Genomic DNA, 72,089 nt, shown 5'->3' with positions numbered 1-72,089 from the left:
TATAACTTACAGTCACTACGCACCTTATTTTTCTACACACAGTTACACACATTGCACATTTTCTTCTTGCACTAAAGTCAACGCTGCCAATTTGTTTTTGTATATAATTTTGTACATCACATTTTATTTTATTTGCTATTGCTATTTTATTATGTATAGTTTGTTCTTTATATTTTACTATTTTATTATGTATAGTTTATATTCTTATTCTTTATATTCTTATACTATATGTTGTTATCGTCACTGTGTGTCTGTGTAATGCTGCTGCTGCACTGTCATTTCCCAGATTGGGATCAATAAAGTATATCTATCTATCTATCTATCTATCTATCTATCTATCTATCTATCTATCTATCTATCTATCTATCTATCTATCTATCTATCTATCTATACAAATTTACATTTTGGGAAACATTTTTACACATCATAAAACAAAATTACATTACCATAATACATTTACAAGTCCCGAAACACATTTACATTTTAGAAAACAATTTAAGAAGACGCAAAACACTTTTACAAGCGCCAAGACAAATTTCCAAATGACATCAACCGGAAAGGGAACATACAGTACCAAATCCAGAGAGCGGCCAATTTAAGTTGTTGTTGTCGTCAGTCGAGTTCATGGTGATGTTTTGCCGGTTTCATATTGCAGAAAGAATTACTCCTCTACAAACACCATAATTAGAGCCACCAGATCAGATCATGTCCATCGGGTCACCATGAACTCGACTGGCAACAACAACAACTTGAATTGGCCTCTCCCATTGTCACTTACGGGTCAACCAAGGATTTGGTACATTCCCTTTCCGGTTGATGTCATTTGTAAATTTGTCTCGGCGCGTGCAAAAGTTGTTTTGCATCTTGTTAATTTGTTTGCTGAAATGTAAATGTGTTTCAGGACTTTTATGGTAATGTCATTTTCCTTTATGTGAGTAAAAATGTTTTCCAAAATGTAGATTCTTCTCAAGCTTTGTAAAAGTGTTTCACATTTTGTAATTTTTGGTTTGCACCTCCCGGTCACCGTACATCTACAACAGGCCAGAGGAAGCTTTTAGTTCCTGAACAAACGTACCTGGAACTAAAAAGGTTCCCAGTGCTTTTCAAAATGCAGCTTACAGCGCTTACGAAGCACAAACAGAGATCTGAACTGTTAAAATACACAACAAAGTGCTCAATAACTTCCTGAAGCAGCTTCCTGTAGATTTCATCAACTACTGTAAATAACATTTGTGCCGTTTCCAGGGATTATAAGAGCCAAGTAACACTTTTTCCAAACTTTTTGCCTCCTTCCACTTCACATCTGATAAAATAAACTCACACTAATCAGACACATTATTGAACACACAAGTGACTGACAACTCGCTAATCTGTTCCATAATGCATCGTCTTTGCCTCTTGCCTCCTGTATAAATCTGTTTATACTAACGACGGCATCACAGGAGCAACACATGACAGAGAAACAGCTCCTGTTAAGGTTCATTGACTCTCTGGAGGACAGTGTGTGTGTGTCAGTGTGTGTGTGTCATGACGCAGCTTACTTTTGGGGACAAATGTCAGACTAAAGATCAGTGAAAATATGGACGACGGTTTATCCAACTGTGGATAAATGTTGTGTCCCCAAAAATCAGACTTGTTTTTAGGTCAGTGGTTTAGGTTCATGTATAAATCTCCAAGAAATGAATAAATGTCAATGTAACATCCAGGAAAGTGACAAAAGTCAACGTGCATGTGTGTGTTTGTGTGGTGCACTGCAAAAACTCAAAATCTTTCCAAGAATATTTGTCTTATTTCTTGTCAAAATGTCTCATTTCTAGTCAAAACTAATCTCTTTACTCTTAAAATAAGACTCATCGCCTAAAAATTGACTTGTTTTTAGATAATTTTCACTTGTTTCAAACACATTTTCACTTGAAATAAGTAGAAAAATCTGTCAGTGAAAGCAAGTTGTTTTCTGCTTGTTATAAGGAAGAAAAACTTGCTCCACTATCAGATTTTTCTACTTATTTCAAGTGAAAATATGCTTGAAAGGAGTAAAAAGTGTCTAAAAACAAGCTACTTAAAGTAGGCCTATATGATGAGTCTTATTTTAAGTACTGTATAATGAGATTTCTTTTGACTAGAAATGACATTTTGACTAGAAATAAGACAAATCTTGGTAAGATATTTGAGTTTTTGCAGTGTGAGTGTGTGTAGAGGGAGGTTACGGTGATGGAGATGAAAATAGAGTTTGACGTTTTTTGTGATCGGGGCATCAGTAGCATCTGTGACCTTGGTCTGTAGAGAAAAGCCCACGGCTCTGGATTCTGTCGGGGTTATTGTGTGTGTGTCTCTGTGTGTGTCTCTTTCTCTGTGTGTGTGTGTGTGTCTCTTTCTGTGTGTGTGTGTGTTTGATGAGGGTTTGCCTTCAACACATTCCAGCAAAGCTCTTTTGACAACATAAGAGCAGCACAGGGACTGTTCACTGTGACAAACTTTGCCTCTGTCTCCTGTTTATTTATTTCATTTTATTTATTTCATTTAAAGGGATAGTTGAACATTTTGGCAAATTGGCCCATTGCCATAATCCCTATAGTCATAGCAGTAGGTTCGTTACCTTTAATTGTCGATGCAAGCTGTTTTTAGAACGGCGGAGCAGAAATTTGAACTATCCCTTTAAAACCAGTCCATTACCCTTATAGTTTATGCTGTATTGGGATGTTTAGTTTAAATATACTACCCAAAAGATATCGACAATCTACATGGTTGATATTTATGATTGAATTAAAGATATCTGGAATGAGAAACTATAGGAAAATGGATGCAGATAAGATTTCAAAACAGCTCGATGTTCAGTTTGTACCTACTGTACATGTCATCCTGCTGGTTGTCCAAGTACTCCCTGTTTTTATGAATCAGTCCTGTCTTTTTTCTGAACTGTATGAAATGACAGCTCCTTTACATGTAATTAGTCATCTGTTGTTGTGGCAAATGTGATAAACTGTTTGGTACACAACATTTACATCATGCATTTCGTTGCGTTTTGCAGCTGCATAGAGATCCTAACTTTTATCTAGGGTTTAGAAATCCTGACTTCTGATTATCTTACACACATTTCAGTGAGTTTTCATTCACATGACTTGTGGTAGATTGAGGTGTGAGCAACACAAAAGTTCCCTCAGCTCTGATAACCCAGTTTAAATAAATCCTCCTGTTCGCCGTATCTTTTCTACACGTTCACTTTCCTCTACTTAACTTTCCTCTCATGCTCTTTTCATCTCCTCAGCTCTTATTCCTCTGTCAGCCTCCCTCCCCCTCCATCTCTCTCTCTAAAGCTCATCTTCTCCAGATATCTGTCTTTATCTTTTGTGTTTTTTCTTGATTTCACCCCAAACCCCATTTTCCATAAAAAAAAAACATCTCTGACAGCACAAGTATAGAAATTCACCTCACACATTCATTTTTTTGTTCTTTTTTTTTTCATTTTTTCTCTCTGCTCTCCCCTGAGCTCAGACAACTGAAAACAGAATGAGTCACGGAGCAGAAATCCAACCGGAAAGATAAAGAAACAAACCAAAAAAAACTCACCAGGCTTTCACTTTGCTTGTGTCGCTGACACTCTCCTGCCATCTGTCTGTTGACTTTTCCTTTGATTTGAATCCTTGAATATGTGATTTTGTTCCGGTTTTTGACGTGTTTCCGAAACAAATCAGTTGGTTGGTAAAATTTGCATTATAGTTCAATTGTTTAGTGTTTCTGTAGGTCTGATTAAAGGGATAGTTGAACAGTTTGGCAAATTGGCCCATTGCCATAATCCCTATAGTCATAGCAGTAGGTTCGTTACCTTTAATTCTCGGTGCAAGCTGTTTTTAGAACGGCGGAGCAGAGCCGTGAGCTGCTCAGAGCTACACTACGGAGGCTCATGGGATTTCTTGGTTTCCCTCATCAAACTCATCAAATACACAATCCAACAACTCCACAACGCTCTGGTGGACAAGTTGTGACCTGCACATTCACCACGCTATGAGATAATAACACAACGTTACCACACAGAGTTGTTTTAGAGGTAAATTCATGCAAAACCGCTGATGTGCGTTGCCTTCAGGGACAGTCTTTCAGCAAGCAGTCTCTGTATTTGCAGTATTGACCATGTTAAAAGACTTGTTATCTTTAATGGCAACTGATATCAAACTAGCTAAATGGCCCACAAGTAAGTTGAAAAAGCCACTTCAACCTTTGTTAAAGTCTCATTCATTGTCCTGAAAAAACCTGCTAGCTTAGATGGCAACTGTTAGGCAGAAAGTACAGAAACAGAAACAGACTGACAACATGAACCGAACTGAAACAGAAACTGAATACGGATGGAAATGTTTGTGGCTTTGGTATTGTTATTGTTTCAACAGCTTCACTTTCATCAAAACCTATTGAGGTGAATTGTAATGGAAAACTGACATTAGCCATGTTTAGTCTACATGGACACAAATAATCGGAATAAAATAGGAATAAATGCCGATAAAACACGCTGATTGGAATATTTTAATCCGAGCAGACTCATTCGGTAAGAAATTTCTTTTTTTGTAGCCGACCCCCAGTATAAACTGCAGTTTAAAGCATCTGCAAAGAACTTTCATTTTGTCTTGATTTTGGCGACCCCTGTGGACAAAAGCGGTAGTGTTTACCGATTCAACCGCTGCCTCCTGAAGGTATTGAGTTTCACTATTAATAAATAGCTTGTCTTCCCCCTAATGGCCTCATTTGCTGTTGTAGGTCATAGGGAGACACCAGCAGAAACAAGAGACTTTTGCATATCCAGTTAAAAGTCCTTCACAGTTGATTTAATTAAAGAAAAAAAAAACATGAATAAAAGTAACGTTTTCGCACATGTTTTAATCTGGTCACTTTATTTTGCATCCATGTAAACAGTGAAGTTGGAATTTCCAACCAGAGTGATGATTATAATCAGATTGTAGAAAAATTGCACGTGCCTACTCAATGTCACTTTGTCACAGTACTGAGCAGTAAAACCAAAAGATGCACATTTTTAAACGACAGTCCTGGGTTAATTTACAGGACTCAGTGTCTAAAAGTTAATTATTCCGGTTCGGTTTTCTCTAAAGAGCAGAGTTCAGTAGCCCTGGCGTGTTGTGTAACCGCTAGTGTGCAGCTTTTGTTACCGTGTGACTGACAGGTAGAAACAGTCTGGGTCACCTGAGCACCGGTCACCAGGTAACCAAGAACTGACCTCATTTCCATGTGTCAGTGGCGGTTGTATGAATGTAATATTTTGTCCAAAATATCATCATGCACTTTGTGTTGTGTGTGTATGTGTGTGTGTGGGTGATGTGTCACTGTCAGTGGATTTAAATGAGGAACATCCAGACTCCTCTTTACCTCGGGGCTGCCCGTGGCTACAAGGTGACACAACATAGCGATGTGGGTGGTGTGTGCTTCTCTATGTGTGTGTGGGTGTCGGTGTGTTAAAGTGACACCATACAGAATTTTTTTTTTAAAGATTAAATTTAAAGGAGAATTCTGGTCATTTTCTAAGTAACGCTCTACAGCTCAAGGTCCCTGAGTGCTACCATAGGAAAAAATCTGAGAAAAATATGTGCAGCCAGGACCTAGCTCTCCTCCTGCTAGCTGCGCTACATTGCAGTTAAACAGCGAAGTAATGGGGGCAGATCATGACTTTGGCCTATTATGCTCAAAATATCACTACATACCGTAAAACTTCAAATAAGGGCCGAGTCCCAAATTGCCGCCGGTCCCAATTAACCGCCGGGTGTAGCAAAATATTTTTTATATTAAACGCCCATCCCAAATAAACGCCGGGTCAAACATTGTTTTTCTGGTTGTCAAAAAATATTCTATGCAAATATAGCGGGTGTGTCGTGACGTTAAAGACGGCCGAGGACCGACGAGACGTCAGCTGGTTGCTCCTGCCCGGTCTGTCCACTCCTCTCATCCGCACTTCAGCACCTGTCCTGGGCTGCACAGTGTCGGCTCGGCTCGGCTCGCTCCTCGTTTTAAATAATAATAATAAAAAAAAGGACGGTGGTGCGAGCCAACACAGGTGCTGAAGTGAGGGAGAGGAGTGGAGAGACTGGGCGTCCGCAGGGTTTTTGCAACTTGCGGCGGATCAAGAAGGGCGGAGGACCGACATGACGGGGGGTCTCGGTCTCCTGGTACCTGTGCGGGCCAGGACCGCGGAGGTCAGCGAGAGAGAGAACAAGTCCGCCCCGGCCGTATTTACAGTAATGCCTTGAGAAACGCAAGTATCATTCCACCGCCGCCTGCCGCCACGGAGTGAAGCCTCTTTCCCCAGAAGGAGGTCCAGGTTGAACACTATTAATAAACGCAGGTCACAAATAAACGCAGGTCCCTAATAAACGCCGGTTGATTTGAGCGATTTAAGCAAATAAACGCCCGGGCCCTTATTTGGTGTTTTACGGTATGCTTTGCAACATCCACCAGTGCCTTACCACACAACACTGAGTGTGTATAACTCTGTTAATATGAGAGAGAAGTAGGCTACATGTGTGTTTTTGTCACGTAGGCTAGCTCTGTTCATGCTAGCTTCCTTGGTAGACCATAGCCTACTAATCGACTGTCGAGCTCGGGACTGTTTCCATATCAATGAAGATTCGAAGAACGACCATCAAATTCAAAATGTTCCTCCATCTCTTCAACATCGGATTCAGACATATTCTCCTTCTTCCGCTTTCTGCACCAACGCATGCGCTCGACAGTCGACTAGTAAGGTCTACCAAAGAAGCCAGCATGAACAGAGCTACGTGACAAAAACACACATGTAGCACTGCTCTCTCATATTAGTGTTGTGTGGTAAGGAAGTGCTGGATGTTGCAAAGTGTAGTGATATTTTGAGCATAATAGAGGCCAAAGTCACAGTTTTAAAGTTCTGCCCCCATTACTTAGCTGTTTAGCTGCAATGTAGCGCAGGTAGCAGGAGGAGAGCTAGGTCCTGGCTGCACATATTTTTCTGAGGTCTTTTCCTATGGTAGCACTCAGGGACCTAGGGCTGTAGAGCGTTACTTAGAAAATGACCGGAATTCTCCTTTAACATTATGCAATGTAGGGTCCCACACGTAAATGTAATAGATTATAGGCTATAAAACACTGAATTTATATGACCTATTTGCAAATATAGGCTTATACAGTACAGTATGTGCGTAATGCCCTACATCACCATTCAGTGCTTATAATTATAATATAATTTTCCTACTTTATTGTATCATACAGTAGGCTACTTATCTGACATTTTCAAGTTGACTATCTGGAAATGCCTACAAATTAATTGAAGGAGTTAATACGTTTTTATATTGCTACATGGCTAACATTAGCATAAACTGACTGGTCCTAAAGATAACTAAATTCTGTGCACAAAACATAATCTGTATCTGAACACTAATGCAATATTCACATAGATTTGCACAGTTTTTTGTGTTTTGCATGTTTGTTTTTCTTTCTCTATTGTTAACAATGTTAATTTTTAAAGGGACTACCAGGCTGAGGCTAGCTGGTTAGCATGCTAACTTCAATAGTAGTCTAAACCTTCTGGCTTTGCCTATAATATTTACAAAAAGCTCCTTTGCTTTACTCAAAGTGAGTAAAATATCTGAGTAAATTTGAGAATAAACATGTTAATTTGCTTCCTTTGCTTCCACACAGCAAACACAGGCTCACTACAACAACAAACCACAATAATCTCAATTACATTTCCCTGGGATTAAAGTGGATTTTAGGCTATAACGCTGTCGCTTGATGCCACATCTGACATGCCACATGCTCTGCAGCTTCTGGGCTCATGCACAACACGCAAACAAACACACACACTGGTCACACACACCACAGCTTTTCCTCTCATTATTACGTCACATTAATCTGACGTCTGTCCTCCAGCAGCAACAGGAGCCGCTGATCGTGGAAATCCCGGAAAAACCAGTCACACTGCACAAAGCAAGTAGATACCGACAGACACTGTGTATATTAATGAAGCTGCTGACACATAGAGAAGTAGGTCAACGAGAATGGAGAGTTGAATAAATGAATGGGTTGTGATTAATTGTGGCACGTACAAAGCCTGTGCTGCACCCAAGATAGTAGAATATTTCCTGGAAGTACATTCAGCTCAACCTGCTGGACGGCCGCATGGTTGATTTTTTCTTGTCAGTTGGATGAGACTGACAAACGTGTGTAAATACTTAAAGGAAATCGATGCCGTGTGTCTCACGTTGTCATTCAAAGTCACTTAAAGTAAACCGATGCCTTGTGAAGAAACGAAACTGATTCTGTGGTCGGTCAGATGAAACTAAATCTTTTCACAATCAATCATTTCACATGTGATAAACTGACATAGTTGCTCACATTTCAAACCATTATGTTGCTACTTTAGGTGATAACATTTCCCCCCATAATTTCTTGAATGTTTCCTGGAAAGATTATTATCGACTTCTAGATCATTTTCAAAGAAAGAACTTGCTCAATTTGATATTCATGATGGAAACTGAATTGTATGTTTATTAATAAAAGATAGCTACTATATAAATTTAAGCTTATCCTTCGCAGAATTACTATTTTAGAATATAATCTCTTGTTTCTGTTAATGTATTTGATATTTTACATATTATAAATGTTTATTTTGAATAACAGCGTATTGGTTTAGTATTGTGTATTATGTACATCACATCACATCACATGTGTGTTTGTACATGTGTTTTATTTTGTTAAAGATGTTCACATACAGTAAAATAAAGATGAACAACAGGTAAATGTATTTTGTTTTGTTTCATTTTTCATGTTGAAAAATTGACATTTTCAGATGTGTTTTCTTTTCATAAGGTCACGTCTGCAGTTTTTATTGAAGACGTTGGTTTGACTGAAGAAAAAGAAGAAGAGTAAGAAGAAGACCGAGGATGATGGACGGATCAGACAGGATGTGATGACTCCTGTTGAGCTGTCGCTGAAACTATAGAAACCAGCTCAGGAACTGTTTCATTTGCATGTATCAGTAATCCCCTCAGTGTGTGTCACACAGATCCCATGCACACACTCACACACACACACACACACACACACTAATACTCATTCTCTCTATCTCTCTCTCACACACACACACACACACACTCATAAGATGGAGCAGCTGGTCACGATGCCATTCATCTGGACCGGAAACGCCGTCCGATGCCGGAGGTGCAGCCGAGCAGATGTCAGATCAGATGTGGGTTTAAGCTGAAACAAATCTCCACTGTTTCCAACAACACAAGTATTAAAAACTACAACAAAAACAACTACAAAAGAAAGAAAAAAAACACATCATAAGAACTTCACTTTAATCTCCTGAAATTAAGAATATAAACTAAAACACAGGAGCTGAGGAGGAGAGGGCCTCAACTACGCACCTGCATAAATTTTGTGCTGAAACAAACGTGACACCTGTCGCCCCCTAGTGGACCAGAGAGCATCACATGTTATTAGAACCACAGAGGAAGGTACACAGGTGATATTTATAAGAGTTTATTATGCAAACTAAAGGAAAGCATCAACACTATAGTAAAATACAAATATATAAATAATAAATAACAATAATTCCTACACTAAATGTTCCTATATCTTTTATTCTGTGAGCTCATATACAGCAGCTGCAGATGGAAATTAGTAAATTGCCATAATCTCAGTGCTCCTTTGTACCCAGCCCCTGACTAATGACTTTAATAAACTGAATTTGACTGAAAGTGAAAGCACCAGCGAAGCTTGTAAACAGCATTTCATCACAGTTGTTGCAGCAGCAGCACAGCTGGTTAAACAGGTTAGTAGCTCAGTAGGTTAGTCCAGGGGTTTCCAACGGAAACATTATGATACTGTAAATGTCCCACGGTTAAACACCTTATTGACTTTGGATAATGGCAAATATACTTGATATGATAAAGTCTGAATCTGTACAATAACTTGTAAACACAATAGCACATTTGTTTGGACAAGAGCAACATGTTTGAACTATACAAACACACAAAGTAAAATGCATGTGCATGTAACCAAGTGTGTATTTTGCAACCATATGGTAATGATATTTAATTTTTTAAATATGCAAACACAACAGCTTGTATACTAACATTATATTTGCTCCTGATTTTTATATATATAGCATACATATTTATATGGGCTACACATACAGTATGCTGATATATGAGATTGTTCCCATTTCTAATTCTGTTTTACATATGATTTTGATTTCTATTTATATGTACGTATGTCATACAGAGGGCAGACTGTAATAATAGAGAGTATAATATATTCTGCACTTACTGAATTTATTTATCCTCCTTCAGTAGGTAACATTTTATAATAAGTACACACTATTAAGCATTAGTTAAGCATTGAATACTGAATTAATCATTTAAAACACACAAATACTCATTAGTAGCCTATGTAGTTTATAAACACAGTTTAAAATGTTTTACTCATCATTGATAAGCACTAACTGTATTAACTACATACTAATGAGTATTCATGTGTTATAAATTAAGGATTCAGTCTTTATTAATGCTTAACTAATGAACCCTTATTCTTCCTTGTTTTTTTTTTTATTTGTACAGAGGTCCTTAAACGCACCACAGGTAGGCTGCATACTTTAACGCCAGGTTAAAAAAAAAAAGAAAAGAAAGAAAGGAAAAAAACAGTTTTGTGACTTTATGAGGGTTTGTGTGTTTGTGCTGCTCTAAAGGATCATTATGGGCTGTTTGAGCAACACTCCTTCACTTATATGACCAACGTCTCTAATCATTAACTCTTCCTCTGATCTCAGACTCTGAAGCTCCGTCTTTCACCAGGAGGCAAAGTAAGAGAAAAAAAAAGACAAGAAAGAAAAGAAGTGAGTCTGCGGTTTCTCCACTTTCAGTTCACTCAGACTCACGGCGACTTGTGGTGAAGTGATTGATGATAATAATAGTAGCTAATAAATCAGAAGAAGCGACACGACATGAGCACATGACAGAGGGAGAGAAAGTGAAAGCAGGTGAAGCAGAGACGATATAAAAGAGCAGAGGAGGCGGATTCACGGCTTCACCTGAGCGACGCACAGGTAAGGACAGGACGCACTGCTTTATTAGAGGCTTTATGTTGTTTTCAAGCTTACAACACCGAGGAGAAGAGGTTAAATATCGACCATGTCCGACAACAACAAAACAGAGAATTTGATTGGATGATAAAGTTTTAGCTTATCAATGACACCGGGTTAGATCAACAACAGGCTGAAGGTGAAAAGTACCTGAATATCCGGGTAGTTCACAGCTCTGCATTAGTCTCTCATGTTGTTTCTGAACTGTTTTAAGAGTTAAAAAAAACATGTTTGACATAATACAATGATGTTTTTGGTCATTATGAGATAGTTTACACTGACGCTGCTGCATTATTCTCTTAGAAAGTAACGTAAAAATCAAATTAAAGCAGATTTACCTGCTCATTTGCAAAATATGAGGCTGAAGGAAACTGTAATAAAACTGTAAAATATTATTATAAGTCATAAATGTAAATGTTGTTACTCAGGAGTCTGTGTGTGTGTGTGTGAGCTTCTTCCTGCTGTTGCTTTAAAAGAACAAATTGGATCTAATTTAATTACACACCAAGTAAAACTTTAATTACACTAATGTTGTGTTGGAGGGACAACACACACGCACACTCGCACAAAAGCAAAACTAAAGTGTGTGTGTATAAAATGGTGTTTTTGTTGTGTTTGACAGTTTCTGTGTTTGTTGTCAGTGTCAGAGCTCAGGAACAATGATGTTGTTGTTGTATGTAATTTGAATAAAACAGTAAAACCGCTGGGACATTTTGTAGGTGGCCCTGAGAGGCCAACTCTCTCACAGCTTAAAGGGATAGTTCAACATTTTGGCAAATTGGCCCATTGCCATAATCCCTATAGTGATAGCAGTAGGTTCGTTACCTTTAATTGTCGGTGCAAGCTATTTTTAGAACGGCGGAGCAGAGCCGCGAGCTGCTCAGAGCTACGCTACGGAGGCTCATGGGATTTCTTGGTTTCCCTCATCAAACTCATCAAATACACAATCCAACAACTCCAAAACACTCTGGTGGACAAGTTGTGACCTGCACATTCACCACGCTATGAGATAATAACAGAACGTTACCACACAGAGTTGTTTTAGAGGCAAATTCATGCAAAACCGCTGATGTGCGTTCCCGTCGGGGGCAGTTTTTCGGCAAGCAGTCTCTGCATTTGCCTCGAAAACAACTCCCAATTTGCCAAAATGTTGAACTACCCCTTTAAGAAATCACATCCAAAGACACAAAATGTGCCAAAAATTCAAAAAACTACTTCAGAGGGACACAATAAAGTGAAAGAGTTCAAAGCTTCTTGTTATTGGGGTTTGTTTGGTTTATTATAACAAATGTAATGAATGCAAATGTGAACTTTTAGACATTTTCACGTTTTTTTTAGTTCATTTTCATTCTCGTCTGCAGCTCTTTAACACAGTTTTCACTGGAACTGCTCAGGCAGGTTGTCATGTTATCTGTAAACAAAGCTGTCGGCGGATCATAACTGAAAACACACCTTCACCCACACACACACACACACACACACTGCTGATAGAGCAGACGGACGTGTCCTCTAGTTGACGTCTTCTCTCTCTCTCTCTCTGTCACAGTTATTAAGGTTTTAACGACAGCAGCAGCGATGGAAAAGTCCACCGAGAGTCCCGAGGAGGACGCCGTGTCCCTGAGGAGCAACGGGAAGACGCCGGTCAACGGCCTGAAGAAGGCGCTCAGAAACAGCTTCCGAAAAGCCGTGGGGGCAAAGGTCACGGGCAAAGCAGAGGCAGAGGCGGCTGGAAATGAGCCGGGGGCAAATCCACCGGCGTCGCCCAGTGAGTATTAACGTCATAAAGAACATTTACGACAGCCGAAGTTAAGATTTTGTTTGTTTTGTGTTGTTACATAAGTAAAATCCAACGCCCCCTAAACGTCTTATGTCCATCCACCTGGAGGCTGCAGAGTTTATCCCAGCAAAACCCAACGTCTCCTATCTACTAAAGGTCACAATGTCAGTGTGTCGATGTTAAGTTTTGATCAAAAGAGTCCAACACTTTTCTTTGTTTTCTGCTGCACTGCAAAAACAAGTATATTTGTCTTATTTCTTGTCAAAATGTCTCATTTCTAGTCAAAACTAATCTCTTTCCACTTTAAAGCAGCACTAAGGAACTTTTCAACCTTCATAAAATATTTTCATAACTTTTGTGATGATACATCGACTTACAACAAGTTGAATGACACCTCTGTCATGGCCTGAGGGGGTCTGTATCTCTTTCTCTGGCACTAAGCAGCTTTGAGGAGCATGGTAGGAACCCTGCTCTCACGCTAGTGTTCATGGGAAATGGAGTCTTCCTTCAGGCAAAACACTACCGCTTTGGTCCACAGGCGCCGCCAAACTCAACCAAAACTGAAAGTTCTTTAGTACTGCTTTAAATAAGACTCATCACCTAAAAAATTTACTTGTTTTTATATTAATTTCACTTGTTTCAAACAAATTTTCACTTGAAATAAGTGGCAAAATCTGCCAGTGAAAGCAAGTTTTTTGTGCTTGTAATAAGGAAGAAAAACTTGCCCCACTATCAGATTATTTCAAGTGAAAATCTGCTTGAAAGAAGGAAAGTGTCTAAAAACAAGCTGCTTTTTAACGTGATGAGTCTTATTTTAAGTAGAATGAGATTAGTTTTGACTAGAAATTACATTTTGACTAAAAATAAGACAAATATTCTTGGAAAGATTTTGAGTTTTTGCAGTGTGAGATTTAGTGTCTGACCGGTTCATCTCTTAGAGAAGAAGCTGTTCGGTTTCCAGAGACGTTTTCAAGTCACCTTCGCTTTCTGCAAACTTCATCTTGTTGCAGATACATTTTTAGACGGATAAACATGCTGTTTTGACATTTTATATTGTTCTTATTTATGCTGTGTCTTGTTTTTGAGGACCATGGGTCACAGAAATTGACCCTGGCCTTTCCACGGTTACTGTTGCTAGGTTGGACAAACAATGGTCAAGGAAGGGTTAACTCCCATTGGAATCCATTGAAAATTAGGCAGATTTAAATTGCTTGTAAAGAAAATTTGAATTAACAAATATATCAGTAAAATGGTGTCCGTGATAGAAGACAGACGTGGATAAAGAGCGATTGAATGGGCATTACATGACTTTCCGAAAAGTGGGGAAAAAATCATTGTTTTGGTCACTAGCTAGCTAGCTAGCGAACAACGCTAGCTAACGTTAGCTAACGCTTAATCACCGCCGATCTCCTGTTTCTCCTCATAAAACTTCACAAAGTTCAAAAGACATTAGCAACGGTAACATTACGTTTCTATAGGCTGTAACTTTGAAGGTTAAAGTAATAGTAAGTATGTTTATTGATGTCTTGGGGAATGGGATAAAAATGACTCCAGGAATACGTTGCGGATATCGTGAGTCGCTATTGCAGGAACCCCAAGCACACATTTAAACCATATTGAAAAAATAAAAAGTAGTTTTTGCCGAAAAAATTGCTGTCTACCTATAGTCGGGGAGCCACAGGCTCAAAAGCTCAAGGAAATGGGTTGAACCTGACATCATCCGTTATACTTTTTATTTGTGTTTTTTCTGTTAAATTTGACACTAAGGAACAATAATTTAGGGGTCTGCTCTGCCGGAAATATCGCGAAAAAAAATTGTGGCCATTTCACTGTATGCACCCTTTATTTTTCGACAGGAAATTGTAAAAAATGATTTTTTTCTTCAAATCCTCAGTAGCCTGGGTAGGCTGTCAATGAATGCATTTCAGATACACAGAACACATGTGGTGACAACATCCACTGAAAAAATAACTCTTAAAACACATTTCTACATGATTTTGTATCAATTTTATGGAAAAAAATGAGGCGTTTTCTCACTTTTTCCCGATATTTTCATCTTTACTTGATTGGCAATCAACTATGGGTCCAGGTTATGACATCAGTCAATGTGTCATCATTTTCAGCAAACAGTATACTCATTCCAGTGAAAAAATTATAAAAATCCAACCAAAATCATTGGTTCTATGATAATTTCACTACTAGCTGGCGATCAACAGGCTCAGAGCCTCAATAGAATTTTAGGCTAGGCCTACTCTCGAAATTCCAAAAGACATACTGGATGTTTAGCATCATGGTACACTCACAAACACGAGCTTAGTATTTGAATGAGTTTGAAACAACCAACCGTTACCAGTGTTTCTAGTTTAGCTGTTAGTTGAAATTCAACTCCCGTGGGAAACCCCCTAAAAAAAGCAGTTGGGGTACCTGTAACCAGACTTTCAAAAATTCCGAAAATAATTTGGCCTTAAGTAACTTGTGAGGGGTCAAACTAGGGGTTTTTCACGATTCTGAGTTGATTGCAAGCATTAGCTTTTCATCCAAAACACTCCTTGGTGTTAAAAAAAAACAGCCACACCCACTTTTCCTGTTCATCGGAAAGGAACAACCCCCTCCCCCCACCAATAGAATGTATTAGAAGTTATTCCGTAGCATGACACAGGTTGTCTGTCACATATCACTACTAAATACTCAATATAATATAACTTATATTCTACACTTTTTTCTTTGTAGGACATTATACAGACCCTCCAGGATTTTGCAATGTCGCAAAATTTATTAAAAAATTACAATAGGCTAAATGTAATTTATTACATGGATTGGGAGCAAGTGAACGAAAGAGAAAAGACACTGGACATGCACCGGATTTCACATACCAGCAAAAACTGAAACAAGTTTGCTAGAAATGAAGAGAGGACACAAAAAACACACAGTGCTGTCAGGTACCAGCTTTTGTTGTGGGGTGTATACATCTTTGCATCAACTAATAGAGTGCTAAAGATTTTGTAATCTAAGTAATATTATTAACCTTACTTTAATGTTATGAGTTAAAAACTCATAACATGTGTGCTGATGTATGTTGAGCACTGTACAGATATCTCCAAGACCCTCAACCTCAACCCTCAAGCTTGTGTTTGTCCTGTTTGTCGCCTCCTTCTACGATTTTCCACAAGTTGCAACACGAGTTTACCCGAGCAAGGAAAACAAATTTGATTGGTCGTTATTGAGCGGGCGGGATATTCAATGTTTGGGGCGAGACCGAGCTCGGTGTGTGTGTGTTGTCTCAGACGTTTGATTGACGGATAATGGATCCAATATCAGTGGCTGATGAATCGTGAGCAGCGTGACGCATAACCCGTGCGTCTGCATTATCCAATGCGGAAAAAAACTACCACACCCTCATCCCAGATTTTCTCGAAAATAGAATTTTGCACAAAGTTTGGGCTACATCATCTGATAGATGAGTTATTACACTAATGTTAAGACCCACAGTGGGCTCAAATTAATTTTTCTTTTCTGTACAGCTTTAAGGGCTATTTTGTGACTTAGAAATGGGACACCCCTTAAATGCCGATACCCCTAAAATAAGAAAATAAATGTTATGTAACAATGAGGTAAATACTCCATAAAATGGCCCTAGACTTAGATAATATAATGGTTTTCGTAATATTCATATCTCTATTAACAAAGAAAACACTGCATTCTGGATAGCCCTTGCTCCCAAGGGTGGTGTCGGAAAATCTCAATATTGAGGGCTATACAGCCCTAAACGTGCACTTAATTTTTCTGAGAATCAGGACAGCACTAGCAGGGGCGCACATTTTTGAGATTGAGGGTTAAGATTGAGGGTTAAAAAAGAGAGGAATTGGAATTCACCCAAAATTTGTCCAGTCCCATTGGTGTGAGTAAGGGAGGATCAGAAAGTGGAATAGATTTAGTGATGAGGAAAGTCACTGTCAGCTACACATCTGTCAGCAGGTCAGCTCCATGCAGGCACTACACAAACTTTATTTTGTAATGTAAACAGTGACATGCCAGGTACAGTAGAACAACTGTAAAACACCTGGGGCTGGCAATCCAGTAAAGAGCAACATTGACTCCTGACATATGAGCAGCACACATGTCCAGAACAGGAATATGATTTTGAACAGCTAGCATACAATCTTCTCAATAAAAATAAAATATGAATATAATGAATGAAAATAATATTAACTACGTTCTTTCATTAATGATGCCTTCAAGCAAAATGAGAATATCAGATATGATAAATCTGGTGAAACCTTATTGTGATTCCAGAAAAAGATATTATTATTAAAATAAGGTGATGTTAAAATGGCGTTAAAAATAAACAACAATAACACAGATGCACCGTGCCGTGTCACAGCCTCTCGCCGCGGAATGTGATGGTCTCTCGGCCAAAGCAGGTCGGGAACACCGGTCCCACCGGCGGTCTCGGTCGACACGGTGTTGCTCGAGATGAAGACCGGGCAGGACTGTCGGCTGAGAGCTTCCTGTTTCGGCTCCGAGCTGCTGGAGCAGTGGCGTGCACAGACTTTTTGAAGGGCAGGGGCGAAAATGAAAAAAAAGGGCACATAATAGCGCGTCCTCACCACTGAAGAAGGCACTTTAGCACGCGTTTTGGTCCCCATGAGGGCACTTTAGCACGCGGTTTGGCTGCCATGAGGGCACTTTAGCACACGTTTTGGCTGCCATGAGGGCACTTTAGCACACGTTTTGCCTGCCAAGAGGGCACTTTAGCACACGTTTTGGCTGCCATGACGGCACTTTAGCATGCGTTTTGGCTCCTAGAGGGTACTTGAGCACACGTTTTGGCTGCCATGAGGGCACTTAAGCACGCGTTTTGGCTCCTAGAGGGCACTTAAGTGTGCGTTTTTGGCCCCCATGAGGGCACTTTAGCACACGTTTTGGCCCCCATGAGGGCACTTTAGCACACGTTTTGGCTGCCATGACGGCACTTTAGCATGCGTTTTGGCTCCTAGTGGGCACTTTAGCACATGTTTTGGCTGCCATAAGGGCACTTTAGCACACGTTTTGGCTCCTAGAGGGCACTTAAGCACGTGTTTTGGCCCCCATGAGGGCACTTTAGCACACGTTTTGGCTGCCATGACGGCACTTTAGCATGCGTTTTGGCTCCTAGTGGGCACTTTAGCACATGTTTTGGCTGCCATAAGGGCACTTTAGCACACGTTCTGGCTCCTAGAGGGCACTTAAGCACGCGTTTTGGCTCCTAGTGGGCACTTAAGCACACGTTTTGGCTCCTAGAGGGCACTTTAGCACACGTTTTGGTTCCTAGAGGGCACTTAAGTGTGCGTTTTTGGCTCCCAAGAGGGCACTTTAGCACACGTTTTGGCTCCTAGTGGGCACTTTAGCACATGTTTTGGCTGCCATGAGGGCACTTTAGCACGCGTTTTGGCTCCTAGAGGGTACTTGAGCACACGTTTTGGCTCCTAGTGGGCACTTTAGCACATGTTTTGGCTGCCATGAGGGCACTTAAGCACGAGTTTTGGCTCCCATGAGGGCACTTGAGAATGCGTTTTGGCTCCTAGAGGGCACGTAAAATTAGGTTTTTGGCACACAACACATGGGAACGAAAAACGTAAAATTACGTGGTTGGCACTCAATGAGTTAAATGTTTGGAAGGAACCTGTACCAATGAGCTGTATTGGAAGCAAATTCCACCAGCCTGGCTGTGTGATCATTAAAAAGAATCAATCAATCTACTGCACACATCCTCTCTAAGACCATGCATAGGCCTTAGCCATAGCTAGATAGCTATGGGGGCAGTCAGCAAGCATTTAAGAAAATGAAATGATCATCAGATGCAGTTTGGGGTGTGTAGGCTAATATATAGAGTTGGCTAATGAGCCATGATATTTACTGTTAGCCAACTAACAATTAAGCTAAGTTGACAATAGGTTTCTTATGCATGTTATTAATGTAGTGGCATGAAAAACGTCAAGTTCTTCAAAAAAGATGTAGATAATATTAATGTATCAGACGTAAAAAGTTGTATATTGTCAACCAACTAACTACCACTAAGCAACATTTAGGCCTATTTACCATGGCAAATAATAAAAAAAGAAACCAATAAAGCAACTTTTTAATTTACATGTATACCCAGCAGTGAGAAGGGTGTGTGTGTGTGCATTTCAGCTTTTACTGGTATGTGAAATCTGGTGTGCACCGAGTGTTTTTTTTCTCTCTCACACTCCCAATCCGCATAATAGCTTAATATATGAAAACAATAATTAAAAATTATTATTAATTCAAAAAAAAAAATCATATAACTATTGACAACATCACATCATTAATTCCTGTGACCATAACTAGCCACAGCGGTCTATGATAGCAAATTTACAGAGAGGTTGTGGTGATAAATAGCGTGGTGGATGAGAATACATGAGGACTGGTTGAATTTGCGTTAATAGTTGCAATTAAAACATTGTAAAATCCTGGAGGGTCCTACCTAGAAAAAGGGGTAGAATGTAAGTTATATGAGTATATGTGACATTAAAGAAAACCTGTGCCATGCTACGGAATAACTTCTAATACATTCTATTGGTGGGGGGAGGGGGTTGTTCCTTTCCGATGAACAGGAAAAGTGGGTGTGGCTGTTTTTTTTTAACACCAAGGAGTGTTTTGGATGAAAAGCTAATGCTTGCAATCAACTCAGAATCGTGAAAAACCCCTAGTTTGACCCCTCACAAGTTACTTAAGGCCAAATTAAAGATTTCGGAATTTTTGAAAGTCTGGTTACAGGTACCCCAACTGCTTTTTTTAGGGGGTTTCCCACGGGAGTTGAATTTCAACTAACAGCTAAACTAGAAACACTGGTAACGGTTGGTTGTTTCAAACTCATTCAAATACTAAGCTCGTGTTTGTGAGTGTACCATGATGCTAAACATCCAGTATGTCTTTTGGAATTTCGAGAGTAGGCCTAGCCTAAAATTCTATTGAGGCTCTGAGCCTGTTGATCGCCAGCTAGTAGTGAAATTATCATAGAACCAATGATTTTGGTTGGATTTTTATAATTTTTTCACTGGAATGAGTATACTGTTTGCTGAAAATGATGACACATTGACTGATGTCATAACCTGGACCCATAGTTGATTGCCAATCAAGTAAAGATGAAAATATCGGGAAAAAGTGAGAAAACGCCTCATTTTTTTCCATAAAATTGATACAAAATCATGTAGAAATGTGTTTTAAGAGTTATTTTTTCAGTGGATGTTGTCACCACATGTGTTCTGTGTATCTGAAATGCATTCATTGACAGCCTACCCAGGCTACTGAGGATTTGAAGAAAAAAATCATTTTTTACAATTTCCTGTCGAAAAATAAAGGGTGCATACAGTGAAATGGCCACAATTTTTTTTCGCGATATTTCCGGCAGAGCAGACCCCTAAATTATTGTTCCTTAGTGTCAAATTTAACAGAAAAAACACAAATAAAAAGTATAACGGACGATGTCAGGTTCAACCCATTTTTGAGCCTGTGGCTCCCCGACTTATATCTCGTTTAGGGTTTTGTCGCAGAGTTGTCCAACCTTAGAATGCTGCGCAACACGTGACAAGAAGCGCTCTGATTGGTGGAACAGCAGACCAATCAGAAGGCCAACAAAGGGTCAATTAGGAACTATTTCTTTGGTTTTGTTGTTTTTCCCTTTTGGTCTTAGCTGATTTTAGAGATTGTTGTTTACAGACGCTTTCTCTTTCCAGTGTTTAAGCTGAACAAACCTGTAGGGACAGAACCGCTGCCAAAGAGACGTCGATGAAACACTGAACTGAGAGTTTTACTGCTCTTGTAAAATGACAAATTCAGTGTGTGCAAGACGTGAAGAGGTCTTAAGTGAAGGATAAAGAGTTTGAACGGTCCGTTGGAAAAAAACAAGCTGCTATAAAGTGAGATAAGGATCTGATCAAACATCTGTCACAGATGTGCAACTGCCTGGATGAGCTCCTCCTCTTTATTCTCTGGGCAACTCAGTGAGAGGAGGACGAGTGTGAACTTGTGTCGTTCCACTGTTGTGATGTTGTGTTGTTGTGAGTAGGTGGACGGAGCAGAGAGAAAAAAAGAACCAGAAAAAGAACCAGAATCATCACAATTAACTCAGAAAAAAACAAACTGGTGAAGAATTGTGAAGATTTTATTTGGTTGGTTATTAAAACGTCGCTGCACAAGTTTGATTCAGATAAAACGATCAGTGTGAGGACACCAGCTTTGTGTTGTGTTTGGAGGTTATTTCTCTTTTCTTGCAGAATATAAATGAAGACAAAACTATTCATTGATAAAAAATGATTAGTTCAAACTCAGGCTGTGAATCCCAGATCAAGTGGAGTCACAGTTTGTTTCTAAAGCACATTTAAAAACAACCTCAGTCGACCAAAGTGCAGCACATTTATAAAACATACAATAGTAGGCTATTGTATTTTTTATAAATGTGCTGCTTAATCATGGACAATATGATAATAAATAAAAACAATACAAGAAATAATAAGAACTCAATTTAAAACAGATTTGGAATAAAGAGAAAATATAAAGAGCGTACAGGCAAGATCAATCTATAATGCATAAAATCAATCAAAATGTACTTTAACTGGATATTTTTAAGTGTAAATAACTAACTGAAAACACACCTTCACCCACACACACTTTCACCCACACACACACACACACTGCTGATAGAGCAGACAGACGTGTCCTCTAGTTGACGTCTTCTCTCTCTGTCACAGTTATTAAGGTTTTAACGACAGCAGCAGCGATGGAAAAGTCCACCGAGAGTCCCGAGGAGGACGCCGTGTCCCTGAGGAGCAACGGGAAGACGCCGGTCAACGGCCTGAAGAAGGCGCTCAGAAACAGCTTCCGAAAAGCCGTGGGGGCAAAGGTCACGGGCAAAGCAGAGGCAGAGGCGGCTGGAAATGAGCCGGGGGCAAATCCACCGGCGTCGCCCAGTGAGTATTAACGTCATAAAGAACATTTATGACAGCCGAAGTTAAGATTTTGTTTGTTTTGTGTGGTTACATAAGTGAAATCCAACGCCCCCTAAACGTCTTATGTCCATCCACCTGGAGGCTGCATAGTTTATCCCAGCAAAACCCAACGTTTCCTATCTACTAAAGGTCACAATGTCAGTGTGTCGATGTTAAGTTTTGATCAAAAGAGTCCAACACTTTTCTTTGTTTTCTGCTGCACTGCAAAAACTCAAAATCTTTCCAAGTATATTTGTCTTATTTCTTGTCAAAATGTCAATGGTTGGTTATTAAAACTTTGCTGCACAAGTTTGATTCTGATAAAACGATCAGTGTGAGGACAACAGCTTTGTGTTGTGTTTGGAGGTTATTTCTCTTTTCTTGCAGAATATAAATGAAGACAAAACTATTCATTGATAAAAAACGATTAGTTCAAACTCAAGCTGTGAATCCCTGGTCAAGTCAAGTCACAGTTTATTTCTAAAGCACATTTAAAAACAACCTCAGTCGACCAAAGTGCAGCACATTTATAAAACATACAATAGTAGGCTATTGTATTTTTTATAAATGTGCTGCTTAATCATGGACAATATGATAATAAATAAAAACAATACAAGAAATAATAAGAACTCAATTTAAAACAAATTTGGAATAAAGAGAAAATATAAAGAGCGTACAGGCAAGATCAATCTATAATGCATGAAATCAATCAAAATGTACTTTAACTGGATATTTTTAAGTGTTAAATATGAAGAAAAACATGTTACATTATTCAAATGTAACTTTATTCAACATTATTCCAAAACATTGACAAATATTTTCCAAGGCCTCACTGCACTTTGCATAAAAAATGCTTAAAAATAATAATTATATGATGATGCGCAGACACAGGCGACATATTTAACATCCCATGAGCAGGTTTATTACACAGGGGAGGGAAACATCCCATAACCAACAGACACACTGCACTGTGACATGTTGGAAACTGGAAACAAACCGGTCCAACAGGAAGTGGTTTCCTCCTTCTGAAGCTTATATTGAATGAAAATGTAACGATTATTGCTCTTTAATAGGAAACACCACATCACAAACTGAGCTGATGAATGTGAGTTCAGGTGCAGGGCCGAGTGCAGGATTTTCCAGCTTTGAAGAACTAAAAGACAGATAATGAGGGTTTAACGTGTTTGGTTTGTTCAGGTGTGTCTGCGGCTTTAAAACTCATCTGTGTGTGTGTTTGTGTGTGTTTGTCGGTTATTCCCCCCGTTCGACCCGACCCCGACGACGCTCATGAATGAATAACCTGGAGTTAAACACAGCTGATGACCGACACTTTCCTCCGTCCCCCTCCTCCTCCTCCTGCAGCAGCAGCGCAGTGTTTGCTTGAGCTTCGTCTTTGTCTTCGCTGACTGGGAGAAATCACGGCCGTTTGTTGTTTCAGACTTGTGACGACTTGATAAATCTGAAACAGAAACTAAATCCTTTCGCTTTTAAGATCCTGGAGCCAAAGGTAATCTGATAAGATTTTTGGATTGAGGATTGGATCAAATCTTAAAAACGGGTCATTTAAATCTTGGTTTTAATCTGGATCAAACCCTCAGTTTGTGATCAAACCTTTTTAGTTGGATCGGGGAAACTTTGATCCAAAACATCTGGATTATTCTGATCCCAACAGTTTGGTGGATTCAGGGTGAATTTCAGGAACAAAATGTGGTTAAAATTAAATCCAAACTGGTCAAATAAACAATATTTATAATGTAGTATACAGTATATGCATTTATTTATATTCTGCACCTGATGTTTTAACCATTACAGTGATAAAGTAAATAAATTAAACCGTTGATCATTCCTCAAATGAAGAACTCTGGCTCAGAAAACACAACACAAACAACCCAGTTTCGAAATAAATACACTTTGAGTGACCCCATGCTGCTGTTCTACATATTTTATTACAGACCGAGCAGCTTCAGTGTGATGTGAAGTCACATTATCTTTATGAGAATTAATCGATTATTATCTGAATTTACTCTAAAGTCCTGCAGCTTTGTGAGACGCGACAGTAATAAAGACATAAAACAGATGCAGGAGAGCAGAAACTGTAGTTTTACTCTGTGGAGTCACTCAGACTTGATTTGGTTTTTCTTCCTTTTCTTTCAGCCTGAGCTCAGTTTCATTTTGAGCCGGAGCCAAACTGTGTTTTCATCACGACTTAATCTCCACATTCCTGTCTGGGTTTAACCTTTAGATCACGCTCACGTACAGTTCACCTGCCTTTAGTGTAAATATGAACCTGGACAAACTTGAAATCGTGTCAGGGTCTATTTCTGTTCTCTTCTATTTTACTCCACTGCTTCTTTGACAAAAGGCAAAAGACGATTGTGTGATTGTGAAACCTGGTTCTGCTGAATGAACTCTTGTTCCTCGTCTCCTCTCGTCTCCGTCAGGTCTCAGCTTTGGCTCTCCGGTTAAATCCCCCCTGAAGATCATGGGCAGCCTCCGGAGGAAGAAGCCCAAACAGGAGGACGAGGTCACGCCGACGAAGGGCATGGCTCTGAAACGCTCAAAGACAGGTAACGTCAGCAGCGTCCAATCCTGGACCACGACTCTGCTCTCACTCTGTCACTAACAGACTCACACGCTCAGGGTTCACACATAGTATAGTTTTCAAATTATATCAAACTGCAGCAGCCCCATCAAATAAATAAATACATGATATACGCATACACTTTAAAGGGATGGTTCAACATTTTATATCAGCCGGGATATTGCCATAATCCCTATAGTTTTAGGAGTCGGTTCGTTACCTTTAATTGTCAGTGCAAACTATTTTTAGAGCCGTGAGCTGCTCAGAGGCTCATGGGATTTCTTGGTTTCCCTCATCAAACTCATCAAATACACAATCCAACAACTCCACAACGCTCTGGTGGACAAGTTGTGACCTGCACATTCACCACGCTATGAGATAATAACACAACGTTACCACACAGAGTTGTTTTAGAGGGAAATGCAGAGACTGTTGATGAAAAACTGTCCCTGAAGGCAACGCGCATCAGCGGTTTTGAATGTATTTCCCTCTAAAACAACTCTGTGTGGTAACGTTGTGTTATTATCTCATAGCGTGGTGAATGTGCAGGTCACAACTTGTCCACCAGAGCGTTGTGGAGTTGTTGGATTGTGTATTTGAGTTTGATGAGGGAAACCAAGAAATCCCATGAGCCTCCGTAGCGTAGCTCTGAGCAGCTCACGGCTCTGCTCCGCCGTTCTAAAAATAACTTGCACCGACAATTAAAGGTAACGAACCTACTGCTATGACTATAGGGATTATGGCAATGGGCCAATTTGCCAAAATGTTGAACTATCCCTTTAATGATACGGTTTAGACAAATCAATAGATTTACTTTATTTATCCCAAACTGAAAGTCATTCACCTTGTTGTGCAGGTGAAATCTACATTTAAATGCTGCAGCTCTTCCTGGTTCACAGTCTGTCAGTTTCTGCACCTCTACTTCCTGTTTACATTTCCTAACCACTAACCTCACTAACTCCTCTCACACTAACTAGTCTAGTACGAAGAGGGGGGTATCATGCACCCCCCGGAAATATACTTCTAACCAATGTTTCTAGATTGGAAAAAATGTGTAGAAAATGATGAGCTATGTTAAAAAGTTGTCAGAATGTCCCATGTATCATTTTTATGCAAATTAGTGCCGCCATTATCGAAATAACCTAATTTCACTATATTTCAGCCAATATTGCAGATAACTGAACGAATAAGGTGTCTAGACCCATGTTTTGGGGGTCAGATATCATAATAAAACTATTCATAAAGTGATCACATGTTGGTGGCATGCTAGTAAGCAAACCTAACCCTTTTACCAATTACAAGACGCCAATATTGGAGATACCAAATAAGGTGCCTAGACAGAGGTTGTTGTGTGTTTAACCAAGGTTTATTTGGATCAAACATCATAATAGAACTCTTCTTGATGTGACCACTCTTCTCTTTCCCATGCCAGATAAACAGTCAAGTAAATGGTTCTCCACTATGCATCACTCATCATCGTTTTCACTGAAATCTTCAAAGTTAAACTCATCCTCTCCTTCCTCTTTCTCCTCCTCTTCCTGTTCATGCTCTGCAGTGTCATGGGGATAAACCAGTGAAGTTGGTAGGATAGGACCACAGGACCACGCCGATTTCAACACTCCTTCATCAGTCTTCATCCATCCCTGCCCCTCATCATAGGGTTTTGGTTTTTCCAGAATAGGTTCATCAGCTCACCTATACAAGGCGACACGGTAGTTCACACATCGGGCATGTGGCTTCAGAGCAGAGTGGCATGGAGGAAGGCGAACCAGGTCAACTTTAGACTTGCAAGTGAGTTTCTTGTCCTCCCCCACCATGTTGCGTAGCAACTTGGCAGGGACAACATCCACTGAAGACTCACAACTCTGTCCAAACATCAGACAGGTGAATTGCTCCAACTGCCTCAGTATCTCAGGCTTGACACTCCAGCAGTCACTGAGTTGTCTGAATACGTGAAACCTGGGATTCTTCTTCAAGGGCCCCACCTTCCTTCTCCCTTTGATGGCACTGGTACAGTCTTCTCCACTGAACACATAGAACCCAAGAAGAGTGGTGCGGTGGTCTTCTCCCAGGGATTCTGCAATACTACTACTGCCTGGCTTCTGGTGCACCTGTCCCCATTGATGTTGAGATGAACGTGTTACAGTACGAGCAGAAGCTGTGGGCAAGGCTGCTAAAGCTGACTTCATCAGACCCCTACAGTGTGAAGATCCAGGAAGCTTCTTTAATCCAACACCAACAACTTCTCAACATCTCTGAGCTTGCAGAATCCCTGGGAGAAGACCACCGAACCACTCTTCTTGGGTTCTATGTGTTCAGTGGTGAAGACTGTACCACTGCCATGTATATATTTTTGGCTTTTTCATGCCTTTATTTGACAGTACAGTTGAGAGAGACAGGAAATAGGGAGGCAGAGAGAGGGGGAATGACACGCAGGAAAGGGCCGTCCGATGCAGGATTCAAACCGGGGCCGCCTGCACGAGGACTATAGCCTCAATATATGGGGCGCCTGCTTAACCCACTGCGCCACTTGGCGCCCCGGAAACTGGGGCAATTGAAGAAGAATCCCAGGTTTCATGTATTCAGTCAGTGACTGCTAGAGTGTCAAGCCTGAGATACTGAGGCAGTTGGAGCAATTCACCTGTCTGATGTTTGGACAGAGTTGTGAGTCTTCAGTGGATGTTGTCTGTGTCAAGTTGCTACGCAACATGGTGGGGAGGACAAGAAACTCACTTGCAAGTCTAAAGTTGACCTGGTTCGCCTTCCTCCATGCCACTCTGCTCTGAAGCCACATGCCCGATGTGTGAACTACCGTGTCGCCTTGTACTAGCTGATGAACCTATTCTGGAAAAACCAAAACCCTATGATGAGGGGCAGGGATGGATGAAGACTGATGAAGGAGTGTTGAAACCGGTGTGGTCCTGTGGTCCTATCCTACCAACTTCACTGGTTGATCCCCATGGCACTGGGGAGCATGAACAGGAAGAGGAGGAGAAAGAGGAAGGAGAGGATGAGTTTAACTCTGATGATTTCAGTGAAAACGATGATGAGTGATGCATAGTGGAGAACCATTTACTTGACTGTTTATCTGGCATGGGAAAGAGATGAGTGGTCACATCAAGAAGAGTTCTATTATGATGTTTGATCCAAATAAACCTTGGTTAAACACACAACAACCTCTGTCTAGGCACCTTATTTGGTATCTCCAATATTGGCGTCTTGTAATTGGTAAAAGGGTTAGGTTTGCTTACTAGCATGGCACCAACATGTGATCACTTTATGAATAGTTTTATTATGATATCTGACCCCCAAAACATGGGTCTAGACACCTTATTCGTTCAGTTATCTGCAATATTGGCTGAAATATAGTGAAATTAGGTTATTTCGATAATGGCGGCACTAATTTGCATAAAAATGATACATGGGACATTCTGACAACTTTTTAACATAGCTCATCATTTTCTACACATTTTTTCCAATCTAGAAACATTGGTTAGAAGTATATTTCCGGGGGGTGCATGATACCCCCCTCTTCGTACTAGACTAAACACTGAGGTCAAGGTGGGAAAAGGTGGGAAAAGGTGGGAAAACTGTGTCTCTGTCGGACCGGGGATCCTCGTGGTGAAACGGGAAACATGGTCAAACACAAACTGTAGCGCTCAGATTTCACATCATTAGAAATAAAGTTGTGGAGCTGTTTGTCCACATTGTGTTTTAAAGGGACATTATTCACTTTACAGGTACAATCAGATTCACCAGTAACATGTTATTCTAACTACACACTATTAAACATGACCTTAAGCATTGTTAAATACGTAATTCAACATTCATAAAATATTCTAATTATTAGTCTAAAAAGAGTTACAAATATATAAATCAATTCATGTATAGATCAACTATAATATCAACTGCAAAGTGCAAACCAGTTATTTAAACATCATTGGTTCATTATTAGATCATTTATAAAGTGTCAGTAGGCCTAAATGATTAACAAAGTATCTAGATGCTGCACTGATACAACTGTACAACGATTTTAGACATGTATTCATGGTTAGTGAGTGAATGAATAAATGTTTGGTAACACTTTATAATAAGTACACACTATTAAGCATTAGTTAAGCACTAATAAATACTGAATTCATTATTTATAACACATGAATACTCATTAGTATTTAGTTTATAAACACAGTTAAAAATGTATTACTCATCATTGATAGGCACTAACTGTATTTAGTATAAACTACATACTAATGAGCATTTATGCATTATAAATGAAGAATTCAGTATTTATTAATGCTTAATAGTGTTAACTTATTCTAAAGTGTTACCAATGTTTTATTTTAACAGTTATTACTGTTATTAAAGACACATTAAAGTAAAAATGCTTTACAGAAGTGTTTAATAATGCTTCACTAGTGCTAAAATAGTGTGTAGTGATTGTACAGTGTTACCCATTAACCCTCCATTCAGCAACAGTGGACGTGACGTCATGTTTAATCTACATTTATAGATGAAATCGATGCTGCAGTTTGGAGTTCGGGTGGTGTCAGGGTGGAGTTACACCGTCGGTATCATCATGAAAAACGAACACAGTAACGAATAACGACTTGTCTATTCCCAGATCCAGCGCGTCGGCCGACAGGTACACAGGCGCTGAACAAAGGTGAAACCTGAAGCCAAAGTTTACTGGAGTTCGTTTCAGTTAAACAGGAAACACAAAGTTTAAATTCGGTTTCAGTTTGATGTTGTGGAGACTGATCTCCGCCTCAGAGGTTTAAAAAACTGAGATATGATAGATAATGTCGAGTGCAGGGCAGAGGAGGTACAAAGGTTTTAATCTTTAATTCAACATTGATCTTTATTTCTAATTAGATTACAACTGGGGCAAAGTTTTAACTGCAGCTTCAGCGTCGACGTTTCTGCACCTCATGGCTGCACTGAAACATAAAGACGTGTGTTTGCATGTGTGTGCATGGTGCAAATGTGTGTGTGTTTATGTGAATATGAATGTTGGTCTGGACCAAACAACTCACATTAATTTGTGTCCAGCTTTTGTGAATGTCTGTGTTTATTAATCAATTTATTGGTTTTATTTACTTATTTATTTGCTGTGACGATGTCAGGGGTCAAAGGTTTTTGCACCTGTGTTTGTGGACCTTCTTGAAAAGGAGCTGGGTTTATCAGGATTAATCTTGTTTTTTTTTTTTTATCATGAATTTGCTATTTTTTGAAAGTTTTTTTCTCCTAAATTTGGGAATTTTTGTTCCACAGAATTTTTTTTCTTTGAAAGTTGTAAAAAACACACACAAACTCACAAAAAACGCAAATTAATGTTTTTTTCTCCATGCGTTAACATTGTGAGATTTTTTTTCTCGTAAATTAGCAAATTTCTTAATCAGAATGTTTTTTTCTCCCAAATTTGAAAATTTTGTTTTGCAAATTTGGGAGTTTAGCAAAATAAAAATTCCCTGTAAATTTGCTAATTTTTTCATACTTGGATTTGCAGGATTCTTTTCTCAGAAAAATGTGTGCATTTAGCAGTTTTTCTTGCAAAATGTGGGTTTTTTCTTGTAAATTTGTGAGTTCTTTTCACCTTTTTTTTCTTTCAGAAATTAGTTACATTGGCCTAAATACACATTTGTATGAAACTAATGTAATGCAATGAAAAATTCCCATGGATCTGTATCTTGCTTGATCTTGACAGGTTTTTGCTGTTATAGTTCAGGTAAAATCAACAGTATTGATAAAAGTCTGGCTGCACAGATAATCAATGCTATTAACTGCTCAATGAGGCAGGAAGTTCATTGTTGTGCATCAAGCATCAAGTCCGAAATTTCAGTTTGTCACACCAAAGTTTGATCCGTTCATTTACTGATTCAGAGGAGTTGATGTGAAGGGAAAACAAAAGACTGTTGCTGTTAAAGTTCTTTCTGTGCATTAACTCTGTGTCCTCTGTCCGCAGATCCAAACTTCACGACGCCCCGTGACCAGTTCATCAGAGGACCTTTGAGTCAAAGTCTGGATTTTGCCAAACGGAAGGTCAAGAGTATGGGAAAAGGGAAAAAAAAGGGAGCCATCGCTGAAGAGTCGTTGGAGGAGAAGCAGGAGGAGGAGGAGGAGGAGAAAAAGAAAGAGGAAGAGGAAGAAGAGGTGAAGACAGAGGTGGAGGAGACGTACATGCTGCCAGAAATCCCCCAAACTCTGCTGTCAGGTAAAAGCCTGGAGGGTCTCGCTGCTCAAAGGCACCTTGGTGTCTCTGCCTCTGTCCACACATTCAACTCACGTCTTTATCTCTCTCTGTTTTGGCAACAGTGGGACGAGTCTAATTCCTGGTGTAAATACACAGCGTCGGCAGAGATTTAAAAACTCTCAAAGACGAGTCGTCACTTTAATCGTTGAATGATTTCCTCTCATCTAATTAAAGTTAATAGATTGATGATGCATGATATAAAAATGAATCAAACACCAACAACAGAAACATAATAAGACAGTTAATAAAGGATGCAGTATAGAAGTGACAGGAAAAAAGTAAAAAATGGTAATTTATGATAATATTTATGAAGCTTAAAGTAGTTTACAATAGAAAATATCCAATTGTACCATCAAATAAGGCAACACAGCTTTATTAGTATGATTCATTTTACGCAACAGGACAAGTAAAGGTTCTTTACAGAACAATTAAATATAAAACAAAATAAACAATCCAGATTTACAGTGAAGAGATAAAGATAAAAGCAGAACCTAGTTTCAAAAAAGAAGAAGACAGAATTACATTTAAGGTGACACCCACACAGGGCCTGATGAACCCAGCAACACGACCCACAGGCCAGTGGGCGTTCAGGGGTTAAACAAATCGGTCTTCAGCTGTTGTTGTTTAGAAATGTTCAAAATGAGTCGACATCTCTTCAGCCTTTTATCTGTGTATTTAAAATCCTGGCTGTAGAAAATGACAAGAGACAGAAAGGCCGTGGTCACCAAACCATTCACTTTATTCACAGTACAAGTCTTTTCTCAGGGTGTGTTTGAACCTGTGGCTTGTTTGCTTTGTTCTGATTCAGCATTGTAAACCAATTGTTCTCTGATTGGTCAGAAATCTTACCCAGAAAGAGGACAACAAAAACAAACAAAAAACGTGGAATAGTCTTAAAGCAGTAGTAAGCGATCCGGTGGTTTTGGCTAACTTCCTGTCAGCCGATGGAGTTAGCAGTCCCCGCCCTCGTCCCTACGTCACCACATTCACGCGCATCCCTTGGCTGCACACAGAGAGAGGACCGCCCCTTTATGCCGTTCTCTCTCCTCATTGGATAAAGGTTGTAGGATACAAGGAAAGTTTTCTCCTCGGCTCAGAGCAGAGCAGAGTGACTGACAGACCCGTGTTTCAGACCAAACACTCTATATAAGTGATTGCTGTCGGAAGATATAACTATTTAAGACTTATATTAACACAAATATTCCGCTTACTTCTGCTTTAATAGGCATCAAAATTAAAATGTGACTTGGCCTGAACCGCGGTCGAATCCTGGGCCCAACCCCATCCGAGTCATTTGTATTTATATATCAACCTGACCTGAGTAATCCTATATAGCCTTTTTCGGCCCGAACCCAGCCTTAACTAGAGCGTCTGGTGTAAAACCAAACGAAGACAAGGCGAGGCAAGTTTATTTGTATAGCCCATTTTTACAAAGAGTTTGTCTCAACCGGCTTTCCATGGCATCATAACAACATCCTCTGCCCTTAGACCCTCACATCCACTGAGGAAAAACTCCATAGAAAACCCTTCTAACAGGGAAAAATTGGAGAAACCTCAAGGTGAGCAACAGAGGAGGGATCCCTCACCCAGACATGCAGTAGATGTTGTATACAGACAAACCAGTCTTTGGGGTTAAATGCTCCCTGTCTCGGAACAACTTCTCCAAACAAGCCAGGTCTGAATACGCCCTTAAGGCAGAATTAGACAACACGAATTTGATTTCCAGTGTCAGCCCCAATCATAATTGTCAGGAATGACGAACGGACGTGTAGTTTTGCATCTAGAATGCTGCACGATGCTTAACAACGCCCCGAAAGAAAGTCTAGCAGCATGTTAGAACTCTTTGCATTTCTTCTCCTTGTCTGACATCTCCTACGCCTGAACCTTGGCGTCGACCGATAGGATGACAGAGCGCTTGTTTACACTAAGAATCTGATTTCAGATTTCAGATTTATTTATTTTTGTAAAAATGGGAACAGTACATATTGATGGACATTGACATGTAAATATGTGGGATTGTAGCCAAGTGGCTCATTTCCATCCCCAGTCCCATTGGCAGGTTGATGTTAGACATAAAAAACAATGACGATAAAAAGTACAAAAAGTAAAAAAGTACAAGAGGCAGGACTAGGACAACAAAACACCTTGACATCTTACACAAAACATATATGAACGACATACATAAACCACCAGTTAACTGACCACAGACGGTTAAAAGAGTGGGTAAGGGGACCAAAAGATTACTGAGAAGTTATAAAGTGCTATAGTGCTAGTTAAAGTGCTATGTGCTAAAGTGCTGTTTGCTAAAGTGACGAGTGCATAAGTGCAAGATTGAATTGAATTGCACGATGCCCCAATAAAGTGCAGGATCGACTTAAATTGCACAATCCCATAGCACACGATTGCACATGCAGATGTGTGTCCAATATTGCACAAAGTTTGTAGGCTATACATAAATGTATTATGTACACACCATTGTATGAAATTGAGATATATATGTATACACAATACAGAAAAGAAAGAAAAAAAAGAATACAGAGTGGTGCCCCATACAATCAACCAATCAGGCGAACATACACTTCTAGACTTGATGATCTGTAGAGAAAAGCCGAAATGAAATGTAAAACATTTGTCTCCAGTGATGCAGATCAGTAAGATGATCGAGGAGGAGGATCTGGAGGCGGCTCACGTCAACCTCCTGGGGATGCGACTGGCGTTCCAGCGGGAGCGGGAGCGCTGCGGCGGCGGCGACTCGCCCGTGGACCTGGCCAACAAGGAGAAAGACCTCCACCTGCTCTACGGAGACCTGAGGAAGAAGATCGGCGCCATAGTGTCCAACTCCAACTCTCTCGTTTTCCAGAAGATGGAGAAGCTGCTTCCTCTGGCCCGGATCATCCAGGAGGAGGAGAAGAGAGCGGAGGAGCCGGGAGCGCTCCCCGGCAGCTGGATGGAGGCGTGGCGCGAGGCGGTGGCCGAGGGCGTGAAGGTGAAGATGCAGGACATTCATCTGATGCAGAGGGAGCAAAAACAAACCTGGATGGGGGAATACTTGCGTCAGCTGGGTCAGACCGTCGTGCAGGACCTGGAGAGCGTGAAGCGGACGCTGCGCTGGTGTTACCCGCCCAGCTTCCAGGTCTTCAGCACCTACGTGAGGAGCTACAACCGCGGCGTCCCGCAGGTCGTGAAGGTGCTGGAGCAGCAGGCGACGGAGCAGAACGAGCTGTACTGTCTGCTGGACTGGCTCAGCAACACCTACAAGAGGTCAGAGCACAAACACGGTCGTTTTCACATCGTCAGCGCTGTTGTAGGTCAAGTGCCAAACTCTGTAGTCGTGGTGCTGATTAACTGGTTCAACGCTGGTCTGGTACCACCAGGTCATAAGATCACCACACTGAGGGCAACTTCAATTTGATATGATAACGTCACAATAATCAAAGAACTTTAAAAGAATGGCATTAAAGGGATAGTTTAACATTTTGGCAAATTGGCCCATTGCCATAATCCCTATAGTTTTAGCAGTAGGTTCGTTACCTTTAATTGTCGGAGCAAGCTATTTTTAGAACGATGGAGGCTAATGGGATTTCTTGGTTTCCCTCATCAAACTCATCAAATACACAATCCAACAACTCCAAAACGCTCTGGTGGACAAGTTGTGACCTGCACATTCACCACGCTATGAGATAATAACACAACGTTACCAGACAGAGTTGTTTTAGAGGTAAATACAGAGACTGCTTGATGAAAAACTGTCCCTGAAGGCAACGCGCATCAGCGGTTTTGCATGAATTTCCCTCTAAAACAACTCTATCTGGTAACGTTCTGTTATTATCTCATAGCGTGGTGAATGTGCAGGTCACAACTTGTCCACCAGAGCGTTTTGGAGTTGTTGGATTGTGTATTTCATGAGTTTCATGAGCGAAACCAAGAAATCCCATAAGCCTCCGTAGCGTAGCTCTGAGCAGCTCACGGCTCTGCTCCGCCGTTCTAGAAATAGCTTGCACCGACAATTAAAGGTAACGAACCTACTGCTATGACTATAGGGATTATGGCAATGGGCCAATTTGCCAAAATGTTGAACTATCCCTTTAACATGGGAGTCTATGGAGATTGTTGGAGGAACTGCAGGCTTTCCAAATTAACTATAATAGAAACACTTGTAAGTAAAATTCACTTACTTACTTTAGTTATTGTTTTTTGACTTTACTTTAGACTAACAGGGTTTTATCAATTTCAGTAATTTACATGCCAGTACATAAACAGCATAAATACAGGTTTTCCCCTAAAATTACTTCCTCCTAAGAGATTTTTTGGTGTCATTATGATACAGGAAAGTCATAGTGAACCAGGCCAAACACAGTTGCACTGAGTTCCTCTGTGAAGCCTCCCTCTTATCTAACTAACAGACATGTACCCACACGTCTATGCTGCAGCTCAGCTTGGTGAACGAGTTGCCACAAAAACAAACGTTCACCAGGGGAAAGTGGACGGCCAGTTTAGACGACTAATTAGCAACTGGGCTTATTAAGCAGCATGTAAACGTATAGGTGCAAATGTCACTGTGGTTCAGTTTGATGCTTTTGTGCATGTTTTAAAATCTTCTACACACCAGAAAAGTAAGAAAAAATGGAGACCCTTTAAGAAAGTCTGAAGTCTCCGATTTACAGGAGGTACCTTAACACATCGCAAACCCACATGAAGATGATTGTGGGTTTAGAGGAATCCTAAACTCCACCACCACCACCACAAGTGTGATTTGAGGAAGCAGTTGAAAAAGACTTAGTGACATTATTTGTTGAATGAGGCCAAACCAAACCGAAAAACTGAGCTGAAACCAAAAATAAACAGCTGATCTGATAAAGAGCCACATAAAAGAGGCACAACACTCTCCTGAGGCCCGAATGGAAAAATATAATCAGGTCATGTCCACAGTTCTCTCTAGTAGCTTTTTATTCAGTATCTCATACTAAATGCAGACTTTCTTGCTACACAGATAAGTCAAAATATTGTTATTATATGTACTAAGCATGATCTAAAAGAAATGATTAGCTCTCTTACACATTTGGTTTTTGTGAATATTTTATGCCACTGTAACTGTTGTGTCTTGTTCCCAAACCCTTCATGCAAAGTCGTCCCAAAGTCCTGATAAAATCCAAACTGGTGTCGACATGTCTTCTTCAACATTCGTTTCACTTCAATTCAATGTTTTGAAATCTTTTCAGCGAGAACGTCATGGGAAATCCGTCCCTGCAGCCCGAAATGGAAGACGAAAGCACCGAGTTGCAGCTGGAAGAAAACTTCCTGAAGCAGCTGGAAGAGAAATATTGCAACAAAATGAAGGTGAGGATGCTGACGTCTCGTTGGCGAGATTGTATTTTATCTACATCGACAACACCATAATAAGAAGCTGGTTCCAGTTTTTTGTTATTGTGTCATTTTGTGTGTTATTATGTGTTTATATCTTCATATCATTCAGTCATTCACACTGCGCGGCCTCTCTCTCTCTGTCTGTTACTGCAGGCGGACCTGAACCCTTCACTTGGCAGAATCATTGGACTTGAAAATGACGAATGTTGGAAGGGTCGGGAGAAGCCACGAAACGACGACAAGTTCCTCGACTCTGAGATCCATATAGACATCTGCAGGGTACGACACTGAGACATCGTCAAAGGATCATGAGATTAGACATGTTTTATAGTATAACAGTGTAGGAAATACCTGTGTGTCTTTAGTGTACAGTCTATTGAAGTAGGTACTCAAGAGAAAGACACTAACCCAGTCCTCATATTGGAAGGAATTAACTTCCAGTATTTGTTTGGGGTGAAAAAAAGTTAGAAAACAGGTCATCCAAGACATACAGTTAATATTTATAAATGCTATATTGATTAATAAGTATGTTTTTGTGTTTTGTGTTCTCTGTGAGATTAGTTTTCCTGGTTGCAGTACAACGCTTTGGCCACGTGGTGGCAGCAGAGAGTCTCACATCGACTGGACTGATCAAACTGTTTTTCTCCTCAGTTGGTGAATGCAGCTGCAACGACCTCTAAGATGATCGATGCTGAGCTGGAGCAGAGAGTCCTCTCCATCTACCTGCAGGAACTGAAACCATTTCCTCGAAGGTCTGTCACTCAGCACATACACAAAATAAACAGAGAATATAATGAACGTGTGCAATTAGCACAGCAGAAACACAAACTAATGGATGAATTAATTAACTTTATTTATAAAACTCCTTTTATTCAAACACTACAATGCAACATAAACGAGATATCTCCGTAGCGTCTTGAAGGACCTTCTCCAAATTTGGCTCAAACACTAATTTGGACCTGGGAAATACCGTATTTTCCCTTGAAAAATGCCTGAAAATGACGCCTCGTCTTATATTCGAGGTCTAAGGAGTTACCCGTGTAAAACAATAGGTGGCGCCATATGAGCGATTTTCTCTCTGTCAGTGTTTAGAGCAGTGTTGACCCTGGCGTGATCCTGCAAACAAGTCAGCTGGAGTGGGTGTGTTGGCCTACGTTTGCATAAGCTACTGAATGACAGAAAGATGCAGCCAGGGCACAGAGGTCCAACAAATGTTTTAATAAGTGATTAGATATTGGTGATCAATGTTCAGCCATCTTATAAACACTTTCAGGGTTCCCACTTTTTTCTTGAAATCGTTTTCCAGGACTTTTCCAGGACATTTTCAGCTGTCTGACAGACATTAGTTTTTCTGCCATACATGCATCCCTGTCCCATTCATGCTTTGGAGAAGTGTTCTTTTCGTCAATGGTACCTTGTTTTGTAAATTTAATCAGTTTGTTTCTGTGTTTATTCTTCTCCCTCATTCTCTCTCCCAGAAATCTGATTTAAATATGTGCAGTCTATGGCTCTAATTTATGAAATAATCTCTTAAATGCTAAGAAATGATGACAAATTTATCATAGAACAGCACAAACATGTTTTTTTTGGGAAACAAAATCCTTAGCAGGGTCTGAAAAAGTCAAACAGAGCTCTGGTAGCTGATGTCATAATGTGATAAATCATATTTCAACTCAAGCTTTTCCAGGACATTTGACTTTTTTTTTTCTAATTTTCCATGTGCTTTCCATGACTGGAAAATTGGTCAACCATTTTCCAGGTTTTCCAGATTTTCAAGGACGTGAACTCTGACTTTAAGGGAATTTCATGAAACTCATGAAAACACGCACTAATTATGATGCAATCTAACCCCCCAGGGATTAAAAGTGACTAGATGACATTTTATATCATAAAAAGTCAGTCCTGCAAAACATTTTTAACTCTCAGGAAGGCAAGATCTTGATTTTAACCGTATTTACTGCAGCTTTGCTGGAGGGAAACGGCCACACAGAGGCGACTGTACTGTAGGTCACAATATAAAACAGATTTGATTATTTTCTTCGTGGCCTCGGGGTAACGAGGAACTCTGCAGCCTTTCAGCCCTCATTGCTCTTTGTTTTGGTTTTAAACATAAACTCTGAACTGATAACTATCCAGATTCCTCTCAGCGTTGCCTATTTTCAATAAGAACATTATGAGACAATCAGCTGCTTTATAGGAAAGTATTGGTAAAGAGGTAAAAGAGGAAGGTGTGCATGTGTGTGTGTGGGTGTGTGTTTTGGGGGGAAACCAGAAAAACAAACTTAAACACAGCAGAAACAGGATCCTGCTGCAACCACGGTTATTAAGCAACGTGAGAATATCTGCTCCGTCTGTTTTGTTTTGTTTTAACTTCCCCACCACAGTTTTAACACGGAGAAGATAAGACCCTCGGCCTCATCACTCTTTATCTCAAAACTAAAATAGACGGAGATCAGATGAAGCACCCGACTCCTCCTCTTCCTGAGGAGATGTATCATCAGTTCTGCTCCAAATATACAGTCGCAGGAAAAAGGAAATTATTCTATCTATGAAGATAAACAATAACATAACATAAACAACCAGAGGGAAAACTACTCAGTTCACGTGACAGACCAGTAAAAGTGGGAATTACTGAAGTCTAATTCCAACTCTATAGCTGTAAATCAGATTTAAAGCAGATTTAGTTCTTAGTTTTGTCTTAAAAAACTCCATCATCTCCATGTTGCTTGTTTTTGTGATTTTTTTCTGCAAATCTGTTGTGAGAATAATAAACAATCTGCACTTTTTAATGTAAAATCCCTGTCATTTCATCTTCTCTGTTAATTCCCCTGAGGCCAATTTTGGGATGATTATGTTTAATGGATAAACATGATTTCACTTAATGTTTATGAAAGACTCCCAGAATCCTTTTATGCATGTGGGAGTGTTTTGGTTTGTTTTAACCCTGTCAAGTCGTCTGAAAAAACTAAATCCTCTTCTCCCTCTGCAGGTTTGAGGAGGAGTTCAACCGTTGCTGCGGCGATCTGAAACCGCAGCCGCTCTGGACGGAGTATCAGATAACATACATCAACGCCTTCACTTCTTTACTGTAAGTCACGTGACTTCCTGCAGGGCATTTTACACCGACAGCCAGGCACAGGAATGAGATCACAGCTGTTTCTTCACTCATGTTCACCTTCAAAATAAAAGCTAAGAATGTCCACAGGGACATTTAGTAAATTTATTTCTATCTATCAAACACAAAATGATTCATCTTTATTGCCCACGGGGAGTGAAAATTCACTTTTATTTCTATTTCTATTATTAACCTTCTGACATGTAGGGTCCTTGAACGCAAGCTCTCATTTGAAAGGCCACAAAGCCTGATGCATTAGTCAAAGATCAATATGCAAAAGTTAAAATGTGAAGTAAAATGAAAAAATCTAATAAAAATGCTGCCACTTCATACTGTAACTAACTTCTTGGAACATGTTTGGGCTTTTATTTTGAAGGAAAGTCTACACAGTTTTATACTTTAGACCAGGGGTTCTCAACTAGTCTCATTCTGGGACCCACATTTTCCCATGATCATTAAGTCGCGACCCACTTTTATAGAATTCAAACCAAGATTTTATTTTTAAAGCCTTTAAAAACTCATTTTGCTCTTTATTGAGCAAAGTGCATTTCAGGGCACATGAAACTGAGGGGGACCATGACAACTGCATGTACAGAAGTGAATAAAAAAATATCAAACTGCACAACATGGAGACCAACAAAACGATATATTTGACTTCTAATGCATCTCTGCATTCAGAGCATATTCACAAAAGTGAATAAATATCACATTGCACAAAATATAGGCCCACAAAACAAAACAAGATTCACTGCATTCAGGCCACATTAATAAGAAAATGATATCTTTGCATTCAGAGCAAATAATAAGAAACTGAGGAGGACCATTTCAACTGCATGTGTTATTTTTCAAAATAAATGTCCAACATCAGATGTGCATTAAATATTATTTACTACTACTATATTGTGAGAATTTAAGTCAGAGTTTGGGCTTTTATTATGAAGGAAAGTCTACACAGTGTTATACTTTAGACTGGTGTATGTTGTGAGATTTTAAAAGGCCAGAGGAGCTTTTGTTTTTTTGGCTGATTTATCTCTGAGCTATTCTTGACTGAACTCCGAGTGTTCATGCCAACTCTGGCTCAGAGTTGTTTAGGGGGGAATGCTCCTCTAGACTGCACAGTAGAGGCTGGCTCGCTGCATGCATTGCATACCCTCTTGAAATGAGGTCATGCAACTCGCCTTGGATTGGAGGAGATGGCAGCCAGCTCTGGCAGAGACGCCGCCTCACATGGTTTCCGGGAATCGGGGCTGCGAGCGCGAAACGCTGCTGCTGCGTTGTTCGCATGGGAAAACGAAAGCAGCGAGAGTGGAGGCACAGAACCAAAACCATGCAGCAGGCAGATCCAGTCACAACAGATGGCTGTAGTGTTACGTCGGGTCGTTCAAGGACGTCTGGTTTCTCGACTTGATGCACCGCAGCTGTGCTGAGCAGAAAAGAAGCACTGACTACATGAAATTAAGTTCAAAACATGCTAAACACAACGCAACAGACATAATTTAACACCTAAAAACTGTTTTTGTGGGTTTGAATGTTCATGAGAAACACTGGAACAAGCACAAGAAAATGAAGTTGTGTCTTTTTCCCAAGAAGAAACCAAAACATGTCAGAGGTCAAAAGGGAAAAATGTTGTTTGTGTGCGTGTGTTTTATTTACAATACAAAAGCCAAGAACTCAAGAGTTTCACAGTATAAACAACAACTATAGTTTAGAGAAGCATAATGATCAGTTATTATTTATCATAAAGGTGATGTCTGTTACTATAATACTTGGATTCTTTGTTCTGCTTTGTGGCTTTAAAGACTTATTTGATTGACTACTCATGATGATGATTCTTATTAATGCTCCTGTTTAAGGAGGAAGTGGTGCATTAGAAAACGGGGACACTGTCTCTGGAAAAACAGATTCCAGTAAAAGGTCAAACTGAAATGCCTCAACAGCGACTTGATGGATCACAGTGAGATTTCACACAGATCTTCATGTCCCAGAGGACGATTCCTCCTGACTGTTACCCCATTTACACCTGGTATTAACAGCCATTTTCAGTGATCGGATACTGCTTTACCAAATGAAAGTACAGGTGTAAAGACAGATTGAGGACAGATTGTGATCCGATCGGCCAAACCACCTCTGAAGGTCAAGGACACATTGTGACCACATTGAATACAAGTATAAACAGTAATACGTCCTGTATCCACATACAACTACGCGTGTGGAAATAGTTCTACTAAATTTACCCGTGCAAATATGTGATTGGATCTCAATGTGGACAGTGAAGATGCATATTAATGCCAGGTGTAAATGCTATCCGGTCGAATTGTATTCTATCTGGATAGTTTGGATATGAAATGCATCTTAAAGGGATAGTTCAACATTTTGGCAAATTGGCCCATTGCCATAATCCCTATAGTCAGTCATGGCAGTTAGTAGGTTCATTACCTTTAATTGTTGGTGCAAGCTATTTTTAGAACGGCGGAGCAGAGCCGCGAGCTGCTCAGAGCTACGCTACGGAGGCTAATGGTATTTCTTGGTTTCCCTCATCAAACTCATCAAATACACAATCCAACAACTCCAAAACGCTCTGGTGGACAAGTTGCGACTCGCACGAGACTGCTTGCTGAAAAACTGCCCCCAACGTGCATCAGCGGTTTTCCATGAATTTCCCTCTAAAACAACTCTGTCTGGTAACGTTGTGTTATTATCTCATAGCGTGGTGAATGTGCAGGTCACAACTTGTCCACCAGAGCGTTTTGGAGTTGTTGGATTGTGTATTTGGTGAGTTTGATGAGGGAAACCAAGAAATCCCATGAGCCTCCATTAGCCTGAGCAGCTCACGGCTCTGCTCCGCCGTTCTAAAACTAGCTTGCACCGACAAGTATTCTATTCTATTCTATTCTATTCAATTAAAGGTACTGCTATGACTATAGGGATTATGGCAATGGGCCAATTTGCCAAAATGTTGAACTATCCCTTTAAAACTGAGGTAAAGTCAGATGCAGAGACCACTGCAGGAATTGGAGCAGTTTTTATAGACATAAAAGCGCCAAAACTTTACACAAGTTAAATATCACGTTATAAATGTTGTGTCCTGTTTTTTCTCTTGCAGGCAGCACATGGACGAGTATAAGGCTGCCTGTCCCAAAGAGGTGGAGGAGTTCAAGAGAGAGGTGACGCTGCTCATCACCAGGTTCCTGCAGAGCATGGAGGAGCAGTTCAAAGTGGAGGTCCAGGTAGATTCAAGATTCAAGATTCAAGAAGTTTATTGTTACATAGATGTACAAGTACGTACATTGTGAGAAGCTTGGGTTGGGTAGACGCTCCACAATATGCATAATAAATAAAAAAGAGACAATAAGGTAGGATAACGGATCACTGATCAATCATCAATCCTCCATTTTTGTTTCCTCAAAACCAGCAGTCGTTTTCTTTTGTGGTTTGTAAAAGAGGAAATGGAAAGAGGATACTCCTTTCCTGAACCTCCTCTGTACCAGCAGCACAATATTGTACAACGATAAATCAGAAGTGAAAACAGGACGTAAGTCAATGTGGTAAATTGCCAACCAGGCGTGAACTAACAGTGTCTTGGTGAGATGCCCGACCAAGAGAAGGCAAGGGAGGTAATTGGTAACTTCCTCAACAATGAATGTTTGGGTAATACTGTATATGGTTTAGCTTTGGCACCACAGGTTAGGTTAGAGGAACAAGTTTTACCTCCATCACACAGAAACTATAACTTTCTAAGTATTTGGCGTTCTCCTATCTGTATCCACAATCTGTCAACAGTGCTAAACGGCCAATTTTACACCTACAAAGCACTTGTTCGCAGAGGTGGGGACTTGGACTCGAGCCTTGAGACTTGACTTGGACTCGAGTCCTGATTTTGATGACTTAAGACTTGCTTGATCAAATCAAAAAAAGACTTGAGACTCTACTTGGACTTAACCCTCTTGACTTGAAATTCGAGTCAAATATTAAAATATTTTAAAAAGTGTCACATCAATGTTATACTGTAGCAGCCAGCCAGAGATGTTCTACGTATATAGAACCCAATCCTGTTATCAGTCTTGGCTGTATAATTAAAAAAAAAAAGATACGAAAGATATCTCTCAATTTATTTCAATTTTAAATAGCTTTATTGGCATGAGAAAGCAGTGCTTATATTGACAAAGCATATCACAATGAAATATTAATAAAAATAAACAGATGAATAAGTGGCAGAACATTAACAATAAAATATAAACAACTTAACAATTGAGCCGTGGTCATGGTCTTTACGTATCATTAGTTATAATCGATTTGTTTGGGACTCGAAACAAAAATCTTAGGTCTTGGACTTGACTTGGGACTTGAGAGCAAAGACTTGAGACTCTACTTAGACTTGCAACAATGTCTCCCACCTTTCTCCCACCTCTGCTTGTTTGTATCCGATCAACAGTACAAAGCGCAAAAAGATTTTCTGTTTCCCGCTACATGTTGAATAAAAGCAGCTTTTCTTCACTATTTCAAAAGCCAGCATCCGTGATTGGTTGGTATTTTTTGTTTTACCGGTGACGACCCTCCCACTGTCTTGGAGGATGGTCATCAGCTCATGGCAATTCACCGGGGCCTTTCGTGCTTTGAACACCAGCCCCACGTTTTCTCCTTCCAACATCAGACATTGATTTATTTTAGCATCATCTTTTTCCTCTGCACAACTTGTTGTCTTCCAAACTGCACTGCTGATTGTCATATCGTATAAATTGTTTGTGTTAAGCGCAGCCTCTGGACTAGTTTCTTGTCTCAAGGCTGTCGACAGAAGAAATGACTGAAATGAACATGCACAAATAGTTTTTTTTCTTATTATACACAGATACTGCCTGGAAAATACTAATATTAATCCTGAAATGTTTCTACTTTTTGTTGACTCAAATACTTGCAAATATTTCATGGGACATGACCTGTTGACCTTTGCTCACCTCCCACATTCTTTCATTATTTTTGTTTTCTTGTTTTACCTTAATAATAATTAAAAATCCCAAACTTGAACAATGAACAATATGAACAAACATAGGGAAATGAAAATGAATGAAGAAATTCATTGCATCATTTTCTTTTTTATATGCGAACTCATCCAATCCACCCTGCAGCTGGACTTGCTAATGAAAAGGTGGCAAACAGTAATGCAGTGAAGCTTGAGTGGAGAATAAAGCACTGACTTTGGTATCTCAAATGGGAAAGTTAAAAACGTTTTTAAAAATAGCATCCCCTTGTGTTGTTGTGTAGTTGTAATGTTGATCCTGGTTGGAGTTTTCCAGTCTGACTCATCTGTCCGTATTGTTTCTGCAGGTGTACCTGAGAAGAATGATGACCAGGAAGTGGCTGACCAATGATGAAGACTTCAGTCAGCTTTACAAGCAGACAGAACGGCTTTCCCAGCACTGCGCTCTCATGAGGCCTCCTCACGCCCAGGTGAGGAAAACAACACCAGCTGATAATTCTTTACAGCGAACTCATTAGACAATATACACACAATAATGGCACCAGTCATGCAATCATGATTGGCTGCTCTCCAAAGAAAATAATCTGATATATTTTCCAGTCAGGGCCAAATCATTATTGGTATTTTCCCCTCATTAGTCGAACCAGATATAGAACCGAGGCCTTTGGTTAAAAAAAATCACATGAACAGGTGGTTTAATGTTTGTTTCGTTGTATTTATAAGACGATAGGCTACTTTGTTTAATGAGCACAAAAGCTGAAGAAGATGGAAAAGAAAAATAATTCATTGTTAAAGCTTCTCTCTATAATCGCTTCGGAGATCTGCAGCAGGGGAAGTCTTTATTTACTTTTCGTCGACCCTCTTGGAAGTTCCAGTGAATCAATCTGGGCACCATTGTTTTTGGCCGGATGCTGCCACTGCAGAAAACATCTCGGTTAGATGTGTGAACTCCTGGCAACTCTTGGGACAAATGAATACGTGGAAGTGGAGGTGTCGGCTCAGATGATCTGAAAGCTGCTGATCATGTGATGGACGAATAAAGACCCAAATGTCTCCTGACTTCATTTAACATTTCCCCTTTTTTGTGCCTGTCCTGTTTTTGTGCCACATCCCTCCTTACTGTATGTGTGTGTGTGTGTGTGTGTGTGTGTGTGTGTGTGTGTGTGTGTTTGCATGGGTGTGTGTGTGTATATGTTTCCTGGCAACAGGAGTTTGCGAGCCGCCTCCACTACCACGTGGTGAAGGAATACATCGGCCAGCTGATGAAGAACAACTACTCTTGCAAGAACCAGAAACACGAGACGGCGGCAGGAAAGATCCGTGGACAGTGGTCTAAACTTTGTCTTGTGTTTGACGAAATGGTAAAAAAAACAAAAAAAACGTTATACTCCTTAATCAACATCAACAGCCTCTCTGTTTGGTCTGCACATTGTCTGACTAGATGTTATATAAAAGTAGATTTTTGCAGCTTTGAGGTACAAACCTCAAATCATTTGTTTTCAGAGTTTGCATTAAAAACATATGAATTGGGTATCAGCTCATAGCCCCTCTTAAAAAAGGAGAAGAACAAGTACTAAGCTCTTTTACCTACCACACTTACCCTTAAACTATGATTATAGATTATATTACCTATAACAATGCATCATCATTTATTGGTTGATTATATTTTGTATCAGTTCTGGATCTGCAAATTTACTGAAGTTCTCAGATAAATCAATATATGTACATTTGTCACTGAAATGTGGATCAAAAGTGTAAATAACAGAGAATAAAGATACCCAAGAAAAATACAACTGTCTAAAATCAGAAGCTACTCAATGCAGTTCTTTTAGTCGAATTACTGTCTGACTGCGATGGCAATGAGCTGAAGTAAATGGTCCGGAAATAGTTTGATTATTCAATAATTAATCCAAAAGCAAAGATTGGAGAAGTAATTTGAACAGTGTTTTAAAAGAATTATAATCATATGTAAAGTCAGCAGCAGTTCACTCATTGTTTCTTCTGTTGTAGGAGACGACTCATGAGTGGCTTCAGTCAGTGGGAGACGACCTGAGTGTTATCATCGGACAGAAAGACAAGAAGGACATAAAGAGCCACCTTGAGCCTTTAGTGACAAAATACCCCGACTTCAGGTGAGCATGAATAGTAAATCCTACAAAAAATGTTTTTAAAAGGCTACTCTCTTGTATTCTTTGGTAGATAGATAGCCTAGGTAGATAGATCCCATGATGCTCTAGTGACTGATGTAGGGAGTCACTGGTCTAAAATCTACAAAACGTTTGGTTTGTAGGCTACCAGTTGGTCGAAACACCACAAGTATGATGAAGGAAAAAGACTCTGCCAACACGGCGCTAATTAGCTGGACAAATGGAGGTCAACATGAACATGTTGATTAAAGTCCAACATCTTGGTTAGCATGCTAATGTGCTAACAAAATAGAGCTAAAATGTTGATTTTATGTTCAGTATCTTAGTTAGCATCATGCTAACATGCTCACATCAACTGGGCAAAAGTGTTTCTAATCATGTTCAACATCTTGGTTAGCATGTTGATATGCTCACAATGGCAGAGCGCTAACACGTTCATGTTCAACATCTTAGCTAACATGCTAACACATAAAGTGCATGAACTTTCTCAGGTTTTTGAATGAGACAAAAACATCTACAGTGTTTTTTTTGTTTGTTTTTTACAAAAGTAAATAGCCTACATAAATACAAAGTTAAAGTTGAAGATGTCACAATGTCACAAGACTTTGACTCATATCAGCTGTAGTTGAAACATGCACAAGCTTCAGAGGAAAACTCAGGTTTGTGGGGGTGTGGTGGGGATGACGCTTGGCCCTCAAGGTTAGTAGCTAAACATAAATAGGAAACACAGGATAATAGTAGTTGAGGTCTGTGTTGGTCCAGTGGTTTATGAACCAAGGAGGACAAAGTCACATGGATCAACAAAGGAGAGGGGGTTTCCCTTGTAGCACTGCACAGGTTTTCATAAGACCTGTCTGTTAAAATGAAACTTACAAGGAAGTCATTATGTCTGTTTTGAAAGAAAGTGGTTTGGAGTTGAACATCGCAAAATCAACAAAAACACACGAAAAAAAAAAAAAATCCAAAATGAGGACATTTCCAACATCCTGATTTTCATTTCTTTTTGAAAGACTAAAAATGTGCCGAAGCTTCCTCTTTGTGATTGTGTCAGTAGTTGCTTCTGTTAAGAGAGACAGAAGCAACTTGAACAGATTCAAGTGGAACAGGTTACCTTACCTTACCCCCTTTTTTTGGACTATAATGAGCCAAACTAGATGTAAAACATTATCACCATGAGAACAAGGACATGAATTAGTAACTGTTTTACCCAAAACAGAGCAGAGATCATTTGGCTGCATCCAATGTTTATGTAAAAACTGAGGAAGATCAAGCCCAAACAAAGGCAACATCTTTAAGGTGATTGTCAAGATTTTTAAGTCTGACGCAGATGGTGTAATATAATAATGTAATATTATGATTAAACTGAAATGTATGTCATTAATGTGCTGAATGAACCGGGGTTAGTGGCCTTGAGAAGATGGTGTTGACCTCTGCTCTGAAATCACGGGTTTCAAACTGCTGACACGTGAGGGCATTACTCAATCAAACCGGCCCAAGACTATGCAACAGCGTCAATGCTGAACTGAAATCTAGGAAATACATTCAAAAAGCACTTCCACATTTGATTAAAAAAAACTCATGGACTTTTTATCCATCATAATCTCCACTCAGACCATGTTTCCTCCATCAGTGTCTCCTTTAGAAACACTGAACAGTCTTTAACAGTGGAGAAGAATCAAAGTCTTCATATTTTAAAGGAAAATATCAGCTCTACACTGAGCAGTGTGGAGGAAACTCCCTCTATGTCATGCACAAAACAATCTACTGCCACACATCCTCTACATTGTTGACATTAGACTGACCCTGTTCCCTACATAGTAGCCTACTGGTAATTGCTTTTAGTTGATCTTTCTTATTCAACTGTTAAATTACTTGACAGCAACAGATGGAAACACATTGTTTTCAAGTAAAGATTGAAAGGCCAGATACAGTAGCTTATCAAAGAAAACATTTTCTCAACTCACACGTGCACTCAAACCATGTTTCCTCAACTAGGCTAATGTGTTAATAATCATGTTTACCATCTTGGTTAGCATGCTGCTATGCTCACAGTGACAGAGATCTAACAGGTTCATGTTCAACACCTTAGCTAACATGCTCACAATGACAGGGTTAATATGTTGATGTTCATTTTAAAGGTCCCATATTATGCAAAATGCACTTTAGAGCGGTTTTCTATCAATAATATGCATCCCCGGCCTGTCTACAATCCCCCCTGGTATGGAAAAAGTTCATCCTCTCCCTTTTTTGCTTTCTCTGTCTTTAGAAAATGTGTGCTTAAACAGGCCAGTTGAAGATCTGTCTGTCGGTGACGCCACCCCCTAGGTTGGTGGCACCGCCCCAGGTGAAGGTTTGCCACGCCTGAAGAAATTTTCTAAACCGTGCCATTTTTTTCCCCACTTGTTAACATAGCTGTGGTTAAACAATGGCGAATGTACGACCTGGAAGAAGCGGTTGCTCTGTTGTTGGCTGCACACACAGCGCCAAAGTCATCAGATATCACCACATTTCAATCAATAAATGTTTTAAAATGAACAACTAGGCAAGTCTGGTCGCTTTTCCGCTGTCGCCGCCCCCTCGCTTTATTTACGTAAATGTGGTGATTTCAGTACATAGCCCAGCTCCTCCTCACTTTTCATTCAAACAAACTAATGCCACTGCCACAGTTGTAAAATTTCATCAATGAGACCAGCATTAAATCTCCTAAAAATAATTGAACCAGCCAGCGGTAAACCTCTAAAAGCATGCGGATACGTTACTTCGCTCGTTTTCTCCTCCGGGAGGAGGAGATGTCCGTGCCGGCAGATCAGCTCAGTAGAGCGGCTGCTGCTGCTGCTGACAGCCGCTGCCACGGTCCCGGGTCGGGGCTCGCACAGACTCTGCACTTCTCCCAGGGCAGACATCGGAGCAAACTGACCAGACTCTGGATTAAACTTTCTCGCATGAAAAAATATTAAAACTGTGACGTGTTAACAGTGATAAAGCCAGAATTAAAACAGGGTTTTAGCAGCTTCTATGGCTGTTCATTTGCCGCGAAACGGCGACAGCCGATGCTAATTTCTGTTAGCCCGTCTATGAGGTTTCACATTATACGTTAGCATTGAGCTAAGCGGACTTTATGCTTAGTTGTGATACTGGCTGTGTGTGTTTTGAACGTTGTTTCAAGCCTGGTTTGGGACTATTGTGAGCTACATGAACCACGAGACCGCACTGGCGGCGACGTCAAGAGCTGTCGCCACGCTGTTATATCAATCGCTCTGGCCATAGTGATACATCCACCCATAAACATTAGCCCATGCTACCGTTAGCCACATCCTGTCCCTGAGGCAGAATCTTTCCTACTATGGCCACGCCAAGACCCGCCTTACTAGGCCTCTGATTGGCTGAGAGGGGCAAGGCAAGGCTGTGACAGACGGAGCTCATTAACATTTAAAGGTACAGGCACAGAAACAGCTTGTTCTCAGCAGAGCTCATTTGAGCGACTTTGAGACAGCTGCCATTCAGGACCACGGATCAGTTTGGGGCAATACATTTCGAATACAGTTTAGTTGGACGTCTGACAGCTGAGTGAAATTGATTAAAAAGAGTATAATATGGGACCTTTAAACATCTTGATTAGCATGCTAACACATCAGTGCTTGAACTTTCTATGGTTTATCAATGAAACAAAAACATCTACAGTGTTTATTGCAAAACTAAATAAATGTCAGTAAAACAGAAAAAAAGAGAAGTTACAGATAAGCAGACCTTGGAAAGCATATGAGGAACCTCAATTTAGTTTGACATTGTAAAAATAAGCAGCTGTCCACTCAGACCATGTTTCCTCCATCAGTGTCTCCTTCAGAAACACTGAACAGTCTTCAACAGTGGAGAAGAAACAAAGTCTTCCCACCAGTTTCCTGCTCTGGAGGAAACATCTTCACTCTTCATCGTGGGCAGCGAGACCAAACTCTTTAGAAACACACTTCTCAAGTCAACGACTAAAGAAATGATCCCTGAAAGTATAGTCTTGGTTTGTTCTGGATGTTTCTCAGGCTCTTGTATCTACAGACGACCACTTTGACTCCTGGTGGTTTCATTTTGCTTCTGGCTTCTATGCCGCCTACCATCAGCTTCTTCATCTAGTGCTAAATCATAAGAATCAGTGACGCCAAACTTAACATCAATTAGCACCAGGAGGTTTCTTCTTAACGTTATTGTATCATGGGTCGGCTGCTGATAATATATCAGGTCTTTTCAGAAAGATTTGAGAAACTGAACACTTGATTTTCACTGGTGAAGTTTCCACCACAGAGAAAGTGTGTTTTTAACATTTAAGTTAAGCCTTGAAATCATAGTTATAGAGAAAGGTTGGACAGATGCACTAGAGATGAAGGATAAAAAAAAAGTTGACCAGGAAAAGAGATCAAAGTTAAAGAAAAACAGCAATTAAAGAGCATATCTCTGCAATTTAAGGGTTAGGTAAGCAGAGACTAATGAGGCAAAGTTAAATCTGTTTGTTGTTTGACATTGTAAAAATAAGCAGCTGTCCACTCAGACCATGTTTCCTCCATCAGTGTCTCCTTCAGAAACACTGAACAGTCTTCAACAGTGGAGAAGAAACAAAGTCTTCCCACCAGTTTCCTGCTCTGAAGGAAACATCTTCACTCTTCATCGTGGGCAGCGAGACCAAACTCTTTAGAAACACATTTCTCAAGTCAACAACTATAGAAATGATCCCTGAAAGTATAGTCTTGGTTTGTTCTGGATGTTTCTCAGGCTCTTGTATCTACAGACGACCACTTTGACTCCTGGTGGTCTCATGAGGACCAGGAGGACACGCCTCCTACAATCACAGCTTCTTTATCTCGTGCTAAACTTATTAGAACTAAATCATATGAATCAGTGACGTCAAATTTCACATCAATTAGCAGCAGGTTTCTTATTATAACGTTGGTGTGTCATGAGTCGGTTGCAGAAAGTGTATCAGGTCTTTTCAAAAATGATTTGGAGACGACGAAGATTTGAGAAACTGAACAGTTGATTTTCATTGGTGAATTTTCCAATAAAGAGAAAAAACTGTTTTAACATGTAAGTAAACCCTAGAAATCCTATTATCGTTCATATAAAGAAAGATTGGACGGATCCAGTAGAGATGAAGAGATGAAGGGTAAGAAAAGTGGCACAAATGTCAGTGAAACAGGAAAAGAGATCAAAAGCAGAGACGTTCAAGAAAAACAGCATTTAGGTAAGCAGAGACTAATGAGGCAAAGTTAAATCTGTTTGTTGTTCAACATTGTAAAAATAAGCAGCTGTCCACTCAGACCATGTTTCCTCCATCAGTGTCTCCTTCAGAAACACTGAACAGTCTTCAACAGTGGAGAAGAAACAAAGTCTTCCCACCAGTTTCCTGCTCTGAAGGAAACATCTTCACTCTTCATCGTGGGCAGCGAGACAAAACTCTTTAGAAACACATTTCTCAAGTCAACAACTAAAGAAATGATCCCTGAAAGTATAGTCTTGGTTTGTTCTGGATGTTTCTCAGGCTCTTGTATCTACAGACGACCACTTTGACTCCTGGTGGTCTCATGAGGACCAGGAGGACACACCTCCAACAATCAGTGATGAAAGTGACTTGTTTTTGCAGATCATATCGACAGCACTGGGAGGCTTCTTTAGATGTAAATGTAAATCTGTCTCTGATTCTGTGATTAGACATGTTGTTGTCTCCAGACATATTAAACCTTAGAACCTCATCTACGCTATGTTAATATTACATTAAACAACATCAAAGAACTCTAGTTGAGCTTGTTGTGTGGTAAACACTGATTCTGGTGCAGACCAAACTCCAAAAGCAGCACAACCAGTTACATAAACTGGAGGTGGTGATACATTAAACCATTCGTTTCCCCAACCACGCGTCCTTTATTGGTTGTTGCGAGTCACCGAGGACACGATGAATGGTCATGGAAATTAAAGGCAACATTGAAATGACATTGAATGTTTCAGAGCAGAGATTATGCATAAAACCTTTGAGGTCATTTGCTGTCCTGTTACCTGGATCAGGAAAATACACTCCATGTTCAAGTCAAACCAAAATGACTTTACTGATAGAGCACATTAAAAAAAAGATGCAATTTATAAATCTATCAGTGTTAAAGCTGTGATAGTAGAAGGCGTAGAAACCAGGAGTAGGATTAGAAACCACCGGGAGTCAAAGTGGTCGTCTGTAGATACAAGAGCCTGAGAAACATCCAGAACAAACCAAGACTATACTTTCAGGGATCATTTCTATAGTTGTTGACTTGAGAAATGTCTTTCTAAAGAGTTTGGTCTCGCTGCCCACGATGAAGAGTGAAGATGTTTCCTTCAGAGCAGGAAACTGGTGGGAAGACTTTGTTTCTTCTCCACTGTTGAAGACTGTTCAGTGTTTCTGAAGGAGACACTGATGGAGGAAACATGGTCTGAGTGGACAGCTGTGTGATTTTTCCAGTGTCAAACAACAAACAGATTTGATTTTGCCTCATTAGTCTCTGCTTGCCTAAAATGCAGAGATATGCTCTTTTAATTGCATTTTTTCTTTAACTTTGATCTCTTTTCCTTGTCAACTTTTTTAAATCATTCATCTCTACTGCATCTGTCCAACCTTTCTCTATAACTATGATTTCTAGGCTAAACTTAAATGTTAAAAACACACTTTCTCTATGTTGGAGAATTCCCCAGTGAAAATTAAGTGTTCAGTTTCTCAAATCTTTCTGAAAAGGCCTGATATATTATCTGCAGCCGACCCATGATACAATAACGTTAAGAATCGATGTTAAGTTTGCCGTCACTGATTTGTGATGGTAGGCGGCATAGAAGCCAGAAGCAAAACTAAACCACCAGGAGTCAAAGTGGTCGTCTGTAGATACAAGAGCCTGAGAAACATCCAGAACAAACCAAGACTATACTTTCAGGGATCATTTCTATAGTTGCTGACTTGAGAAATGTGTTTCTAAAGAGTTTTGTCTCGCTGCCCACGATGAAGAGTGAAGATGTTTCCTTCAGAGCAGGAAACTGGTGGGAAGACTTTGTTTCTTCTCCACTGTTGAAGACTGTTCAGTGTTTCTGAAGGAGACACTGATGGAGGAAACATGGTCTGAGTGGACAGCTGCTTAATTTAGATTAAAGAAAAAGTCAAAATAACATACATTTTCATATATACTTTCCAAGTTCTCCAATAATCCAATGATTGAAGAAGTTCTGAGAAGAAAATCCCTTGGTTTTCCTTCACTTGGACTTGGAGGAGGTGTTGGGTGTTAGTCATGTTGGAGAGTAAACGTCCATTTACATTAGCACCAGATTTGTTTCAGCTTTATGTTATTTACTTTTAGGTCAGATTTGATTCTGGTTTGGTGTCAGTTTGTCTTTGGCATGTTCATTTTCCATCTCCATCAGCCCTGCTGGATGTTTCAGACTTATCAGCTGATATCACACCAACTTCTCTACAGTGAAGACCAACATTTTCCCAGAGGAGAAAGTCCAGCAATGACTCAACAAACCTCCATGAATTAGTCAATGAAGAGACAGACGTGTTGCCATGTGTTTGAAAACCTTTAAGTCTCTTTCTGCTTAGAAAGACAGAAACACAATTCCTGTGGATGATGAAGCTGCAGACAAAACTGTGATTGTAGGAGGCGTGTCCTCCTGGTCCTCATGAGACCACCAGGAGTCAAAGTGGTCGTCTGTAGATACAAGAGCCTGAGAAACATCCAGAACAAACCAAGACTATACTTTCAGGGATCATTTCTATAGTTATTGACTTGAGAAATGTGTTTCTAAAGAGTTTGGTCTCGCTGCCCACGATGATGAGTGAAGATGTTTCCTTCAGAGCAGGAAACTGGTGGGAAGACTTTGTTTCTTCTCCACTCTTGAAGACTGTTCAGTGTTTCTGAAGGAGACACTGATGGAGGAAACATGGTCTGAGTGGAGAGTTGTTTATTTTTACAATGTCAAACAACAAACATATTTGACTTTGCCTCTTAAGCCTCTACTTGCTTAAATTGCAGAGATATGCTCTTTTAATTGCTGTTTTTCTTCAACTTTGATCTCTTTTCCTGGTCAACTTTTTTTTATCCATCATCTCTAGTGCATCTGTCCAACCTCTCTCTATAACTATGATTTCTAGGCTTAACTTAAATGTTAAAACCACACTTTCTCTATGTTGGAAACTTCACCAGTGAAAATCAAGTGTTCAATTTCTCAAATCTTTCTGAAAAGACCATATTATCTGCAGCCAACCCATGATACAATAACGTTAAGAATTGATGTTAAGTTTGGCGTCACTGATTTGTGATGGTAGGCGGCATAGAAGCCAGAAGCAAAACTAAACCACCAGGAGTCAAAGTGTTCGTCTGTAGATACGAGAGCCTGGGAAACATCCAGAACAAACCAAGACTATACTTTCAGGGATCATTTCTATAGTTGTTGACTTGAGAAATGTGTTTCTAAAGAGTTTGGTCTCGCTGCCCACGATGAAGAGTGAAGATGTTTCCTTCAGAGCAGGAAACTGGTGGGAAGACTTTGTTTCTTCTCCACTGTTGAAGACTGTTCAGTGTTTCTGAAGGAGACACTGATGGAGGAAACATGGTCTGAGTGGACAGCTGCTTATTTTTACAATGTCAAACAACAAACAGATTATGTTTTGCCATAGTCTCTGCTTGCTTAAATTGCAGAGATATGCTCTTTAATTGCTGTTTTTCTTCAACTTTGATCTCTTTTCCTGGTCAACTTTTTTTTATCCTTCATCTCTAGTGCATCTGTCCAATCTTTCTCTATAACTATGATTTCTAGGCTAAACTTAAATGTTAAAAACACACTTTCTCGATGTTGGAAACTTCACCAGTGAAAATCAAGTGTTCAGTTTCTCAAATCTTTCTGAAAACACCTGATATATTATCTGCAACCGAACTATGATACAGTAACGTTAAGAATTGATGTTAAGTTTGGCGTCACCGATTCATATGATTTAGCACTAGATGAAGAAGCTGATGGTAGGCGGCATAGAAGCCAGAAGCAAAACTAAACCACCAGGAGTCAAAGTGGTCGTCTGTAGATACAAGAGCCTGAGAAACATCCAGAACAAACCAAGACTATACTTTCAGGGATCATTTCTATAGTTGTTGACTTGAGAACTGTGTTTCTAAAGAGTTTGGTCTCGCTGCCCACGATGAAGAGTGAAGATGTTTCCTTCAGAGCAGGAAACTGGTGGGAAGACTTTGTTTCTTCTCCACTGTTGAATACTGTTCAGTGTTTCTGAAGGAGACACTGATGGAGGAAACATGGTCTGAGTGGACAGCTGCTTATTTTTACAATGTCAAACTAAATTGAGGTTTCTCATATGCTTTCCAAGGTCTGCCAATCTGTAACTTATCTTTTTTTTTCTGTTTTACTGACATTTATTTAGTTTTGCAATAAACACTGTAGATGTTTCTGTTTCATTGATAAACCATAGAAAGTTCAAGCACTGATGTGTAATTAGCATGCTAACCAAGATGTTTAAAATGAACATAAACCTACTGTATTAACTCTGTCATTGTGAGTATGTTAGCAAAGGTGTTGAACATGAACCTGTTAGATCTCTGTCACTGTGCTAACCAAGACATCAGTGTTGATTTGATGTCATGGTTAGCAATAGGCTATTGCCAATAGCCTATTAACAAAACAGAGCTAATTAACTCTGTTTAGTGAATGCTAACCAAGATATTGGAAATTAACATCATGTTAACGTTGACCTCCATTTGTCCAGCTCATTAGTGCTAATTGGTTTAGTGTGAATATGTTTCACAGCACAAAACTGTTGAGAAGACTTTGTTTCTTCTCCACTGTTGAAAACTGTTGTTTCTGAAGCAGACACTATGTTTTAGGTATGAGTTGAGAAAATGTTTTCTTTGATAAGCTATCTGGCCTTACAATCTTTACTTGAAAACAATGTGTTTCCATCTGTTGCTGTCAAGTAATCTAACAGCTGAATAAGAAGGGAACTCGTGCCAGTCTAATGTCAACAATGTAGAGGATGTGTGGCATTAGATTGTTTTGTGCATGAAATTGAGGGAGTTTCCTCCACTGGTCACTGTAGAGCTGATGTTTTCCTTTAAAATATGATTTATGAGTTGTTCACTACCTGTGTTTTCATGGCACTTTGCTGCTTTTATATACAGACCAACATCTCCACCTCACAGGAAAAAAAACTAAAAAACTTTTGAGATCTTTTGGATGGAAACACTCCTGATTAAACCAGTGGCAATGTTAGAGTCCAGTGTCTTTCTGGGATAAAGTACACCTGTTTAGTGAAGAGTGAAAACAGGTCCAAGTCTGCACGAGTCAAATCGGATGATAGGATAACACCTGTCAACATATTACTATAACTTTTGATTATTTCAGTGGATAACAGACTTTTTCATCCCTTACAGTAACTGAACTGGAGATACACATGCATATTTATTTGTACAAACATGAAGGGGGGTGTGGGGGCAAAAACCTCCCACACGGGTTGGCTGGTGTTCGGCTGCAGAGATTCATCTGGCAGCATAAGTGGAAACATCTGTTACAGTGACGTTGGCTGTGTTTAGTTTTTATGGCGTTTGCTTCTTTGCCATGTAGAGTTAAAGGGTAAAAAACAAAATTTTGCAACAGTTCTCTGAGGATTTTGTCTGAAAATACACACTAAAGTTACAGTTCTGTTGGCTATCACCTCCCTCTACAGTACAACACAATTGGTCTGGTGCTGTGTGCTGTCTGGGTTAGTTACATTTGATTCAATATATTTGTGTGAACGCTGCCGTGTTTAATGTGAGTCCCCAGCAACACATTCCTGGGATTGCAAACTGCACTCGGAGCGAAGCCACTCAGGGATCTGGCTACGATAAAAAGTCAAGCTGTTTCCACGACGAGCACAGATAACTAAAAAAGTCTGATCATGAAATATAGACACAGGCATAAACTGATGGAAAACTACTGGATTAGATGTAAGAAAAGCTTTAGCTGAGCTTTTACTTTACACATTTTGATGTGAACTCCACAGCATACTGTATCTCTACAGTTTAAGCAAGCAGAAAGTAATGAGGCAAAGTTAAATCTGTTATTTGACATTGAAAAAAATAAGCAGCTGTCCACTCAGACCATGTTTCCTCCATCAGTGTCTCCTTCAGAAACACTGAACAGTCTTCAACAGTGGAGAAGAAACAAAGTCTTCCCACCAGTTTCCTGCTCTGAAGGAAACATCTTCACTCTTCATCGTGGGCAGCGAGACCAAACTCTTTAGAAACACATTTCTCAAGTCAACAACTAAAGAAATGATCCCTGAAAGTATAGTCTTGGTTTGTTCTGGATGTTTCTCAGGCTCTTGTATCTACAGACGACCACTTTGACTCCTGGTGGTTTAGTTTTGCTTCTGGCTATATGCCGCCTACCATCACAGCTTCTTCATCTAGTGCTGAATGATATGAATCGGTGATGCCAAACTTAACATAAATTAGCTTGGTTTCTTAACGTTATTGTATCATGGGTCGGCTGCTGATAATATATCAGGTCTTTTCAGAAAGATTTGAGAAACTGAACAGTTGATTTTCACTTGTGAAGTTTCCAACATAGAGAAAGTGTGTTTTTAACATCTAGGTTAGGCCTAGAAATTAAAGTTATAGAGAAAGGTTGGACAGATGCAGGAGAGATTAAGTATAAAAAAAAGTTGACCTGGAAAAGGGATCAAAGTTAAAGAAAAACAGCAATTAAAGAGTATATCTCTGCAATTTAAGCAAGTAGAGACTGATGAGGCAAAGTTAAAGCAGAAGTAAGCGATCTGGTCGTTTTGGCTAACTTCTTGTCAGCCGATGGAGTTAGCAGTCCCCGCCCTCGTCCCTACGTCACCACATTCACGCGCATCCCTTGGCTGCACACACAGAGAGGGCCGCCCCTTTATGCCGTTCTCTCTCCTCATTGGATAAAGGTTGTAGGATACAAGGAAAGTTTTCTCCTCAGTTTACAGCAGAGCAGAGTGACTGACAGACCCGTGTTTCAGACCAAACACTCTATATAAGTGATTGCTGTCGGAAGATATAACTATTCAAGACTTATATTAACACAAATATTCCACTTACTTCTGCTTTAAATCTGTTTGTTGTTTGACATTGTAAAAATAAGCAGCTGTCCACTCAGACCACGTTTCCTCCATCAGTGTCTCCTTCAGAAACACTGAACAGTCTTCAACAGTGGAGAAGAAAGAAAGTCTTCCCACCAGTTTCCTGCTCTGAAGGAAACATCTTCACTCTTCATCGTGGGCAGCGAGACCAAACTCTTTAGAAACACATTTCTCAAGTCAACAACTAAAGAAATGATCCCTGAAAGTATAGTCTTGGTTTGTTCTGGATGTTTCTCAGGCTCTTGTATCTACAGACGACCACTTTGACTCCTGGTGGTTTAGTCCTGCTTCTGGCTATATGCCGCCTACTATCACAGCTTCTTTATCTGGTGCTAAACTTATTAAAACTAAATCATATGAATCAGTGACGTCAATCTTCACATCAATTAGCACTAACAAGCTGGACAAATGGAGATGAACATTATCATGTTGATGTTCATGTCCAATGCCATGGTTAGCATGCTAACATGCTCACATCAACTGGGCTCTAGGGGTGGGCGGATCGATTTAAAATATCGATAGTATCGATACTAACGTTGGTATTGGGTAATGATTGATACTTGTGTGATGAGATCGATTCTTAAGCTTCAGTTTCTCTTCTGTACAACTCCAGGCATTTACAGAGTGACCGACTGGCTGTACAACACCGCTCTTTTCTCACTTCACTAATGCTCAATTAGCCCCTCCCCTTCCCCCCCCCCACTCACTCACTGCGAGGCGAGCAGCGCACTGCTGTGGCTGCATGATGGCAGAGCGGAAGAGGAGCGCCATTTGGATATATGAATGTCCAGGTAGCTTATAGTGAAGTGAAAGTAAGATTTAGTCATCTCCAGCATTAGATAGGCTAATGTTATTTTTCAGTGTAATTGGTCATCACAGTAATTTAGCAGACTGAATAATAGACTATTCAGACAGTCACATAGGGAATATATTCAGCCAGTTGAAATAAAACTAAATGAATTATTTCACTGGAACTGAAAAACAGATATGCTACCTACAAAAAAATATAGAGATGGTAGTAGTAAAAAGTATGGGTATTGGTATCGGTATCGGTATCGGCAATACTGGCCCTGTATTTACTTGGTATTGGATCGATACCAAATTTTGCAGTATCGCACAGCCCTACTGGGCTCAGGTGTTAATCATGTTCAATGTCTTGATTGGCATGTTAACACATCAGTGTTTGAGCTTTCTAAGGTTTTTGAATGGAACATAAACATCTAGTGTTTATTACAAAACTAAATGGCATTACAACAGGAAAAGAGATCAAAGTAATGTAAAGTTAAAGATAAGCAGACTTTGGAAAGAAAATGAGAAAACTCATTTCAGTTAAACATTGAAAAAAATAAGCAGCTGTCCACTCAGACCATGTTTCCTCCATCAGTGTCTCCTTCAGAAACACTGAACAGTCTTCAACAGTGGAGAAGAAACAAAGTCTTCCCACCAGTTTCTTGCTCTGAAGGAAACATCTTCACTCTTCATCGTGGGCAGCGAGACCAAACTCTTTAGAAACACATTTCTCAAGTCAACAACTATAGAAATGATCCCTGAAAGTATAGTCTTGGTTTGTTTTAGATGTTTCTCAAGCTCTTGTATCTACAGACGACCACTTTGACTCCTGGTGGTTTCTAATCCTACTCCTGGTTTCTACGCCTCCTATCACAGCTTTAACACTGACAGATTTACAAATTGCATTTTTTTTTAATGAGCTCTATCAGTAAAGTCATTTTGGTTTGACTTGAACATGGAGGAGGCGTATTTTCCTCAAACTTTACATCAATTAGCAGCAGGTTTCTTATAACGTTGGTGTGTCATGAGTCGGCTGCAGAAAATGTTTTAAGTCTTTTCAAAAAGATTTGGAGACGACAAAGATTTGAGAAACTGTATGCTTGATTTGCATTAGTGAATTCTCCAAAATAGAGAAAATACAGTTTCCACGTTTAAGTGGATCTTAGAAATTCTAGTATTGTTAATTTTAAGAAACGTTAACTCCATCAAGAGATGAAGGATAAGAAAATTAGTCCATATATCAGTAACAAAGCTTAAAGAATGGGGACATTGAAAAGAAAACCAGATCCCAGAAAGCATATAAAAAGCTCTTTTTAATTTAACAGTTTTAAATTAAGCAGCTGTCCACTCAGACCATGTTTCCTCCATCAGTGTCTCCTTCAGAAACACTGCACAGTCTTCAACAGTGGAGAAAAATCAAAGTCGTCCCACCAGTTTCCTGCTCTGAAGGAAACATCTTCACTCTTCATCGTGGGCAGCGAGACCAAACTCTTTAGAAACACATTTCTCAAGTCAACAACTACAGAAATGATCCCTGAAAGTATAGTCTTGGTTTGTTCTGGATGTTTCTCAGGCTCTTGTATCTACAGACGACCACTTTGACTCCTGGTGGTCTCATGAGGACCAGGAGGACACGACTCCTACTATCTGATGCTAAACTTATTAAAACTAAATCATATGAATCAGTGACGTCAACCTTCACATCAATTAGCACTAACAAGCTGGACAAATGGAGATGAACATTATCATGTTGACGTTCATGTCCAATGTCATGGTTAGCATGCTAACATGCTCACATCAACTGGGCTCAGGTGTTAATAATCATGTTCAATGTCTGGATTGGCATGCTACAGTAACACATCAGTGTTTGAACTTTTCTAAGGGTTTTCAATTAAACATAAACATCTAGTGTTTATATTACAAAACTAAATGTCATTACAACAGGAAAAGAGATCAAAGAAAAGCAAAGTTAAAGATGAGCAGACCTTGGAAAGCAAATGAGAAAACTCATTTTAGTTAAACATTGAAAAAATTAAGAAGCTGTCCACTCAGACCATGTTTCCTCCATCAGAGTCTCCTTCAGAAACACTGAACAGTCTTCAAGAGTGGAGAAGAAACAAAGTCTTCCCACCAGTTTCCTGCTCTGAAGGAAACATCTTCACTCTTCATCGTGGGCAGCGAGACCAAACTCTTTAGAAACACATTTCTCAAGTCAACAACTATAGAAATGATCCCTGAAAGTATAGTCTTGGTTTGTTCTGGATGTTTCTCAGGCTCTTGTATCTACAGACGACCACTTTGACTCCTGGTGGTCTCATGAGGACCAGGAGGACACGCCTCCTACTATCACAGCTTCGTTATCTGGTGCTAAACTTATTAGAACTAAATCATATGAATCAGTGACGTCAAACTTTACATCAATTAGCAGCAGGTTTATTATAACGTTGGTGTGTCATGAGTCGGCTGCAGAAAATGTTTTAAGTCTTTTCAAAATGATTTGGAGACGACGAAGATTTGAGAAACTGTACGCTTGATTTACATTAGTGAATTTTCGAAAATAGAGAAAATACAGTTTCCACAATTAAGTGGATCTTAGAAATTCTAGTATTGTTCATTTTAAGAAATGTTAGATCCGTAAAGAGATGAAGGATAAAAAAATGTGTCCATATATCAGTAACAGAGCTTAAAGAATGGCGACATTCAGACATCCCAGAAAGCATATAAAAACCGCTTTTTAATTTAACAGTTTTAAATTAAGCAGCTGTCCACTCAGACCATGTTTCCTCCACCAGTGTCTCCTTCAGAAACACTGAACAGTCTTCAAGAGTGGAGAAGAAACAAAGTCTTCCCACCAGTTTCCTGCTCTGAAGGAAACATCTTCACTCTTCATCGTGGGCAGCGAGACCAAACTCTTTAGAAACACATTTCTCAAGTCAACAACTATAGAAATGATCCCTGAAAGTATAGTCTTGGCTTGTTCTGGATGTTTCTCAGGCTCTTGTATCTACAGACGACCACTTTGACTCCTGGTGGTCTCATGAGGACCAGGAGGACACGCCTCTTCTAATGTGTAACATTATTTTTGGCTGCATTGCTCAGGAAATGTTGATAAAACCTTCAGAAACTGCTGCTGCTGTTGTGGCTTTTCAGCTTTTCAGCTTCATGAGCGTGAAACTGACCAACATTTTGTGTCTTTGCTCTTCTCCACCTGCAGCAAGGAACACCTGATCGCCATCCTGAACTTCCGAGGCTTGGTGAGCGGCCTGCTGAAAGGCCGAGAGCGCCGTCAAATCCTACGGAAATTCAAGCAGCTGAAGAGAGCGCACAGCAGCGACACGAGCGTAGACAAAAGCCACGTTTTATTTCGGAACATGCCTGTGACCATCAACAGGGACCGTCTGTCCAATCTGTGTCCTGGCTGCTTCGGCCTCGTGCTGCCAAACAACTGAGGAAACACGACGGAGGTTACGTTGTATGAGGACGACAGGCAGCTCACGATGGAAATCTGAGACATTTACATTTCATCTGCTGTGATTCACCACCGGCAACTAAACTCCAACTGTCTATTTTGTACAGAATAGCTGTAATTTTCCTTTCAAACGAAACTTTTATTTTCAAATTCTGTATTGTGTATTATCTATTCTAGTGATAAGAGTTGTTAATAATACTGTAATATGAGGAAAAATAACCCTTATTTTGGTAGCACCTTTCAAAACTAAAGAAGGTGCTTTGTGAAATATAGTAATATATAATATAGGTGCAAAGAGAGCACATGTACATATTTAATAGATATCAGGGTCATATTGAGAGATTTACAAGTTTGTGCAATAAAGAAACTTTAAAGAAAAACTCAAACCTCCCAGAGGTTAATGAGGGCCATTAAAAAAAACAATCGTTAACACTGTAGATATTTGATTAACAAAACGTTAATCAAATATCTACAGTGTCCAGATGCTCCAGGAATAGATCGATTTATGATTTACATCCTAGGAACTAAACTCTCACGCAAATGTGATGGATTGTGGCATGTAAGGAAATTGGGAGGAACTGCAGGGATTATTTGTGGGAAAGAAAACACTGGTGAAATGATCTGGATGAGATTCAGTGTTTCTACTAAACTGTCCTTTCATGACCTCTGTTGACAATGGGAAAATTAATGCGAAAAATTTGGTTAAAAAGTGATACAAATGACTTAAAACACATTGTAACCCTGCAAAAATGAAAATAATTTGTTGTTGTTATATCTCACAGGAAAATGTTGAAATTTCACCTGTTACCACTTTAGAAGTCTTACAAAACTCATGCATGACACATGTGGTGGTGCAACAGCATTGTGAGGAATTGGGATGATTGTTCTGTGGGAAATAAAACACTCACTCATGGATCTGGATGAAATTCACTGTTTGTGGGGGAGGGAGCGTTGAGAAACTTCACATCTCACAGTCGATTTGATGCCAACAACTTTGCCCTGAGGAGGATTTTTCTCAACAGCTCTACTCTCTGCAGTGACTTTGGACTTTTTTCTTCTGCATCTTTTCGGGCGGCCGTGTTGGACCTTGGTCTGAAGCCACGAACCTGTCGTTTGCTCTTGAGCAAAGAAACTGAAGCTTATTTTTCTGAACTGTGAATATACTGTAAAGGGTGTGAGCTCCTGAAGCTGCTGCAGAATATGAGCAGTTTTAATTGTGAAATCTGTGTGAAATCTGTTTTTTCGTGTTCTTATGTCATCACAACTGCAGCAAACCAGCTGGGAATGTGACTGGTTTTCATGTGTGATCATTCAGTGTTTGTGTTTTTGTACATTGTTAATGAATCTGTGAATCTTTAATTTGTGCAGCCAAACCCAGAGATGTTGGTTGGAGAGATGATGTGAAAGTTTCCATCATCTCATGTGTTGGTGTTTCATATAAAGCACTGTGTGAAAGTATATTCAGAGTATGTATATAAACATTTACTGTAAATAAGTTTAAATAAAAATGTAATTGTCAGTGAGGTTGATCTCGCTGAATTAAAAAAAAAAAGTGGTGCAGATTGTTTTTTGGGTTTCATTACTCTCTGGTAAACACCTGCAAAGTTGGGTTGTGCTTTCCTTTGAATGAAAAAGTCCCTGATATCAACTGAAATAGCTAAAAGAAAAATCCCAGTATTACCAGTACTTCCTATTTATACAAATCCTGGCACAAAGTGATAAATTACCAATTGAACAGTGCAGTCACTGTGGATTATTATTATTATATACGGTGCAAATAAGTTCAGGATGTGACTGTGAGCGGAGATGGGACATCACACTACTAGCCTTTTTAAAGAAACTTACATAAATCAAAGTTGGAAACTGCCCAATAATGAATCTCCTGAAAATGCCAAAAACTGCAGTTCCTCATGTGACCACTTGAGGCTCCAACAGTGAGACAAACCCATTGGACAATTCCCACTGACTCCAGAGTTAAAATCCTTAAACTGAACTTCACAGTTAAGTAAACATCTGTGCTTACAGCCTTTGCACTTCACAGGTGTCTGCTTTTCTGTGATTGATATAATGGAGACTAAGGCCACTACTACCACTAGTATTACTACTACTACTAGTACTGCTGCCAATACTAAAATAACAAGGGAAGTGTGTAGTAGTTAGAGGACTAGTTTGAAAACTAAAGGCTAAACTAAAGGCACAGTAGATTTACTGCACACAGACTGAAGATAACAACGGCAAACACTGAAGGAAACTTAATAACATGAGTCATAGTGAGCTCACTCTGAGAGATAACAGTGAATTGTATCTTTAATCCATGTGGAACAGGGAGGTCAACAACAGGTTAGTAATAACAGGGAAAAAAGCACAAATGATAAAAAGTTGGAAAAGTTTGAAGTCTGTTGGAAGAAGATGCCAAACATGAGTAGGCGTTTTATCACACACTGTATCCATAACTTTGATATTGTTGGGAATGTGTTAGTCCGGAGGTTGAGTAATAATGGGCAGCAGCACCACGAGCCTTACAGTAAAGGAGCAGTTATCACAGGTTTGGTCACTGCTCCTTTACTGTAAGGCATGTTTGAAAGACTGAAAGGTGAATAATGTCTCCTGATCGGCTTTGTTAAATCCTCTGAACCTACACACTCACTGGTGTGAGTTAGCAGAAAGATAATCTGGACGTGAAACGCCGAATTACTGTAACTCAGATAAGCCTGAAACATGACTGTACAGGGAAGAGAAGAATGTGTTAAGAGTAAGATGGCGAAATATATTCTCACATTGCAAAATATATCTGAAGAAAAACCTAAGTACTGGAAGTAGAAGTAGAAGTAGAACTTTAGAATAGCATAAAAAGTTAATTCAAGCAAGTTCTTGGTGCCATTTTAATGAGGTCTATGTTGGGAACACGCAACATTAAAGTTGGACTTTCTTGCAGAATAGAGTATTTATTTTCAACAATTGTACAGTATAAGGTCCACTCAGACCATGTTTCCTCCATCAGTGTCTCCTTCAGAAACACTGAACAGTCTTCAACAGTGGAGAAGAAACAAAGTCTTCCCACCAGTTTCCTGCTCTGAAGGAAACATCTTCACTCTTCATCGTGGGCAGCGAGACCAAACTCTTTAGAAACACATTTCTCAAGTCAACAACTATAGAAATGATCCCTGAAAGTATAGTCTTGGTTTGTTCTGGATGTTTCTCAGGCTCTTGTATCTACAGACGACCACTTTGACTCCTGGTGGTCTCATGAGGACCAGGCTGACACGCCTCCTACCATCACAGCTTCTTTATCTGGTGCTAAACTTATTACAGTTTTTCTCTGTTGGTTTGGCTCATTTCTTGAAACAGAAATTACATTCTTAAAACTATAAGACCATTTGGCCAAACAGTCTTACAGTTCTGCACAACATTACAGCTCACTAGCAAAAGCGCATATCTCTCCCAAAACTGTTCACACATGCTTCAAAACTAGATTCCTTTACCATGTAAAGTGTCAGTACCATCAAAATGGCAAAGATCTTTCTCAATTGCTTTTGGCTCATTTGCATTCACTTAGTGCTTTTACCAAAAATAAACTGGATGGTTCAGCATAACACCATGGATGAGCTGCAGAACCTCATATCTCTCCCAAAACAGTTTACTTATGTGTCAAAACCAAACTTCTTTCTCATGTAAGTAGTCAGTGCCCCCAAAATGCATCATCCCTGTGGCATTCTGTGAGCACTGCAAGTCAAAATGCTTAGATGTTTTGTCACTATGGCAGAGACGTATAAAACCTAAGAAAAGGACTTTACAGTAAGAGCAGCCTCCAAAGTTTGACATCACACACACTGCACTCATATTGCCAAGGAAATTGTAACCATTTTTATTCACATATAGCCTACATAAAGTAACTCAAGATTATGTACTGTAAAAACAAAATGTATAGGCCTACAGTTCTCTGTACATGTATGAAATATGAACACAAAAAAAACAGAAAAAATATACCAAGCCTATAGTGCAGTAAACACGCATCCGCACTCCTCCTCCTCTTCTTCTTCTTCCTCCTCTTCCTCTTCCTTGAGCAGGGAGTTGCTCATGATAATTTTCTTGGCCAGGTACCTCCATGTTTATACTGCAAAAGGTACAGGCCCTAGCCAAGCTCTATATATACGCGTTTGGCAGCATTCACAATCATAGACAGCACCAGTCAGGTAGCTAAACAGCTGATTGATTGGTCATCTGAGATGTAGGAACTCCTCCTTCGTTAGTCAAGTTCTAATTTCACCTGACTGTCAATTACTGTCATGAATTTATGAAATGCTGCAAGAAATTCATATGGTTTTCATGGTATTAGCCTACAGTATGTTGACTAATTTAGACAGTTGAACAGACTATTGTGCATATGATGATTTACACAGTGAAATCATGCTGACATGTTTTGGAGAGAGCAACCATTAGACTGAGAATCAACTAATCAGCTTAGATCAGCAAGATCTATTCATTTGGAAAATGTGCTAAATGTATACTCATTGTGCTAACTCTAGGGTACTTGTACATAACCATTTGCAAAGATGCACTAAGACACTTGAGACATGTACTAAGACATTTGCAATTTGATTAAATCAATGAGAAATGCCATTCTGTTGTGAACATTTGCAAGGTGGTTTGGAGATTTGTCCATGTTATTTTGAGAATGTAATTTCTGTTTCAAGAATTGAGCCAAACCAATAGAGAAAAACTGTAAAACTAAATCATATGAATCAGTGATGTCAACCTTCACATCAATTAGCAGCAGGTTTCTTATAACGTTGGTGTGTCATGAGTCGGCTGCAGAAAGTGTAGGTCTTTTAAAAAAAATGGAGACAACGAAGATTGAAGAAACTGGAAACTTGATCTGCATTGGTGAATTACAACCAACCCTACATGACAAACTGTGAACTTTAAAGAGCCATGAGACACCTGCACAGGTGTTGTCTCTTATGTGGCTGATTAGATGTTTTCTCAGAATGAGTGTGAGCTGAAACTCACTGATGTCTGCATCTTTAACTTTACTGTTTAAAACCTTTAGCTTTCTGACTAGAAAAAGTTTAATGATAAAAGATCTCCTTCAACCTACTGTATAAACTGAATATAAACATACAAAGGAGAAACCAATTATTTTAAACAACTGTAAAAGCTCCACTCAGACCATGTTTCCTCCATCAGTGTCTCCTTCAGAAACACTGAACAGTCTTCAACAGTGGAGAAGAAACAAAGTCTTCCCACCAGTTTCCTGCTCTGAAGGAAACATCTTCACTCTTCATCGTGGGCAGCGAGACCAAACTCTTTAGAAACACATTTCTCAAGTCAACAACTATAGAAATGATCCCTGAAAGTATAGTCTTGGTTTGTTCTGGATATTTCTCAGGCTCTTGTATCTACAGACGACCACTTTGAATCCTGGTGGCCTCATGTGGGTTAGAGAGACGGTTTGACTTGACTAGAAGGTGTTCATTGTGTCTTACTGTAAATTGGCACCAGTTTTCTTTTTTTCAGCCTTAGTTCATACATGTTATTTACTTTTACGTCAGATTTGTGTCTGGTTTCATTGCTGGAAGTTTATGACTGATATCACACCAACTTCTTACAGTTTTTCTCAGTTGCTAAAACACTAAACCCTGTTGTCTGAACCAAATGCTCAGTTTCCTGAACCCACTGATTGAATCAGTCACTCTTTTGGCAAAACCATCAGCACTTTTCACCTGTTGAGACACAACTTACCAACACATTTTCATTGTGATGCACCTGTGTTGCATAACGCTGAGCACAGGTGGCAAAAGTCAAACACAAGTAAAGCACGGGTTTCACCGATTGAACACAACAACTCAAAATTGATAACACTTGTGTCTAATGATGTGAGGGCACATATACTGTAAGCTAGTTCAGGATGAAGTCCTGTGGCCTGATCCAGTACAGAGAAATGATGCTGTGGCTGAGTTATGCACTTCTCATTTCTATATTTTTGTAATTTATTTTTACATAGGCTTACTGCATACAAGTGCTACTGTAAATGCACAATATTTCTGTTTGTTTCTGTACTGTACAAGTGCTACCTGTAAATGCACAGGATTTCTGTTTTTTTTTTTTTTTTTTTATGTACAAGTGCTAAAGTAAATGCACAGGTTTTTTGTTTTGCAAGAGGAGAAGATGAGAGACAACAGGGTGAAAGAAGAGAAGATGAGGGAGGGAGGCAGGGAGGGATGAACTGGGAAGAAAAAAGAAGAAGGAAGGAAAAGGGGGAGGGAGGAGGGTGAAAGAAAGGGAAGGAGAGAAGTGCTACAGTGTAAATGCACATGTTTTTTGTTTTGCAACATGCATTTAGCTACAGTGAACGATAGACATTTATTTCTACAGCTTCATGTGCTGAGCATTGTTTTTTCTATTTAGTGACTGCTCAGTAGTGTTTTTAACTTTGATTGACTCGGGGCACGATTTGACAACATAGTTCAGTTTTGGGCACAGATTGAACTGTTTTGATGTGAAAGTTTGGTTTTGCAAGAAGAGTCTGAGGTTTTGTGAATGTAGCTTGAAAATTGGGGTTTGTGTTCACAGTTTAGAGAAAATGAGAGAAGCTTTCGAGAAATGTGTCTTAGCAATCGAGAAAAACTGTAATTCAAGCAAGTTCTTGGTGCCACTTTAATGAGGTCTATTGGGAACACACAACATTAAAGTTGGACTTTCTTGCAGAACAGATTATTTATTTTAAACAACTGTATAAGCTCCACTCAGACCATGTTTCCTCCATCAGTGTCTCCTTCAGAAACACTGAACAGTCTTCAACGGTGGAGAAAAAACAAAGTCTTCCCACCAGTTTCCTGCTCTGAAGGAAACATCTTCACTCTTCATCGTGGGCAGCGAGACCAAACTCTTTAGAAACACATTTCTCAAGTCAACGACTATAGAAATGATCCCTGAAAGTATAGTCTTGGTTTGTTCTGGATGTTTCTCAGGCTCTTGTATCTACAGACGACCACTTTGAATCCTGGTGGTCTCATGAGGGTTAGAGAGACGGTTTGACTTGACTAGAAGGTGTTCATTGTGTCTTAAATTGGCACCAGTTTTCTTTTTTTCAGCCTTAGTTCATACATGTTATTTACTTTTACGTCAGATTTGTGTCTGCTTTCATTGCAGGAAGTTTATGACTGATATCACACCGACTTCTTAAGTGAAAACCAAACAATTTTTCAGCGAAGAAAGTCCAGCAATGACTCAACAAACCTCCATGAATTAGTCAATGAAGAGACGGACGTGTTGCTATGTGTTTGAAAGCCTTTGAGTCACTTTCAGGTCAGACATCCCAGAAACACAGAAACACAATTCCTGTGGATGATGAAGCTGCAGACAAAGCTGTGATAGTAGGAGGCGTGTCCTCCTGGTCCTCATGAGACCACCAGGAGTCAAAGTGGTCGTCTGTAGATACAAGAGCCTGAGAAACATCCAGAACAAACCAAGACTATACTTTCAGGGATCATTTCTATAGTTGTTGACTTGAGAAATGTGTTTCTAAAGAGTTTGGTCTCGCTGCCCACGATGAAGAGTGAAGATGTTTCCTTCAGAGCAGGAAACTGGTGGGAAGACTTTGTTTCTTCTCCACTGTTGAAGACTGTTCAGTGTTTCTGAAGGAGACACTGATGGAGGAAACATGGTCTGAGTGGACAGCTGCTTATTTTTGTGATGTCAAGCAACAAACAGATTTTACTGTGGCTCATTAGTCTCTGCTTACCTAAATGCTGTTTTTCTGCTTTTGATCTCTTTTCCTGTTTCACTGACATTTGTGCCACTTTTCTTACCCTTCATCTCTACTGGATCTGTCCAATCTTTCTTTATATGAACGATAATAGGATTTCTAGGGTTTACTTACATGTTTACAGTTTTTCTCAGTTGCCTGAACCCACTGATTGAATCAGTCGCTCTTTTGGCAAAACCATCAGCACTTTTCACCTGTTTAGACACATCTTACCAACACATTTTCATTGTGATGCACCTGTGTTGCATAATGCTGAGCACAGGTGGCAAAAGTCAAACACAAGTAAAGCACAAGTTTCACCGGTTGAACACAACAACTCAAAATTGATAACACTTGTGTCCAATGATGTGAGGGCACATATACTGTAAGCTAGTTCAGGATGAAGTCATGTGGCCTGATCCAGTACAGAGAAATGATGCTGTGGCTGAGTTGTGCACTTCTCATTTCTATATTTTTGTGCTTTATTTTTACGTAAGCTTACTGCATACAAGTGCTAAATGCACAAGATTTCTGTTTGTTTTTGTACTGTACAAGTGCTACGTGTAAATGCACAGGATTTCTGGTTTTTGTACTTTTTTTTATGTACAAGTAAATGCACAGGTTTTTTGTTTTGCAAGAGGAGAAGATGAGAGACAACAGAGTGAAAGAAGAGAGGATGAGGGAGGGAGGCAGGGAGGGATGAACTGGGAAGAAAAAAGAAGAAGGAAGGAAAAGGGGATGAAATGGATGTGGGGAGGGAGGGAGGAGGGTGAAAGAAAGGGAAGGAGAGAAGTGCTACAGTGTAAATGCAAATGTTTTTTGTTTTGCAACATGCATTTAGCTACAGTGAACGATAGACATTTATTTCTACAGCTTCATGTACTGAGCGTTGTGTTTTCTATTTTTCTATGTAGTGTTTAGTGACAGCTCAGTAGTGTTTTTAATTTTGATTGACTCGGGGCACGATTTGACAACATAGTTCAGTTTTGGGCACAGATTGAACTGTTTTGATGTGAAAGTTTGGTTTTGCAAGAAGAGTCTGAGGTTTTGTGAATGTAGCTTGGAAACTGGGGTTTGTGTTCACAGTTTAGAGAAAATGAGAGAAGCTTTCGGGAAATGTGTCTTAGCAATCGAGAAAAACTGTAATTCAAGCAAGTTCTTGGTGCCACTTTAATGAGGTCTATTGGGAACACACAACATTAAAGTTGGACTTTCTTGCAGAACCTATTATTTATTTTCAACAACTGTATAAGCTCCACTCAGACCATGTTTCCTCCATCAGTGTCTCCTTCAGAAACACTGAACAGTCTTCAACAGTGGAGAAGAAACAAAGTCTTCCCACCAGTTTCCTGCTCTGAAGGAAACATCTTCACTCTTCATCGTGGGCAGCGAGACCAAACTCTTTAGAAACACATTTCTCAAGTCAACAACTAAAGAAATGATCCCTGAAAGTATAGTCTTGGTTTGTTCTGGATGTTTCTCAGGCTCTTGTATCTACAGACGACCACTTTGACTCCTGGTGGTCTCATGAGGACCAGGAGCACTGTTCCCTCTAAGGTGTTTTACTGCGCAATTGCGTACTGCTCCCCACCTCTTTGCGCAGAAGACAAAAAAGTTGCGC

General features: G+C 39.8%; 1 protein-coding gene across 1 annotated transcript; it reads left to right on the top strand.

Moving 5' to 3' along the window:
* Window positions 1-12,688: 12,688 nt before the first annotated feature.
* Window positions 12,689-64,273, top strand: exoc3l4 (exocyst complex component 3-like 4; the record flags this gene model as incomplete). The annotated part of the gene is made up of 14 exons (XM_083998524.1): window positions 12,689-12,878; window positions 21,641-21,859; window positions 24,319-24,444; window positions 30,421-30,669; window positions 33,348-33,969; window positions 35,928-36,045; window positions 36,226-36,351; window positions 36,724-36,824; window positions 39,062-39,160; window positions 42,291-42,414; window positions 44,510-44,632; window positions 45,371-45,523; window positions 46,173-46,294; window positions 62,467-64,273. The coding sequence occupies 14 exons, from the start codon at window positions 12,689-12,691 to the stop codon at window positions 62,699-62,701; spliced, it is 2,607 nt and encodes an 868-aa protein (XP_083854650.1). The 3' UTR covers window positions 62,702-64,273.
* Window positions 64,274-72,089: the final 7,816 nt, after the last annotated feature.

Source organism: Trachurus trachurus, assembly GCF_905171665.1.
Source record: "Trachurus trachurus genome assembly, chromosome: 22".
Classification (NCBI taxonomy): Eukaryota; Metazoa; Chordata; class Actinopteri; order Carangiformes; family Carangidae; genus Trachurus; species Trachurus trachurus.
This window is presented reverse-complemented; position numbering and strand designations above follow the sequence as displayed.